A 67,775-nucleotide genomic window follows, 5' to 3' on the forward strand; every position below is an offset into this window, starting at 1 on the left:
CATAGCTTGATGATGTCATTGGAGTGATGTATGTTGCATTATACCAATACACATTCTTCATTCGCAAGGAGGCCAACTTCTCCTCGGCATGCATTTGCTTACCTAAATCCTCATGAATCGCAGTGAATTTGCCTATGAATGATTCAACTGGTTCCCACTCCTCAAGGTCCGAAGGGAAAACATCTACCACCATGAATAAGAGCTCTTAGAAACCAAACACAAAATTTCCAAATGGACTCATTACACTTACAAGTGAAAAAGTTACATAGATAGAAAGGCTCACAGTGTGATGGTATCCTAGATTGATTGAATGATGGAGGAAGCCGCATATCTTTTCCCATGTAAACATGTTGATTGCAACAGCAAGAATGGGACTCCTACACAAGGCAATGTAGCTCCAAAAAGAGGCACAAAAGAGGGAGAAGGAGAGGGACATAGCAATAGCAGCAAAGGAACAGGAGAGGGAGAAGGAGAGGGATAGAGCAGTAGCAACATAGGCACAGGAGAGGGAGAAGGAGAGGGACAGAGCAACAGCAACAGAGGCATAAGAGAGGGATAAGAAGAGGGACAGAGCAACTCCAACAGAGGCACAGGAGAGGGAGAGGGGAGAGAGAGAGAGAGAGAGAGAGAGGAGCTGTAGCAAGCAGGCCAGAGTAGGAGGGAGCAGAGAAAGAGGGGGGAGAGGGAAAATGTGTGGGATTTGGTTCAAATCTGAGTGATTTGGCAAGCTAGACCAGAACAGTGGGGGGCAGAGGTCCTAGAAAGAGGGAGGGGAGGAGAAAATTTTGCCACAAGGAGTTTTGGGCTCATATGGGGGAGGTGCACCTGGTAGGAGGGTCAAACATGGGTTAAGAGGGGGGGGATGGTTTGGGTGGTCCCTAGTGTAAGGGGAGCAACCAATAGGGCTCTCTGCATGCCTGCCCACCCTCCACCTCAACATACCATTGCCCCACACCTTCTAGCACTCTCATTGGTACACCCTCAAATCACTCTCTAATCCCTTGAAATTAGGAAACACTAATTGGAGGCCCTTTTGAGACCCCAATTCTCCCCTAATGCCCGTTATATTTTTAGTGATGGCCCTTCCTTCGAATGTCGAGACTCATACATGATTGGTGCACCGACAACATCTACTTATGGCATGAGGAGAAATTTGTGTGAGTGGACTTGCATACATACAAGTCCCACCCACTGTTAGGACAACTATTTGCAGTGGAATCCAACACAACCGATAGGACTGCATCCCTGAAACTATTCCAAACTTCTAAGAGAGAAGGTGATGCGAAGGAGGCAAATAAATTTTGGTATGCCGATCTCCCCGAGCCATCCAGACTTCTCTCAGAATTGGATGCACATTCTAGCAAATATCAATGTCCCAAAAAGAATAGGATTCCAAATAACAACCCTTGAGCGTGAAGAGTTGGGCATGGGGGCTCTCCTCAGAATGTTTAACATGCTCAAACCTTGCAAGGTGAGCAAGGACAGTAAGGGTCAAATCATACCTCCATTAGCTAGCATATGTGGGTGCCACTACTACTCACCATGAGTTCTCCTCCCATTGGGGATCTCGGTTGAGTAAGACTACCTCTCTAGTCAGCTCCATAAGTGCCATAAAGGAGCCCTCCTTAGGTTTGAAGCTCCCAGGCTCCAAAATCCCTAAGGCTCCCACCAGGGCCAAGAGGGAAACCTCCCCAAGAGGAGTGGAGGAGGAGGAAGAAGAAAAGGAGGACATATGACAGGTACCTTCCCACTACAAGGCCTACACGATCAAGGATTGTAAGATCTTGTACCAATAGGCTAAGAGAGCCCAAGAAGAAGGCTGCTTCCAAGGATACAACAGCCCAGCTAAGAGAGCCCAAGAAGAAGGCTGCTTCCAAGGATACAACAGCCCAGCTAAGGAAGTATACCTAGCACCGAAAGGGGAGGACCCACAACCAATATACATAGAAAATGACCTCACCCCCAACAAGGAGCATGCTTTAATTGCCCTCCTTCAACAGTACAAGGACTGCATGGCTTGGAAGTACATAGAAATGAAGGGTGTGCTTGTTGAAGTCGTTTAGCACACCATACCCATGCTAGATGATGTCAGGCCAGTGCATCAACGTCCCTATCCTATGAATCCCAAATATGGCTTGGAAGTACACATACATAAGGGTGTGCCCATTGAAGTCATCTAGCACACCATACCCATGCTAGATGATGTCCCTACACTATGAATCCCAAATATGTGCTCATAGTGAGGGAGGAGATCCAAAAACTCATAGATGTGGGATTCATCTATGAGATAAAGCATACAAACTAGATGTCACCCATCGTGATAGTCCTAAAGAAGAATGGAAAGGTTCAAGTATGCATGGATCTAAAAACAGTCAATGCCGCTACAAGGCGTGACTACTATCCCTTGCCTTTCACACAGAACATGTTCTAGAAATAATAGTTAGGAAGGAAGTTGTAAGCTTCTTAGATGGATTCTTGGGATACAATTAGGTATCTATCTCCCCATAGGATCAACATAAAATGGCCTTCACAATGAAATGGGGTGTGTATGTGGCCAAAGTAATGATATTTGGACTTACCAATGTGCCCGCTACATTTCAACAATTGATGATCATTGTCTTCAAGGAGAGTACCTAAGGGACATCATAGAAGTATTATTGGATGATGTGTGCATTAACTCGACATGGGATGATCACCTAAGATACCTGAAACTAGTCATGGAGAGGTGCAATTTGTATTAGATATCCCTAAATCCCCTCAAGTGTCAATTCTAGGTCAAAAACACTGTGATTCTCGATCACATAGTGTCCAAGAATGGCATCTGCATGGATTACAACAAGATCAAGCTCATCCTAGAGTTGCCTCCCCCCAGCAACACCAAGGGAGTGCAACGGTTTACAAGCCATATGGGATACTGTTGAAGATTCATCTTGTTTTACACAAACATAGCCTGGCCATTGTACAAGTTGTTAGTAGTCTTTGAGTGGACCGAGGAATGTCAAAAATACTTTGAAACCCTCAAGCTAGCTTTGGCCACAGCACTAGTATTGCAGGCCTTGAACTAGAATCTAATATTCCACATCCATGTAGATGCCTCAAACTTTGCCTTCGAATGTGTCCCTATCCAAGGGAGTACAACTTGGACTACCCAGTGTACTTTGTTGATCATCAAGTATTACTGTATTTGGTTAACAAGCCCTGCATGACTGGATGCATCACAATATGGATGCTAATCCTTTTGGAGATTGACTTCACAGTCATAGTACATAAAGGAAAGACATGCGTCCTAGTCAACCACCTCTCAAGGACTCTCAACGAAGAAGATCCAATGGGAGTTGAGGATGACCTCCCAAATGCTCCCCTATTTCTCATTGACATAATTCTAGAATGGTGGGCAGCCGAAATAGGCCATTACCTGGTAAACAAGTTGCCTTTGGATAAAACCCTCAAGAGGGACCAAGCCCGCAACGTCCTTAAGGATGCAGCACCATATCAGCTAATTGCAGGCTAACTATACTCTGCATGGGCAAGGATGGCATCAATGCAAGTGCATGTGCAAACACGAATATATCCACGTGCTCAAAGAAGCCCATTCTGAGATAGTAGGCGGTCATGTCATCGCGTTGCTGACGTTACGACATGTAACCTAGTCTATTCACTCCTTTTTTTCCCCTTTGTGCAACACCCTCAGCATCAACAACCCCCTCTTTTTCCCTTTTTCCTTTTTTCCTTCTTTCCCTCTTTACCTTTTTCCCCTCTCTCTCCCTCTTCCCCCCCTCTCTCTCATAGATTTTGGCAACTACTATCCCCATGGCTGTCTCATTTTTTGATATCCCCAAGGCTATTGCTTTTTGCTATCCCCATGGGTGTCACCTTTCTACTACCCCCACGGCCGTCGCCTTTTTGCTATCCCCACAACCATTTCCTTTTTGCCAACCTATCAACATAGCTCCTACCCCCACGATCGTCACCTTTTTACTAACCCACTGACCCATCGCCATAGCTCCTATCCCCATAACCTGTTGCCTTATGCCATCCCCATGGCCATAGGGATACCAAAAACTATAAAAGGGCACCCTATCAAAACACCAAAAACTCTATCAAAATTTTGCCAAATTTTCCTCATCCCTCAATCCCCTTCCAACCTGCATTCCAGCCACCCTTGAATGCCTCAGCTGTGTCCTCTTGCACCAACTCTCTTCTCATGCAACTTCCCTCCTTTTTTCCCATGGATCCCGACAACAAGTTCTTCAAATTTGAGACAGCTCCACCCCCTAAATCCGTTGCCCACCGGCCCCTCAGGGGCAATCCAGATGCCCTCACACGTCCCAGTAGAGGACTTGCAAATAAAGGAGAAATATCAATGCAACATGCCTCCTAGGAACCATCAGAAGTGGAAGTGACCACCCCCTCAAAGACATCTAGGAAGCGTACCCCAACTCCAACCCAGGGGGAGAACAAAATCGTGAGGTCCCCAATGCACTCGCTGCTCAGAGAAGCTTGGCTGCAATAAGTTAATGGCTGTGCAATCCACTCCATATATGCCTATGAGAGGCTTGATTACACCCTCCACTACCACAACACGACCACATACCAATCCATTAAGGAGCCAGAGGTACAAGACTTCCTAACTCTGGTAGGCCTTGGGCACGTTGCAGACCGCCTGTCTTGTTACCTCGACATGATGCTACTCGGGGAATTCCTCCATGCCTACAACTCAAATACCAATGTCAACATTCTCCACAATGCAATAGGCACCCCCCACTTCTACCACCTCAATGTGGACGTGGTGCGCACTACCTTTGACCTCCCCATCATTGCAAACAAGTACTCTAAAAAGAAAAAATAGCATGAGGCCCTCGGCTAAGATCTACAATTATGACAGGAAGAAGAACAAGGGCCACAATTACTTCTTTGAGATCACAAAGCCCCAAGATGGAGAAATTGGCACCCGTGCTCTAGTTGGTTGACCCAAGTCAAACACACAAACCACCACCAATCGATCATGCCCAACATCTTGTGCAAGGTTGGCAGCACCATAGGTCACAAACTTGGTGGACTACTTTTAGACACAGATGCGGGAAGACCTCAAGACACACAGTGAGGTCCTAGAGTTGCCCAATCCTATATATGCCCGTGCTCTACCACATGCTAGGGTAGTAGCTGCCAATCAGATATGGGCTAGCCCCGACAAAGTAGTCACATGACTTGTTCCAGTAGAAGAAGAGGAGACAGTGACCATACCCAAATGACCAAGAACAGATCTGAGCCCCACCCCCTCAAGCCGTCTCACTCAGCAACCCCTTGATAGCCAGCTGTGCGCATAATATGAAGACTGCCAGGTGCGGGAATTTCTATGAAGGTAGCACCATCTTGAGGACTCCACTCCACACTCTAAGGGAAAGTTAGGACCCCATTGATGTTGAAGATTTCCGTTGGACGATACTATATAGATTGGCCTCCATCTTGGAGCCCAAGGCACTCCAAACACCCCCTCTGCTCCCCAAGTCATGGCCATAGCTTCCTTCCAACCCTTGGAGACCGCCTCCTTCATCACTGGATCTTCTTCATCCCTCTGGTCTGGGCTCACAAAATCTCTCTTATTTTGCAATGCACCATAGTACCAGACACTAGGTGGCTACAGCTCCATGTTCGCAGATGAGCTCTCACAAGGCAATCATATGCTACTGGATGCAATGGCCCCTAGCTCCCATAGGTACTGCAAACCATTTTGCAAAGGAGGCAAGAGCACGCCTCCCAGTTGTCATCCTCTCTCCTCCAAGCACAACTCAGCACGCGCGATAGCCACACACTTATGGTGTCTCCACATAAGCGACCCGGCAAAGCGCCCTCAATAGAGTAGAGGAATATCAAGCCAAGGCCGAAGAGCTATAAGTTTCCCTCACCAAGCTCAAGGATGATCTTTCTATCAATGAATCCCTAGTGCAAACCCTAATGGACCAGTTGGATAAGGTAGAATCCAGCCTTCGTGCCATGGAAGAACAAAGGGCGATGCAGGCTGAGGAATAGCATGCTAGGTCCAACAGATAGATCTAAACACTCCAAGATCTCCTAGCACAAGCTCGTGCCCTTATAGTCACCATGCAAGCAAAGAACAAGAGCCTGCGCACCTCTGGCCACCCAAAGGAGTCAACATTGGAAGATAGAGATCAGTAGGAGTTCTCAATGTACTCAAAGGTCTCCGCACAACTCGCCACATACACTCTCACCCCACACACCATCCCCCAAACACTTCAAAAGCACTTCGACACACTCCACACACAGAACCTTATCTTCTACATAGACCTCACCACCCCTCTTCCACCCAACACACACCAGACCATCCTCCCCTGTAATCCCAATCATTGTCACCCCATCCTTGCCATGTCTTCTTTCTCCCTCAACCTTTAGCCCGCTAGTCTCTCACTCCTTTGTCCTTCCTATCTTCAAACCCTCTCTGCCCATCCCATCCTACTAAACTTCCAAGCGTGGTGCTAGGTAATCATGGAGTCCACAAACTATCCACAGGACAATGAAATGATGCAACTAGTGAAGCCCAATGAACTTAGCCCATGGGTTTGCACCCTCGACAGCCTCCAAGCCAACAAAAATTGGATGCAGACCTATGGCCAAGCCTCTGCCATCCAAATGCAAGGGCACCTATCTGCATACCACTGCATTGCCTACCATCCCCTCGAAATCATCATTTTTTATAATCGGGTGCTACAAGCACTCCAAGACTCGCTCGAGTCCTTGGTCAGCAATTTTGAAACCATTCATGTAGCCTACCCCGAAGATGTCATCGAGGAGGAAGGGCAGGAAGCCATAGCCATCTTCTACTCAACCCCCCTCCCCCCACCAAAATTCCGTAGCCACCCCCTACAAATGCCACCCAACCCCCCCAACAACCCACCAATCCCATACCTCCCTCTCTCCCTACACAAACCTCTTAAAATATTCCTTTAATGCCTCTAACACAAGCTCCATATAGCATCGGACCTCCCGGTCCATTTCTTCCAATGCTCCTATCTACCTTCCGAATGAGGTGCTCAACACGCTCTTGCAGCTGGAAAATTTTGTACCTATGCCCATCAATCTATTGCCCCTACAAGGACTATGAAGGAGGAACGGATGCCAAATGATGACGATGATGTCCCTCCAGCACCCCCTTCATCCTCGCTTGAAGACATCCAATGGCGACCTAATCTACAGTCCTTCCAAGACTTACTTGGCAGCACCCTAATACATCATTGGAAGGCTCAGCTCGAAGGCTCTCGCCTCCATCTCTATGAAATCATGGAAGTTCACCCCCTCACTCAGTCCATTACCTAGTCCTTCAACAACTGGCGACAAACCCATCTGAAGTGCACACGTGGTGGTTACCACCCAGCCCCCAATGTGCCCATTCCCCTCACCAATATAGATGCCAACCTTCAACTCCATTGGTGCATCCCCATTTTGAAGGAGTAATTTTGCCGCTACTACCGTAGCACACAACTTGAGTAGCGGATCCATCCCCTTTACATGCCTATGGAATGACAATGGACTTGGGTCCACTTCCAAGAGCTCCAACAAAAGGATTTAAATATTTTTTCCAACTTCCTGAAGTATAATTTTCCCAAGGAAATGAGGCAGGAGGGATTTTGCTTCCACCTCAAGTAATTCAATGACACCTACAGCTCTGTTCCAGACCCTGTGATCGTAGCGGTGAACTTCAACTGCCTCATCCTCTTGCTCCTCCATGATCTCCCCGCCCATAGTTGGCCCATTGATGACAAGCTCAATAATCTCAACAACCAAATTGTCTTCAACCCCGACATCGGCCCCTCTCATTTCTAGGACCTATGCCTCTACCTTCGAGTCTGCAACCTCCATGGCCATCACATTCGCATGTTCGACGACATGCATGCCACCCACTTCTACAACTTTCGCTCCTATTTCACATGGATCACCCCCCAATAATTCAAATGCTACACAGTCCTCTAGACAGTCCTCTCCACCCACCTACTCCAACGTGGCTCATCTGACGGTGGCTCGGCAATAGGAACAGGGGCATGTTATAGCCACAGCCATGGAGCACGATGACAGATCTGGTCGGATGGGGTTCGAGCCATAAATGGATCAACATCAATCTGGCCCTATGCATTTTGAACCACAAATGGCTCAACATTGTTCTAGTCCTGCGGGTTTTGAGCCTCAAATGGGTTAGGACAGAGGCAGGCATCGAGATCATCCAAATTGGCAAGGATAACACAAGAGCCATTTGGATCTCGTATATGGATAACACAAGATCCATTTGAAGACAAGAGAAGGTTGAGAGAATGCCTTGGCGCCATATGGGCCCAAGTGTGTTGTAACACAAGAGAGACAAGAGAGAGTGGTATAAGTAAAAGGGTTGGCCCTCCCTTCAAAAGGTGACTTGTATAAAAGGCCAAATGGTTGACTTTGGTCTTCATTCTTGTATGCACAAGTTTGGAATACAAGCTCCCTCTTCTCTTTCAAGAGTATCTTTGGGTGTTGTCTTGTTTCCCTTGTAGTGCCTTTGTGTTTGCCACTCCATCCCCCTTCATTATCCCCTTCCCCTCTCCCTCTCTCTCTACTCTCCCATCTCCCCCTTTTCCCTCTCTTCTCCCATCTCCCCCTTCCCTTTTCTCACGTGGAAACACATTGCAACAATCAGGAGCTGCTAGAGTGACGCTTGCGGATGGCTCGCGCTTTACATTGCTCTCACAAGGAGTAGCTTGGAGTGGAGACTCCATCAGCATTCCTTCAAGATCCCCATGACACGTGAGTCACTGTTGAGACTACACAACTTGTTTTGAAGAGTTTGAAGTGCACTCTATATGGATAACTAAAGAAAGCTTCTGGTTAGAGAGGGAATGGTCTAATTTCATGCCTCTTTTACAAATCCCTTGCACATGCATGCATATTCAAAAGCTGCATAAGCCCAAAAGATAGGTACATATGGTTACATATTACATTACATAGACATGCCTCTCCCTTTGTGGCGGGATGCCACATACCACAATATGATTGTTTTCTTCAAGCATGAACCTCCCATAAAAGATCTTAGATGAATCTTTTAGAAACCTTGAGACAAGTAATGAAACTTTCATGCAAGAAGGTGATATTATGGTTTTGGAGGACATGCTTGCAAGGCTTAGCAAATTTCAAATTGAGGGGAATCAAGATGAACTTTTCTTTTGGTATACAAAGCAAGATGCCAATGAAATGGGATGAGATAGAGAATCCTACGAGGACATTCATTGTGTGAAAAATCATGACAAATGTCTAGCAAGAATTTGTTGAAGCACAAATATTCTTATTCTCATGGCATGCCTAAAGTGGAGGGATAAAAGAGCCTTCAATTGCTTCACAAATACATGTAGTAGCTAAATTGATTGCTTATTAGTACAAGATACATTTATTAGGCACGTCAAGCATTTTACCTTGACAAACCTTCACCTTGAATCTAACCACCACCTCCCTAAAGTACACATTGGATGGGAAAGAGTTAGTCCAATCTCATGCTCATTCACCAAAAGTGTTAATCATCTTAGACCACAAATGGACATATGTTTTGAAGAGCATAAAAGAAATTGCTAAAAAATGCTTCGGAAGAAAGGAAGGAGTTAACACGACAAAGGCCCATCGAGTTTTCCCTTCCAATAAATGGTTTGATCAAGAATGCCAAGAGGGATAGGCATGGGCTACGTCCACCACCACTTTGAGGAAAGAAGAGAAACTAATAAACTTAAGAGAACCTTGGATTCAAGAAAAACGAAAAACCATGTACTCATAATGGCAAGAAACAGAGACTCCGAAGGGATTTTGGAAAGGAAAGACAAGAAACTAATAGAGTGTAGGACATTAGCATGGAGAAAATGCTCACTCATGCCAAGGCCTTTATGAGACAATGGGTGTAGAGAGAATGCCACTAGAATAAAAGTCTACCCACAAGATGCATTTCAAATTACAAGATATGAAACAAGGGCTCGAAAAGATGGCAAAGTATAAAGCCCATAATTTACAAATTTTGCAAGCTGAATTATTTAAATGTGAGAGGAGGATAAGATCTGGTTATGCCACATATTTAATCAAGCACTCCAAAATTATTTCAACCTCATTAGGAAAAAAACTAGATAAAGCCCCTTATAATGGAGGTGAGAGGAACAATCTCAGTAACTACCATATAATAAGGGTGAGCTCCACTATAGATAAACTTTTTAGAACTAGTATGGATGAAAAAATCAACGCGGGTAGAAACACACTTAAAGAAATCGTGAGGCCAGAGGCACACCCTAGAGTACATATGGAGAGAAGCCAAGTATGAGGTAAGACATATTTTTTTGCTTCATTCATTTTAGAAGCCTTTGATATAGCCCAAGATTTAGTCTCTGACAAAAAATGCAAGACATTGGAATTGCCAACAACTATATGGAGTAGCCAAAGAATACATGCAAGCAGTTTGGTGTCATGTCAAGTAAAACGATCCTTATCTAAGACCTTTTACAGAAGTATTGGAGCAAAGCAAGGTTTCCCACTCTGACCCACATTGTTTGGGTTTTGTGTTCATGAGCTAGAGGAATTGGTTACAAAGTATATAACCCAAGATGGGCAAATGGGACCTCAAATTGGTGCACAAGTCATTCGCTTATTGTTGTATGAAGATTGCTTTATCATAATAAAATATCACAAAAAGATTATAAGAATGAATGCATGCACATAGCCTTGTATCACTTATGGTGGAGAGGACCTCAAAGTTCTAGAATCCTTCAAGTATATTGGCATAAATGTCCTTTCTAACTTGTAGGCAGGCTGGAATATGTTGATGGAATTTGAAAAAGTAACTCTTTGATGTATTTGTTATGCATGTGGTGCTTTATGGGGTAGGGTCTAGGGTAGGATATTATCCAAGTCATCCTAAAATGATGAGGGTCTAGGGTCTAGAGTCTAGGGTAGGAGCTTATCCAAATCATCCTAAAATCAGGGAAAAAATCCAAAAGCATTTCATAACTAGTTTCTTGGGAGTCCTACTCATGGAAATTGGCACAACACCCCACTAGAGCTCTTGGAAATGGAGAGAATGTCACAATACTTGGTTAAGATCACCGAATTACCTCACAAGAGACTCCCACATCATTAACTTCCTAGATTAACATTGTCACATTTTGTGCCCTCCTATCAACTCTTGTAAATATGCACAATACACTCATGAATTTTGCTAGAAGTTGCCTTGGAGCCATAGTGGCCCAAGAAAATTGTAATACTAGGAACAGGAGAGTAGAAAAGATAGGAAGGGAGTGAGAGCATAGGGTTGTCCCTCCCTTCAAAAGGTGGCATGTATAAAAGGCCAAAACTTTGACTTTGGTCTTCAATTGTTGGATGCAAACTTTGAGAAAAAGAAGCTCTCCTTTTCCAAGCGTGTGTCTTGTATTTCTCTTGTTTCTTGTCTTTTATGAATGCCTCTCATCCCCTTCCCCTCTCTTGCCTTTTGCTTCTCACCCCCACTCCCTCTTCCTCTCCCTTCTCCCCTCTCTTCTCCCCCTTCTTCTCATGAGGATTCACACTTGCAACAACTATGGAGCCATTTGATTGACACATATGGCCCATACATGCTTGCATACCTCCCACAAGGAATAGCTTGAGTAGGAGGCTCCATCACCATACACCTCTAGGATCCCCACGACACATGAGTCATGTTGGAGACCACACGTTTTTGGCATCGTTGTTGGGGAGTTAGAGGTATGCTTTTGCTTGCATGTGCTCCTCCCATTTCCCAACACTTAGTATCTATGTGAAAAGTAGTTGGTTTTGGTGTTTTGGAAAAGATATGAGCTAAGAAACAATGAAAGTGAGTGAGAAGAGAGGCAGATAGTCATTTTCAGTTGTTTGTAGATGCTTTTTGGGGTTTCAAGCTACACAAATCTAGGAAAAACAAGAGGTGATCATTGCTAAACATTGTATCTATCCAATCCTTAGAGGAAAGCTAAAAGTGACACTTGGGTTAGTGTTTTAAGGTCTAGAAAAAGACAAATGGTCCTTAGTTTAAAGAAAGCACTCTATTTTTCTTCAAACTTGCTTGTTTTTTGTTGTTTCTTGTTGCATCATGTTTGTAACTAGCTAGAGTAGGTAGAAAAGTACTCCCCAAGCACTCCAAACACTACACAAAAGCCATAACATCTCAAAAATCTACAAAAATTTCATTGAGTTAGAAACACGGTCTAGAGAAGACACACTATATCTATAGGGGTCGTAGATCACCTGTGTAGTAGAAGCACAACGGAGCTTTCCCATGAGCTGATAGTTGAGGCTGTAGAGTCTATTGCAAGGCTAGAGCTATAGACATTGCTTCCTTTAGACATTACAAGAGTTTGAGGCTCTCTCCATAGTAGCTCCAAGCTGGTTTGGAATGGACTGAAGTCTCTCTTGCTCTCAAACAAAGGGGCAAGAAATCTCTATCTCACTGAAGAAATCTCCCTATGTAGCAAACAAATCTCTGACTAACTATACACTAGATTTAGTTGAAATTGTAGAATATATACAATGCACATTGAAATAAATTTGGAACTCTAGGTTAACTTTGACCATCTGGCACGGACTGACACTTTGACACCTAACAAGATTTTCTAGATAGCATATTAAATGCATCAAATTTGATCAAAAATGGAAGTCAACAGTTAACCTAGCATATGTGGAGCTATTAACTAGTGCATGCTACATTAGAAACCAAGCACAAACTAGATTATCCCTATCCGAATGCATGCTAAGTTAGCTGGTCATCACTATAGGAGTTGGATTTTAAACTAAATCTTATTATTCTGATCATTAAGTGATCCACTATCCACAAAGTATTCACCAACCATCCCAAATTCACTAAACTAAAACTAGAAAAATAATTAATAAAAGAAGTAAATTTTGTGAACTTTTTTCCAAAGAAAATGAGTTTTTTAATGTATTTCATCACAAAAAATACATACACTGGCTAGAGGATTCTCAATTCTTAGATAAGGATCTTGATGGTACATTATTCATGCTAGCTTTTAGTCTCTGTGTGACAATCTTGAAACTGGGGCCTAGCACGAACTCATGTTCTTCCTTGTCAGTGGAATTTAGCTACAGAAATGGGACACTTGGTAAATTTTATGATTGATTAAACTAAGGGAAATTTTGTAGACTTGAGAACATCTAGAGACATTTGTTATTAAGATAATTCCCAAAACAGGTCATAAGTACTAGAAATTTTCATTTGGAACCTAAACCTACTCAAAATCAACACCATGATGAATTAACCACCATAACCCAACACACCCTTCATTATAAAGTATTGTACGCTGAGGTATTAACTTAGCGCATGTTGGGATACTAACCCAATGCACACTGGGTTAGCCAATTGACTAGTAGTGACATTGTTTGACTTGACTCATAGGTCTTGCCCAAGTGTCCACCTATATTGATTCACCTACATGCACCTGAGGTCTAGAAGGGTGCTTGCATTTGAACTTGAACCAAAAGATAGTGCTTCCAACAACATCCTATCTGGCCAAGTGCCCCACATAGCATTAGTTTAGTCTACAAATTCAGCACTGAGCTCACACTCCATACACGGAGTATCCCAAGTAGATATGTTTGGCTCAAAGGATTCCATGAGTTTTGATAGAGAAATAGGTGAAAGACCAAATCTCGGAGCCTCCATGGCCCCTAACTCTAACTCGATTCAATCCCATTCCCTCACTGCATCTACCACAACCTCTTGGCTTCAAGAAACTTTTTCCAACATGATGGGAAAGTTTGGGCTATCAAAGCCAGTTGAGATGGTGAACCCATTTTCCATGCAAAATCAAGTGCCAAAGGAGTCACAAGGCCCAACCTACCAACAATGTCAGAGGCCATGCAAAGTACAAAATTCCAACCATACCAGTGAGTCCTATGGCACCGCTTGTACGCTTCTATAAGGGAGGACTTCATTTAGTGATACCTTTGAGCCAAGGATGCCAAGTGATTATCGACCACAAAATTCTATGGCATAGATGAATGACAAGACTGAATCTAGGGAGGATACATTGCCCAGAACGTCAACTTCCCCACCCCCATTACATCCAACTTGGTGAAGAGTCTTGGATAATACTCCCTATCTAGTGAGTGCTCCTTATAGACTGGTATCTAACTTAGCTATGCCTATTCCTAGGCTAGCACCAATGCAGTTGGTAAGAACAAGCCTGCGACGTATGCCAGCCCAAGGACCTAGTGGGTTAGGATCTACCAATCTTCCTTCCCTATTCTAATTACTCTTTCATTGGTCCACACAACTTTATATAAGATGAGCTAGGCTAGGCAAGACATCTTTTCAAGGACCTACTTGGTCCATAGCTTCGCAACCCTTTCATCCCACTTTTCCCTATTGTCCTACAATGACCATCTAGCATTTAGAGTTCTAAAAAGATCATCCATGTCAGAGGAAGGGGTGGGTATAGGGAGTAGAGAAGAGCTTCATATCCAACTCAACTCTCTATGATAAATTAATACAATACCACCTTTCCAACTGATATCCCCTTGCCAAAGCTCTATTATGCTTAGACTTAGTGCTGCCTGACTTTGATTAGTTAAAGCAAACTCTCTTCTGATTTCCTACCAAGTCTTCCACCGTAAATTATCCCTCCTCCCTAATTGTCCCCACCTTTGTAGCCCTTTTCTAAATAGAATAATGGCTAGAGAAAATTGTTCCTCTGTGAGTTGAGCATTTTTGAAGATGGCTGACACCCATGTAGAGTCAATAGCCATGAAGGCTCCTTCTCCAAAAAAAATGTAAGAAAGCCTTTATCTCCTCAAAAGCTTTCTAGATAGATTTCCAAAGGGAACTACCCTTAGCTTTACAAGGTTCAGGATTGCAGACAACATACAGAATGGGATAATTTTTCCATTTAGGGGATCTAATTGGTGTGACCTAATTCATATTTCTTGGTAGAAGTTGTGCCCAATCACACTTTGGGTTTAAGATAGCCTTAAAAACCCAAGTTGCAAAGAGTTTTCTAGCTGTAGTAACTATATCAGTTACTCCTAATCCTCCTCCTTTCTTAGGCTTAGATCAATAATACCACCTTACCTTAGAAATTTTGGAGTTCCCTCCCCATAGAAAGGATCTACAAACCCTAATGAATCTATCCAGACAAGATTTGAATGTAGCCCAAGAAGATAAATTAAAAATGGAAATAGGATAAATACAATGATTGAGCACCATCTCCTACCTACAAGATTGGCTTGAAATCCTCTCCACTTGTCAATCTTCTTTTGAAACCTCTCCATGAACCAGCCCCACCTTTGCTTGATTATGATTTCAAACCCCATGGGTATTCCCAGTTGTCTAAAGATAGCTCCCTTGTTAAACTGTGTCACCCCAGTTCTTTCAAATAGTCCTATTCCTTTTCTGAGAGGATTATACCCTGTTTTTGTGTTATTAATTCTTGATCCAAATGCTTTGCAAAAAATATCCAAACATTGCAATGGAATCTCACATCATGCTATGTGTTTCTATGAGTAAGAGTTGTGTCATCAACAAGCTGTTGATGCACTAACTGCTTGCCAGACATAAATTCTATTCTTGTGAGATTGCCTTCCTAATAGCAATTGTAAAAAGCAATGGGGCAAGAGGGCATCCTTTCCTAATTGACCTCTTCAAAGGAAATGGAGGTGTCATATCCCATTGACACAAATCTTAGTAGATGCATTGGTGAGCAATAGTTTTACGTATTCTTGATGTTCACACAGTAGTGCAAAAGACCTCTCCTCCCTTCTCTCCTCCCCTTTCCTCTCCCCCGACTTCATCCAATGAAAATCAGCTGAATAGCTACCACAACGCTCCGAATAGTTGCCAAAGCATTGGAAGATTCATAATGTTTTTCAATGTGCTTAAAAGTGCAGTTTTCAATTCATCATAAGATGCGAAATGAGCTACACCATATTGCATAAGGCAAATCATCATCTTACCATTAAAAGTTGCTGCAAACTGCTCTTTTTTTGTGAGGTCCGGAAGTCCAAATCTACTTGCAACCCATCTTGTTTTAAATGTCCGACATGACTGTCTGGATCTTGTAGTGTCACACTAAGGTGCTGAAGTGCCGAATGCCAAGAATACTTAGCTGATGTCAGATGTGTGAATGTGTATACCGATGATAGATCCGATGGAATTGACGCGGGTGGGAACTAATTAGATAATGCGGCAATGGCTGACTTGGCTTGGTGGAGTTGGATCTCCTCTAAGTTGGTGCTAGTCTAAAGCTAGACTACATGTCGAATTGTAAAATACTTAAAATGAATTGATTCATTTTAAGTGTTGGGTCATTGCAGAGGGTCAAGAGGTGGTTCCGATGATAACGATTCAATTATGCTGACCTGTGGAAATGTCAAAAGGTAGATATGAGGTCTTCAATGTGTAGAGCGCATGCTAGTGATCATTTTTGCTTTTTGGATCACCTCCAAATTCCCCCTGGATCAAAAGTTATGGCTCATGGAAGGATAGACCAAACTTTGTCCAAGCACATGGCAGTGTGACATGGCAATGGTGGTCACATGCTGCTTAAAAATGTGTGCCTGTGAGGCACTGTGTGCTGAGGTGGTAAATAAGGTACCATGTGGCAGCTTCTAACCCTAGGGTTGAAGTAACACATCTTGCCACGTGTCAAGGTACTGACCAACGTTCACTTAACCTAACCAACCCCAAAGTAACTTAGTCTAACCAAACCCCAAACTAGCTTAACCAACCCTATCTCTTTAGGGTTGGCTTAAGTGATGCCACGTGTCACTCCTAAGGTTTGAAACCTTGGAGATCAGGACAATGGAGATGGCGATGTGAAGAAGGTTCATGACCTTGGAGAATCATTCCTAATCGTGTCACGGAGATGGAGGCCATTGTGGAGTCGTTTGCATGCAGGCGCCAGTTGAGAGGAGCTGTTTGCAAATGAGGCACCCTGAGGGAGCCGGTCATCAACTACAGCGCTGTGGACGTAGATGGACCCACTGGAATTGGCCGTTGAGGACAAAGACCGTTGAGGGCCACTACTGCGAAGCCCGTTGAGTAGTAGCGCTTTTGCATGTGGCGGCGTTGAAGGCTGTTTGAGTTGAGGCACTTGAGAGAGTTTGACGATGGCAAGGCTAGACACTTGGGACTATCGTAGATGGCGGGTCGATGCAAAGTTGTCTGAGCAAGTCGTAGAAGTCTGTAGCTGCTCCGTTGATGGACTTCACTAGAGCCAGTCAGGTAGGTGTTTGGACTGATAGAATCGCACGAACTCTAGAGCCGCTCCCGTTGATGGTATCTATGTAGAAGCTTGTTGTTGGCATCTGCGCCTGGTCACGAAGACCCATGCTCATTGGAGGAGGCAACTGCTCGTAGAGATTTGTTAGGCAGTCTATTGAAGGTGAAGGAGCTTCTAAGTTGCATTGTCTGCGGGGGTCTCTACTCGGAGGCCGTGGTAAACTTGCTAGTTCAACCGTTTGAGGGAGGCCTCGATGGACGCGGAGTCTGTAGGGAGTGCTGGTTGCAGAGCCGCTTAGGGAGCTTTGGAAAACCAAGGAGCCGCTATGGTTGTGTAGTCATTTGGAGGCAGCTTTGAGAGTCATCGAAGAAGAAGCCGTGAAGGCAATGTAGCTCGACTCGGAGTCTAGGCTTATAGGCATCCAAGCTGTTGTTGTATGTTGCACCTTAGGAGCCAATTTGGTCTTTGCTTGCTGTTGCTCCTTAGTTTGAAGCTGTGTAGGTCGTAGTAGTCTTTGCTAGCTATAGAGTCCAGGAGGATCGTAAGTTGTATGTGCTTCTCATAGAGACCTTAGAGTCTTGAGTCGTTTATGCAAATCTACATAGCAGAGAGCCTAAAGAAAACTTAAAATCTCTCCTGGAAGTTCCCAGCAAAGGAAAGAGACGCAGACACCTTCACAGAAGGAGATAACTCTCTCTCTCAAAGAACGTAATCATTCAAGAAATGAAAACTAGAGCTCCAAATGACGAAATTGGAAGCTTTTAGAACCGAATCAAAGAGGAGATAATTGGTCATTTAAGTAACACCCATCTATTTTGAACTTTATCACTACTTGAGTTACCCCTCCATTATAGTGAGAGAGTATTCAATAGTAGTCCCTCCCTTCCCTTTAGCATGGGAAGTATAGTACCAGTTTCTCCTTTTATCAATAGATGTTAATCTACTCTCTAGACTAGTTCCACAAGCCTTGACCTCTTGCAATGCTAGAAAAGTGGGGGAGAGGGATTTATCTATCAGCCATTGAGCAATCTCCTCTCCTCTACTAAGTCTATCAACCCTCTATGATTGAAAGTCAAGAAAGATACTATTTTACCAGGCGTTATTTTTCGACCCCTTTTTTAGCCTTGGGGTTGGGGCTATATACCTGTATAGTAGCGGCTTTAGATTGTCTCCTTTTGTGCTAAACCACAGTAAATGCTTTACCTTGGCAAATGTCCCCTTGATCCTCACTAATCTCTTCCCCTTCCATGGTATCCTCTCTATTAACATCCTCTTCAAACTCTTTGGACCAACCAGATACTATCATCATGTGATCTTCAAGATCTTGGATGTTATTGGCTTCATTATCAACCCCCTTATCTCTAAGAGGTTCAAATGGGTTTTTGATTAAGGAAGGAGGTAGTACAATTTCCTTACATTTTTCCAAGTTACTCTTGGAGGCCTAAACCTCCTGTATGGGAGTGTTAGGCACTGAAGGAGCCTTAAGGACCAATTTTTTTGTAGCAGTAGCCTACTTCTGGGTAGAAGGAGCAGCCTCTTTAGGCTTTCACTTTTTACCACATGGGTAGAAAGGCCACAAATGAAACAAGAATTGGGCAAGTTCTTGTACAGCAATGGTTGTTCCCTCAAAGTACTACCATTTCAATTCAAAATGACTAAAGTCTTGGGAAGTTCCTTTGCAATATCTAGCTTGATGCAAACTTGGGGATTACCTCTAGGATTGATGAAATCCTCCTATTCTACCCCAAGAAGTCCTCCTAATCCATAGAATAAAAAGGGCTATTGATTACACAAGTATAATGGGAGATTAGGGAGCTCTACTCATAGAGGAATTCTAGTTGACCTGGGGGCATCAAGAGAGAAATCCTTGGTCCACCATTCCAAATATAAAGGTTGGTTCCTAATGGTACAAAGGCCATATTGGAGGGCTCTAGCTACCATTTCAGGCTTCTCAAACAAGAATACAAAAAAACTTTTCTTCAGAAATCTTACATTCAATACATTCATGCCCTTTTTGACCGAATTTGTTCTAACCCTTGTTTCAATTAGGCCTTTGGGGGTCTGACCCAGGAAGAAATCCAAGTCAAAGACCCAAGGTGGATATGTGGATCCCAATCCCTAAGCTATGCCCATCAATGACACAGATACAAGCGTTTAGCTAAGGTTGAGGATTCCCTTTTTGCAACAAAACTATTGGCAAATGTACTGCAACCCATGCAAGGACTACCACATTCACATGTATGCCTCTACCCCGCAGATGGAAATGGAATCTCTTCCGAAAAACGTAAGTGAGCAACCCGGATGTCATTTATAATTTTCCTCACTTCGACTTTCGAAAGGTGGCTACTGTATATGGACTTACATACCATATGCAAAATTTCATTGATACCTATGCTGAAGCCCTCAATCCTACGTTCGTGGCATCCATTCACTTTTTTTGGTTGCTAATCATTATGCTCGGAGGTATTCCTGAGCGTGCTCCCACAATCAAGGAATGACATTATATGACACAAGCTTGTCTCTCATCCAAAAGAGGGCCTCTCCTATAGGGAAATGATCCGCATGTACCTCTGCGTCAAAATCTCCATGCTCATCACATCTGGACATTCGAGGGCATGCAAGACACACATTTTTGGGAAAACCATTTTCCCTTTTCTCGAATCTTGCAAATGATTGCTCGGCCACCATTCTATCATCCAAGCAGGCCGTCTTCAGCCTTGCTCATGCACTCTTGATCCAAGGATGGATTAACAATAGGAAGGGGGGCATTCTAACTGCATGGGTTAACATTGTCACATTTTGTGCCCTCATGCGAACTCTTGTAAATATGTGCTATGTGTTCATGAATTTTGTTGGAAATTTCCTTGGAGCCTTAGGGGCCTAAGAGAATTTTAACACTCGAAACAAGAGAGTAGAAAAGATAAGCAGTGAGAGTAGAAGGTTGGCCCTCCCTTCAAAATGTGACATATATAAAAGGCCAAAAGTTGACTTTGATCTTCAGTTGTTGGATGCAAGTTCTAAGAAATAGAAGCTCTTTCCTTTTCCAAGAGTGGTGTCTTGTGTTTCTATTGCTTCTTGCCTTTTTTGAATGCCTCTCATCCCCCTTCCCCTTTCTTGCCTCTTACTTCCCATCCCCTCTCCCCCTTCTCCCCTCCCCTCTCCCCTTTCTTCTCATGAGGATTCACACTTGCAACAACTCAGGGAGCCATTTGAGTGACACCTATGGCCCAAACATGCTTTCATAATTCAGCTTGCACACCACATGTGGGTATGGGTTTAGGTGGATGCAAGCACATGGCTTATATTTATTACAATATGCTACTTCCTCTTGGACACATTGGTGTATGCATAGGAGGGCACCACAAAGAGCCACGAGCGCTAGAGATGATACAACATGACATATTAGATTTCTATAGACAGGGAGTAGATAGGTGGGATCGCTAGACTTTGAGCCAAACCATATTAGAGTACTAGAGATAGACCTAGCAAAGCTTGGTATAGTGAGGCACTCAAATTATGCACTAACAGATATGGAAGCCTTATTATTTTACGAGAGTACAAGGAAGAAGCAAAAGGTGATAAGTTTTCTGCAAGGGAGAACAAAAAGTTGAGAAGGGTCCTACACTTTTTGAGAAGGAAGAGGTTCAAGTTTCTACTTCAAATGTGAATAAGGGGGAATCAAAAGGTGAGAAGTTTCCAACACTACATGTGACATGATATGGAAGATACTTGTTGGTGGAGTCGGGGGTAGAATATAGTTTGGTCATATATAACCATCTCCAGAGGTGGTTATTATCTAGGGGATTTACTTGTTTCCCACATGGAGGGGAAACAAGTACAGTGGATTACTTGATAGGGTTCCTAGCATTTGTATCATATGTGCATGATCTCATGGTTCCTCCCCATCTAATTGGGGTAGAACACTTGTACTTATCTTTTTCTCTTTTTGCTATCACACTGATGTAGTTCTTGATCCCACATTGATGTCGTTCTTGATCCCCTACCACCACTCACATCGACATGCACTTTGATCATGTGACACGTCTTCTATAATCCATGCGATTTATATGATGATGACCTTGTTCACGTAAGAGTGATATTAGTGAGCTTAGATGTTTAATGAAGCTGTATGATATGGCTTTCCTCCTACTTGGAGCCCAGCACTATACCAGTATGCAAGGTTGGGGACCCTACAAGGAACTAGCACACCATTATGATTGGCCACACGTTGTCCAAGCTCTATAGGTCTATACTAGAGAGGGATATTAGTACATCTATTGAGATTCAAGGGTAGAGGACATTCAAACATGCAAGATTTCAAAGGTAGCATTCGACTCTGAACCACATTTTCATTCTAAGAGCCATCATTTAGGAGGCATAATCAAATATCAAAAAGTGTATGCTTGCTTTGTACACTTTCAAAAGTCCTTTCCCATAGTCCCACAAAGTACATATAATTAGAAGGCTCCAAGATTTGATGTTATCCCAAGAATCATGATCTAGGGGGTATAGAGATCTTATGAGTTAGTAAGAGGAATGTACGAGCATGAGGTAGTATTTCAGACTAGATTGCAGGGAGTTGGGTATAATGGATGTGCAAGACTGGATTGCAAGGAGTTGGGTATGTTTAATGTGAAAACTCTCTTATGTTGGATTGCAAGGAGTTGGGTATGTTGGATGTGAAAACTCTCTTATGTGGTAATTTCCCAGAGCCTTAGCTTAAATAGGAGAAACACCTTAGGTGTGAAAGCACATCTGCAACACAAATGGAAGCAACCCAATTTCCATGACAAGCTTGGTTTTAGTCGGTTGTCCTTCTATTCAGGGAGTATGGTCCTTCACCAATTGAGGGGAGTAAGGGTTGAAAAGATCTATTCTAAGATGTTTGAGGGTTGCAAGAGTATATTGAAAGTGGGGGAAGAAGGATGTGAGTAGAATAGGATTTAGAGATAAGAGGAATAGTAGACTTGAGAAATAGATAGTAGGGGAAGAGATAGAAAGAGTGGTGGATTGCAACAATGGAGGGAAAGTGTAAAAGATGGAATATTATAAGGTTAGAGCATGCTTTCATGCAATGATAGTGTTGAGAAAGCATGGACACATAGGGGGAGAAACTCTAGGAGTGCACAAGAACAAAACCATAGAGTAAACACACTACCCAACCACAAAGTATGGGTGTCTTTGCATTATACATAAGCTTGACCTCACTGCGCTTTCCATAACATGCATCAAGAAATTTTCCTTTGTATGCATAACATGTAGCAAGTATTTTCTCTATATCCTTTGCATGTATCAAGGATGTTCTCTCTACAATCTTTGACGAATTCTAAAAATGGTCCTAGATGATTGTCTTTATTACTATCCTTTCTTTGAAACTAAGATGCCAATTAAGCGAGAGATCCCTCAATAGTATAAGCGAAGCTATGCCACTACTCAGTGATAACTTATCGATGTGATCTACAAACTATTCCTTAACTCTACTTTGGATTAGTTAGTACACATACACATTGACATCCATTGATTATGAGCTATTATTCAATAGATCGGTAAGGTAAATAGAGACACCTCATGTCACCTTGGTGCATTTTTGTGGAAAATGTTATTGTTTATAAAATGGTTTTAGTAATATATTTGCATTGGCCATGATACAACAACATAATTTCTATCAACAATGTTGTAAATTGGTCTTATGCACCTTAGTTTGCTATGTAGGGCTACTTCATTGATTAGAGGTACTAATCTGCCAAGTAAATTGTGTACTTCTCTACTTTCGTGCAACTTGCAAGATTGATCTTCATGCTATTTCAAGAGGCCCCCTCAAGAGAGTCTGAAGATTAATTTTGCAAAATCAAGGAGACTACCTAGTCCAAATGTGTAGAAAGACTTCACAAGTTTAGAGAGAATGTCTTTAATTAGGATATGTTATAGAGAAGTTCTAATGGGATAGCCTTCAAATTCTTTTAAAAAACAAAACTGGACCAAGACAAATACCAATCACAAGATATTAAACTAGATAGATACATGCTGCTACATGGAAAGAAAAATACATAAAATATGCCCTCACTTCTATACCTCATGGACAAAACCATATAAAAAATATTCTCTCAATTGTGCACCACATGGATAGAACCATACACGAAATATGCCCTCATTCCTTTGCCATTGGCCATCCTCCCCCATGTCCTCCCTCTCATATTGGTTCAGAGGCGGGTGGGTGACATTGGGTAGGTGACATCTAGATCCCAATACTTTCCCTAAACATCAATCATTTGTGTTGAAGAAATCTAATTGTTTCTAGTTTAATGACATCATCATCATCAAAGAATGAACTTGGAGTCAGATCTATTCATCTTGCATTTGCAACAATCATCTTCCATTTTCAGCCATCTATGTGGGCTCATCTACTCCTTTCTTCCTTTCCTTACTATCAACTTTGTGCCTATAAATGGAACCTTATCATTCTCAACCCATTAAGGATATCTCTCTGCATTTTTTACAAGAAACATATTGTGCAAGATACACATTTGTGTTCAAGTCATCTTCCATCCACTGTGAAATTCGAACCCTTGACATGATTCCAAAAAGATTCAATCTTTCATGTAGCAGCATTTAAAATCTCTTGTAATATAAAAGCAAAAACAGGACAAATGTGACTATCTCCTATCCATAATTGAATTTGCCAATCTTATGAAGAGGTTTCTAAGCTCACAAATCCCTCCTATGCAAGCATTCACAAAATTAAAATGAGAATCAACTTTACTATTGTTGTATATGTTGAGTCATCACATAATCTTCCATTTTAACTTACATCATCTCTTTCTTTTTTTTGACACTTCTAATGCCCCATGATCATCACATAAACTACATAGAGTCTTACCATCTGCTACATCTTATTGTGTGTCACATAAACTGCCAAAGCTTGCATTGTCTCGTAGTTTTTTGCACACCTTGAATGCCTTGTAATCATCACACAACTTACATCTTTTATTACCTTGAGGTGTGTGAGGCTAACTTCTGTATTAGCAATAGCAGCAAATGTAAAACACAAATGTTACTATCTTCACGTATTTCATATGCATAATTGAATCTACCAACTAGCAAGAAATTTTTGAGTTCGCAACAAATTTGAAAGAGCATCAACTCTTGATATTTGTTGCATTTGTTGAATCCCTATGATGCAAGTATTTAGAAATTTGAAAGAGCATCGACTCGTACTATTTGTTGCATTTGTTGGATTATCACGTAATGTACTTTTTTAACCTACATCTCTCATTTTCTCTCACACAATTCCAATGCCCTTTGATCATCACATTAACTTACATAGTCTTCCCATTCGCTAGATTTATTGAGTATCACATACCATGTCAAAGCCCACATTGTCTCGTACTTCTTTTGCACACTTCAAATTCTTTATTGGGAAGAGGATATGGAAGAGCGAGAGGGAGGGATATACTGAGATTGGGCATATGGAGGACTTTCATTAAGGCACTACAAGCAAAGTAGCAATAAAGGTGAGCTGACGAAAACCCATGAACTAACGAAGGTAAGCTAAGGAAGTGCTAAAGTTTCACTAGCAAAAATGTGCACGAATGCAAAGTTTCGATGAATAGATTTATTTTCCCCCTCCAAACAAAATAAGCAAAATACAAAGAAACGATAATATTGATGGTAACAATCATGGTAATGCCCACAATCATAACTACCAAGGTTGCGTGACACAATTGGGCAGTGTGCGCCAAAAGATGTCAAATATATCTTGTCAACCAATGACCCAAACAAACTGGCATGCCAACAATTCCTACAATGGCAATTAAATGTGCAACAATACACGATGCTACCACCTCCCACCACCTATTTGGGTATACGAGAAGGTATCCCATCTTGGGCTATCCCATGTAAGGCCTTCATCATCCCTACCGATGATACCTAGTTTGTATGATAATTATATGTCAGCATTTACTGCTAAGCAAAAACCATTGCCAAGGCTACGCACACTACTGTACAAGAGCCATATTTTAGAAGACTTGTTGATCTGGCCATGCAACATAAACAATTGGCAATTGCGCATCATTCTTAGCGTGCGCCAAGTTTAGATAAGGCTAGACCTTAATGTTAGCACCTCCGAGCCAAGAAGCCATGACTTACCAAAACCCCGACCCAAGCTATGCCACAAACCCAAGTGCTCCACTATGGATACCAACTTCAGAGCCATACATGATTTACCTCTTTACTGCCCCCAACATCCATCAAGTTCCACATCAGGACACAAGTTGAAACTTAAGTAAAATATTAAGAGGCCTAACCTCGGACGCAATCAAGATGTGGCAAGCCTACCCTCAGAGAGACAATGGGAGGTCCGAAAGAGTTTCTAGTCAAAATACCATTCTGGTTTCTATAAGCTTTGTAAAAGCTGCCATGGAATACAAAGACCTACTAAGGAGCAGCCTACGGTGAATTGTTGTTTTGGCATCGTGTTATATGTAGGATTGCACCTCAACTCTCCTTGTGGTAAGTTGTGCAATTCTCTATTCTAAATACAAACATTTGTCTTTCTTTGGGCATTTGACTGTTGGGTAGAATAAACAACACGAAAGCACAACATTTGTACGCTTAACTAAGCTTACAAAGACGCTCGTTAACTGCATAGACAGATGGCATGCAGCTAACTGTCTGAAGGTGTGATTTGTATGCTTATACCGTTGTCAGCTTCTGCCACGGACAGATTGGTAAGTCCAACTATTCTATCATGAGGTTCTTGTTAGCACTGAATTCCCTGAGTTCTAAAGAAGCAAAGAAGACCATGGTTATTGATTTGAGTGTGGAAGGGAGGTTGCAAAAACTAAAGCGGAGAAATAGAGCCTCAACAGAAAAAGTGAGTAGCAGAGTATCGCTTTTACTCACGTTGGATTAAATGTTTGCAACAAATTCTGCCATCGTCTAGGACTTGACCATATAATGATGTTAAAGACTCCACATTATTGACTGTAACAGAGGTCTTTTTATAATTAAAACAAGAACCGTCGGTTGGGTGGAAAATGAAGATGTCTTGTGAGGACATGAAATGCTTCACGGACCACACCCACCCCCTGCATGCACCTGCACCTGCACGCACGCAATGATGCTTTGGATTTTCACGTCCACATGTGGCCACCGTTTTATAATTAAAAGCAATAAATTTCAAGATTTCTTACAGTCTGTATAACTTGCTAATCATTAAAAACAGTCAACAACAACAGTTCAATTTCTAAGTGGTAAGATACACTTCAGCCAATATATATTACACACTGAATGAGTTCACATACAGAAAAATAGGCTTCAAGCCACCTCGTACAACATTTTTTTAAAAAGCTCCCTGCATTATAATTGTAGGAGTTAGAGAGTTGGGTGGATATTGAGACTTGAAGCAACAACCCGTCTTGATGAGGATGGTGCTCAAAATCTAAACCACCACCTTCTGCCAGTTTTTTTGGACTCGACCTGCCCAAAAAACAATAATCACTGGGGTACAGTTACAAAAGAACTCCGACGAACTAAAAGACAAGTGATTTTGGTAGGGTGTTGTGGCACTTTAGGGAGAGTACAAAGCACAAAATCAGGTTTATGTAGGGTTAAGTTGAGCTTATCTTGTTCAAGCACAAGCCCTGTACAATCTAGCAACACATGCCAGAGATTCCGCTGTGCCTCTGATACCCAATGCAATGAGTTTCTAGTGCCTCCTATGTCAACTGGATAAGCAAACAAACCCTTTGGAGTGTGCTTAATCTTTCTTCTAAAATGCTGAGACAATTGTGATCCTGCAATTCTCAGGTCCAACCAACTCACAGGGGCCTGCATAAACTTTGCGTCCTTATGCGAAGCGTAAGGCTTTATACCATCCATCTCTTCCTCTAAAATGCTCATATACACAGTGTGCCTCTGAAAAGGATAGCCTTCCCCCACTAACATTATTGCTTCCTTCATTCCAGTTGTAAAAATAACGATATAGTCATCTTCAGTGACACCACATTGTTTCAGAACTCTATTCCTGGCATGCATTTCTGGAACAGAGATTGATGTGTCTGGTAAAAATGCTCGCTTCTTAAGCATATCTTGCAAACGAGAACCTTCGTCCAGCTGTGTTTTCCTGAGACCTGAGGGAGAGTTCCCAAAAGAGGCTGAAAAATCTCGGCTCATAGGTCCTAGTCCTGGAGATCGTCTCTCTGAGCTAGGGCCACTTCCATCCTCTGAATTCTCCCCATCTTCTTTCAGGATTGAAAAGCCGATTGGGAGGCTTTCCTGCTGAATAGGCCCTTTATAGTATTCCGGATACCTTGCTTGCACATACTGCTCAACATATCTCATCTCTGTGGGTGTGATAGGACCTGACCATCTCAAGTCAAGGCCTTCATGGAGGGTTGACATTGCTTCTGCAATAATGTATGGTGGGATTAAAAAAGTGCTGGCCTGGCAAGTATCAAAGTACAATTAGAAACTTGTTTTAAAAAAGTAACACTGAAAAACGACATTTTAGAGAATCAACAATCTTAACAGATTGAAGTCTAGAGCGAGGTTTGCCATTGTCAAGAACTCAAACACTAGATCCTTTCAATGAAACTAGAGAGGACTAACCACCTAGACGATCAACATATTCAATTGAGTTTAGACTTACGATTTCACCAAAATAGATGAAACAAAACCTAGCCAAAACTTCACTATTGTCAAGCAGAGGACGAATTATTTCCTTCCCTCCTTTTACTAAGTGAAATTTTAGAAGAAAGAGATGAGATTAACAAGAAATGAGTAAGATCGCTGTGAATAGAGGCATACATATGTACATACACACAGATGTACATGATCACATCATTCATAACATTTTAGAGAGTGACATTAGATGTCTACCCTATCCTGACCTGTTTAAAAACCTCATATCCAACTTTAAAGAGAGTGAGGTGCATGCTTGAAGAATTGGTGTACACTCACAGTTCCAGCCTTGTGCCGTAATCAACATGCCTAAGCAATTTGGTAAAGCACATCCCTGAGCTATGATTTGAAGGTCTAGATTCAGTGAGTGAACAAGGTTCTCTGAATCTTCACGTGATCTATGTGGTAATATGAAACAAAACAATATCAATACTTGCTTGCCATGGAAGAATTCAGGATAAGAACTCTCTCCAATTGAATATATGCTGAGCTTATTGCAAGGTAAATGCTCTCCATACTCCAAAGAGCTCACTTTACAGTCTATCTTCAAAATGAACACACTCTGAACAGGATGTAATTGCAAAACAATTACAATCTCTCTGATGCTTTAATCTTACTAAGGAGGCTCCTTCCAGATGCAAACAGCTCTCACTCTTCTACCACTAAAATGCATCCATGCCTTAATCAAAAAGACACTTGTAGCAGTCAGCCTCATAGATGATACTTCCATCACCATAGTTGCATGCTAAAACGGAAACGCCAGAAACACGGAAACGGAGTTTTCGGGCCGAGCCGAAACGGTGAAACAAGAAACCGCAATATGGTACAATTTATGTGTAGAAATAACTTTATGAGGAGAAGGGGGAGAGTATGAGGAGTAGGAGGAGGACTCTAAGGAAGAGGATGGAGAGGAGGAGGAGGAGGAGGAGGAGGGGGGAGAGTTTGCAGATGAGGGAGAGCATGGGGAGAAAGAAGAGGGAGAGCAAGAGAATGAGGAGAGGAGTAGGAGGATGGAGAGGCTAGAGTAGGAGAGTAGAGAGGGTAGGAGAGTGTAGGACAGTGGAAAGGCTAGAGTAGGAGAGGGTAGGAGAGTGGAGAGCTTAGAGTAGGAGGATCGAGAGGGTAGGGGAGTGGAGAGGCTAGAGTAGGAGAGTGGAGAGGGTAGAGGAGAATGGAGAGGCTGGAGGGTGTTTTAGAAAAGCCCCCCGCAAAAAATTTATTTATTTATTTTTTATTTTTTTAATTTCTTTTAAATTTTAAACAAAAACAGGCAACCAGAAATGCCATTTTGGAAACAGCTAGCGTTTCCGTTTCCATTTCGGCCACAAGAAACGGCATTTTATGCAACTATGTCCATCACTCTTGGCTTTAAAACAATAGACCCATTTATTCCCAATGGTAAGTTTGTCTAGTACTAGATCCCAAGTCTTCTTCTGTATGACACTATCATGCTTGTCTTTCATAGCTTCTTGTTGTTTGAGATTATCTTTGGCTTCTTCATATTTTTCAGGTTCAGATACTTTTGATAGTTGTAAAGCACAGCTCCAGTTCAAGATCTCATAAGTATTTTCTCACTTCTGGAGGTTTTATCTATAATTCGCCCTTATTAACAATATTGTAACATCGTCTAGGCAAACTTAGATTCTTCTTCACCAGCTTCAAATGAAGGTTCTACAGCAACAATGGGTTCATCTCTCTTCTCCTCCACTAACACAGTGATAGGATCAAATGATATATCTTGTTATGGAGCATAATCAATACCTCCTTCATTAAAAACCCCTCGTTGTCATTATGTTGACAATTGGAGTTATCATGTTGTTTCATTTTAGAACTGAAAGCTATCTCTATTATTATTTTCTATTTTTAGCCATCAAGACTATCATCCTGACTATCTATTATTTCCTGATATTATTTTCTATCATCCTAACTATCTAATTTCCTGCTTTGCCTTTTGGTTTCCTCAGAAAGACGGAACCATGAAGCTAGGGTTAAGGTGAGAGCCTTCTCCCTATGTGAGAGTGTGGTGATGAAGAAGTCTCACAAATTAGATAAGCTATTGAGAAGAAGATCAACGAATTAATTTGACATCTTCTCTCCATGCATTGACAGCTGATCTAGCATGTCCTTAACTTGGTTCAGATGGTCATTTATATTACACCTCCTGCATCCTAATCTTCCTAGGCTGTCTTTTATAACCGAGTCCTTTTGTGTCTAGCACCTTCATACATGCTCCACTTGGGATTTTCATATTTTTAACCGCGGGTATTATACTATCTTTGATACTAAAGTTTATGTGAGTGAGTTTGTTTTTGGACTTTTCTTAGTTCCCTCAACTATATTTCATAGGGATTCCAAGATTTGAGAATATTTTCAAGCTTACACTTAGAAATGCCATAACTTATTCCATCTAAATTGGCATTTGTGAAAGAAGACATTTACTAGTCTGACTCATTCATGTTATCAATCGTGTCACATAGGTTGAGTAAGGTAGCGAAGTGTAACACCTATGCAAATGAAGAAAGCCTCTCCATTAAAAAGAGAAGCTTGAGCCATTACATCTGCGCAAGACCAAAAAGTAATGATGCTCCCCTCAAACCTACAATTGCCTCCTAGTAGACGTGCTCTTTTCTCATTGTGCAAGGTTCGAAATCCTCTCTCTCAATGTGGGAGAATATCAAAGATAGGCCAAATACAATCAAGGAGTTATTCATGATCAGATGCACAGTACTCCTAACAAGTGCGTGCTCTTTATCCTCTCTAGCTCCGGTGATTGTGGATTGGAAACCAATAAACTTGCACCAATAGAGATACTTTTTGACTAAATTGTGTGTGTGTAGATTATTTTGTTAAGGACTCTATCTTTGGCAAGAACACCATACAAATAGTGCCTCCATGTTTTCAAGCATAGAGTTCTTTATCACATGTTGAATTATTTTTCTGATGATTGATCTAGGTTCGGTTTCTTCATTCAAAACCTACCAGTTGTCCACCTTGGAGAAACACAACTCCCACATCTATTAGAAATATTAATCTCTAAGGCACTGACCAATGTAATAAGGGTTAGGGGCAATTTTTTCCTTAATAAGGTTTTTTTCCCCTAATACACAATTAGTAGTTAAGTTTGAAGTTGAGTTAATCATCAAATATGTGTTAATCCTAGTTAGGGTTCCTTCTAGGATTTGAGTTCTAGATATAGCTTACTCCCACTTGTCTTCTCCTCAACCCTTGCTCCATTTTCCCACTTTTGGTATTCAGAACAGGCAGCCCTTCACTCCCAACACCTCCAAAAGCTTGGGAGTGAGGACTGCTTGCTCTGTTACAAAATGCTGGAAAATGGAGCGAGGATGAGGAGAACACAAGTAGGAGCAAGCTTTATCGGGAATGCAACAACACTATATATCTAGATAAATGCCCAAACTCATACTCTTAAAACACAACATAGTACATCACTCATAAGGTTGAAAACCATAAACTCCATGACATCCCCACTAACATCATCAGCGCCCAACAATGGGTGCAGTCCATAGTATAAACGTATGCTCTCACACATACAAATCCACACCCCCACACATACTTGAGCATCCATTTATACAAAATCTTTGTACTGACTTTCTGTCGACACTCCAGAGGTGAAGGGCACAAATCCACACCCCCACACATACTTGAGCATCCATTTATACAAAATCTTTGTACTGACTTTCTGTCGACACTCCAGAGGTGAAGGGCAGACTCAACCATGACAAAGGCTAGCACTAAAGGAGAAGGCTAATCAAAAAGTAGTCCAAAATCTCTTCATGGATGAATATACTAGAGCAAAACCCCCACAACACTAATAGTATGCAATCTGAATAGCTTCAAAACACATCTGAAAATTATTGTTTCGGGTCTGCTTTTCCACACGTGCTTACAGCCATTGATGGCTCTGATCTCCACATCCATGATGCTTTGTATGTCCCAAGGACAAAGAAGAATTAGCTTTCGCTAGTTCCTCATTCACTAGAAGAGGACTTTAGCTCACCTTTGAGTGTTAGATCGTGGCAAGGAGAATTCTTATGCATTGGCGTTATCAGGAACACACTATCGCAATCTTTTTCCATCTTGAATGCATGTGAGAAAAGAGCACAAAGTGTACACAATTTCTACATCTACCCCTACCATGCAAGACGCAGAGTACTTAGCAAAAAGGCAACGATACATGAGGAATCTGCCCCAAACATGGACCTCCACAAGTTCTATGTAATCCCTCCACGAATAGAAAGCCAAAAGAAAAGAGTGATTTTTCTATTCATAGCCGCATTTCTCGAGCTCCTACAAGGATACAATCTCGTGGAGGTCACTTTCATTTTAGATGACTTCTTAAGACTCACTTGGGTCTTTGCACTCAAGAGAGAATTAGAAGTGTTCACTATATTTAATCACTTCATTGCTATGGTGGAGAATCTAGTTGCAAAATATAAACCCTACATTTGGATAAAGGAGGGGAGTACATGTCCAAGGAGTTCGTAAACTTCCTGGGCATAAAAGGCATCATACATTCATGCACGGTCCGCTATACTCTTGAGCATAATAGAGAAGCTAAGCGGAAGAAAAGGTTACTAATGGAAATGGCCACGTGCATAATTAAAGCCAAAGGACTGCCTCACATGTTTTGGGGATAGGATGGAAGCAATAATGTGCTCAATATCATGTTTTGAATAGGCGTTCCAACTCTACCAAAGCACTCCAAGTTATGACACCCTATCAGGTTTGGTATGAAAGCAGACCCAATGTCAGTTACCTCCGTAAATCTGGAAGCACAGCATATGCACATGTACCTCAGGAATCAGCATATGCACATGTACCTCAGGAATTGAGGGGAAAGCTTGATGACAAAGCTGAGAAATGCACATTTGTGGGCTACAGCATGGAAAGCAAGGGTTATAGACTCTACAACCCTGCTACCAAGAAAGCTTTCACTAATAGAGAAGTTACTTTTGCTGAAAATCTGATAATGCAACTTTCTGTATTTGACAAAAATCAGGGTTCATTGGATGCATTTGAAGGACTGTTGCCCATTTCTTTTAATACTAGAGCTGATATACCTGCTGAATTTCAGAATTTGCAGCAGGATTCACAAGTTAATGATGCCTCAGTTCAGCGATGGCTGGTCTCTGTCACTCAGAAAGAACTCGAAGATGTTGTGAAGAAGAAAGTTCAGCAATGCAGGAAGCCACGAGAATCCCTCGCTGGCTGCTCTGTACTCTCCAAGAGAGCGAGCTCTCTACACTGCTTCCTAGCCACACGCGTCATGACACTAGAGACACTAAGGATGCCAACTATTTTGATTCACCTTGGGCCAGTAATCTGCTGGAAATGGATGAACATGATTGTTTAGATGATGCACGTACTAATGAGCATTGGATGAAGGCTATGCAAGCAAGATTCGTTTAGAAAAACCACACTTCGGACTTGGTCAAGTTGCATGTTGGCAAGAAAGCAGTAGACGCAAAGTGGGAGCATTATTGGAATCGCAGATCCGATGGTTCTATAGATAGGTACAAAGCCCACCTTGTTGCAAAGGGCTATGCTAAAAAAGGGCATAGATTATGACAAGACCTTTGCTCCCACTTCTTGACCACCACTAGGTATACTAGGTATATGGTTGTCATGGCTGCATTTTTATGGATGGCATGTACATCAATGGATATCAAGACTGCATTTTTGCAAGGGGACCTCTTGGAAGAGGTTATGTGTCTCAACCCATTGGTTTTGTACTTGGCACAAAAGGCCAAAGTTTGCAGGTTAAAGAAAGCCTTGTATGGCTTGAAGCAGGCTCCTAAAGCCTGGTATGCAAAGATTGATACCTTTTTGACCAGCCAACATATGCAAAAGAGTCCAAATGAAAGCACCCTTAATGTCAAGAAAGAAAGGGGTGATTTGATCATCATCGTCTTGTGTGTTGATGATAGGCTGCTCATGGGTACTAATGCTGCCAAAATTGCAAATTTTAAGGCTGAATTGCAAGAGATATTTGAGATGTCTGATTTGGCGCTCCTACACTACTACTTGAGCATTCAATTTATACAAGATGACAAGGGCATTGGTTTTGTTGTGGCCCAACTTCCAAGTTCATTGGGAGACTACTTGAACGGTTCCAACTTAAGTCTATTACAACTCCTATGGAGCCAAGGCTTAAGTTATCCATGCATAATGACAGTGAGCAGTTTGATGCCACCATTTTACAGCTAGGCTGTAGGATGCCTTATTTACTTGTGTAATACACAGCCAGACATTCAGTATGTAGTATCCCAGTTGAGCATATTTAAAAACAGCCCAAAGACTTCACATTGGCCAGTTGTGAAGCGTGTTTTCACATACCTACAAGCTACTCAATCTCTTGCTTTGTTGTTTTCCAGGCGGGGTAGCTTGCATTTACATGCTTACAACGATTTGGATTGGACTACTGATTTTGACACTCTCTCTTTGAGCCCTTAAATCCCATATTTCTAGTACCAATGCAAGGCACTCACATATTTGGAAGTTTGAAGGATTTTATCGAATGATGCCCAAATGGATGGATAGGTTAATTTTGGATGAGTACGCATCTCTTCTTGATATGTATGAAGATGCTTTATAGTTGAGGCAACACTCCAAGTAATGGAAGAAACGTCATGGCACTTCATAGATTGATTATACCATGCATGTGTAGTGCGATAATCCGACTCGCATAAATTCTAACAAAATTTCCTTGCACTATCAATTCGATAAGGATCTCAATAGTGCCTAGTGCATTGATAAGCCTTCGCTCAGAAGCTTGAGCACATAATACCAGTTATACTCTCTGGGAAAGAGCTTAGATAATTCCACAAGCAAGGCCAAGATAAACAAAAGCTAGCTAGCCACTAGCCACAGTAATCTGAGACAGCAAATCCAAATTCACCCATAAAGACCTCTGTGTTAACTCATTGGGAGAGTCTTTCTAATAAGTATAATTTAAATCTGTAACTTTTGGGGCAAATCGTTGATAAGATCAGCCATTCTGCATAGTACCTATGTGCACACCTACACCCTATAGGAGAGCATAAGGAGGTGTCTTGGTGTGATTACTAGGAGTTCTAGTACTGGTTTTATCTGTGATTGCCGCGTGTCACCTTGGGAGTTATCCCATATGCACGTGGTACTAGAGTGTGTGTGCCTATTCTATAGAGGCTTGTACTTCGCTTGTTACATCATATTGGATGAATGAATGAAAGCCTTTCCATTATGTCTTCATTTGAATATCATTTTTTAAAATCATTTCCACTCGGTCTCATAGACCCATCGGTCTTTCGAAGACTTTAATAAACTTTCTTTCTTTCTTTCTTCTTCACCCTAGCCTCTCTCTCTCTCTCTCTCTCTCTCTCTCCACCATTTCCCTCAACTCCATGTTTTCTTCATGGTATCAGAGCAGGTCGGCCCTGCCCTAATCTATCCTGCAACGTCATCTCCCTCTTCAGCCATAACCCTAACTCTGCTCAAACCTGTCCTATGCTGTCTTCTCCTTGCCGGTTCATTCACCTCTAGTCGCCTCTCCTTTCAGGCCTTTGCATCTTCCTGAGCCTCTCCACAGCCTGCCGCATCTATTTGGGATTTCTTGGAGCTCTACACACCCTTGGCAGCCTCCTTGCTTGCTGGTCGGCTCATTTCCCAAGAGGTGCCTGCACGTGTGGACCCCCGAGGTTGTTTTGGAGCATTCCATCGCCAAAATCAGCGTTTTATGTGCTGATGCTGCATAGCCACCTGCATCAGAGGTGCATTTCGGGTGTTTAACTAATCTGCTCCAGCAGTTCGATGCCCTGAGTCACATCAAAGCTGCATTTCCAGCCACCTCCGAGCTGTTTCAAGGCCTCCAGCACATCTATACTAGCCGACTTGCAGATTTTGGGGCCTGCGTTTGCATTTTGGAGCACCTGAGGACATCAACCAGTTGCTGCAAACGCCTACAGGAGCACTTCATTACCCGCCTTGCACACATGGAACCCAACAAGAGTCTCTGTATGATAGAAAAATTCAATAGAAGCAATTTTCCCACATGGCAAACAGAGATTCAATTGCTTCTCATCCTCGAGGTCATTGGTTATCAGGAGCAGATGGCAATGTATTCAGAAGCAAAATCTGGCCTGGAAGAGGATCATCTGAAGCATTCAGAAGCAAGATCTGGCCTGGAAGAGGCTGATCTGAAGCAGCAGACATGGTGTGGTATTCCACATGAAAGTCGCCGACAAGGAGGGGTCTTGGGCGAGGTATAAGAGCAAGTTAAAGGGCCTGCAAGATGGCCTGGCAGAGTACAGATGTTGCAGGGAAGAAAGGGGCTGCAGTGGGCAGCACCCTGCCCTTATATAGGTCCAGGAAGCTGTCAGCCACATAGGCCAGCCCACAGCCCCATGCATAGAGGGGAGTGGGAGGGGGCTGGCACACAAAGCAAGGGGGCTGGGCCCCCACTTAAAGGCAGAGGGCACAGAGTCCAAGAGAAGCTGCCCACAGCCCCAAATAAAGGGCATGTGGGGGCAGTTTTAGGGGCAGACTGAGTTGGCCAGAAGGCCTGCTCCAGTCGGCCACTTCAAGGGGCCCTTTGGGCCAATTGGGCCTCATAACATCATCCAACAGTTCAGTAAAAGCAGGAGCAGACAGAAGCCACTCCCTTGGGCCTCACACTGGGGGTGGAGGAGAGTTGAAGGTGTGCTGCAGACTGAGCTCCCTAGGGGCTGGACCTTGGCTGTCTTCTAGGGCAGCAAGATGTTGTGATCTAGAAGGAGAGTCTACATTCGCTCGAGGTGGAGCACGCGGGCTCAAGTCTAGAGATATCCGGCAGATAGTAGTTGTACCTTGTGGTAAGATCAAAGGACCACGCTCTGGTGGGACTTTGGATCTATCTCGTTTGTATTGTGTCCATAGCTTTGGATGGAAATATATTGTTTTGGTGGTTTTTGTATCTGGCTCGATTATTGTCTATTGATGAGTCTGCACATCTATGTGATGCACATTAAGTAAAGACGTTTGTGATTCCACTCCCACACACACACTGTGCGAGCTCCTGGGCTATTCTATCAATATTCCGCTGTGCGTACCCTCTGTTGGTTGATTTCCAACAAAAAATGTTAATGCACAAATTGGGTTTTGGTTCAAGAATGTGCAATGTCTTTTGGTTATATCAAAATAGTACTACTCGTTGCATGATTGGTGGTGACCTCTCCCGTCTGTGGAGTTTGGATAGATCAGTAAGGCAAGGATGCCCTCTCAGTGCTTTACTTTATGACATTGCTACCGACCCATTATTTTTATACATGGACAAACTTACAACTGAGGGAAGTTTGCATGGGCTGCAACTTCCAACATTTTGTGGACAAGCGTATGCAGATGACTCTTTTTTCTTTCCGCATAACACTCAATGCTCCATCATGGATAGTTTGGAATTATATGGATTGCATTCCTGGGTTACATATCAATTTTCAAAAGTCTAAGCTTTTGCCACCGACTACAAAAGATTGGCATGAGCTACTATGGCCGGGTGCTGGTGTATATCTTTAAAAAAGAAACTTCTTGGGTGATGTAACGAATACAACAAAAACTAGATTACTCAAAGCTGTCTACTTAGCCGCTACATGTGCGACTACGCACCATTCAAGCAAACATCCTGGCTTATAGACAGTTCCAATTGCCGCTTATAGCATGGGAAAAGACTTGAATACTTTGTCACAAGCAATGGAATATCTTTGGAAAACAAGAAAAGACAAGAAAGCTCTCCGTCTCTTGAAAGTTGAGCTAGTTTGTTCTCCAAAAATGCATGGAGGACTTAACATCTTAAACATACACTATCATTTGATTGCTTCGAAAGCTACCATGCTACTTACTTTTGCAGCTTAGCAGAAGCCATGGACACAAATGCTTGCTGGAATGTGCACTAAGGTTCATACACCTGCTTTTGGTAGCTAGGACACCACTTTTATTATGGGCTCCTTTTAAGGAAACATCCCTTGCAATCCTTTTTCTAGCCGACTGATTGCTGATATGCAAGTAATCCTATCACGAGGATGTGAAATTATGGGACTCTTGATTTGCGACTCCCGTAATTTGTGCGTGACTGCCTTGAGCCTCTGGGGCACGAGGGTCCGGCCATGGGGTGGGACTTCGGGAATTAAAATTCCTAGTGGGCCCTTGGAAATAGTGAATGTGCACTCAGTTACTAGGCAATTAATTCCTAGGGCAACAGGGGGGGCAAAAGAGTGGTGCAATTAAAAAACTGCTTTCAGGGGCCAAAAGAGTGGTGCAATTAAAAAAACATTGCTTTTTGGAGCCTAGGGCTTTAAAAGGGGGGGGGGAAGCCCTTCTTTTAGAAGCAGTTGGCCAAATCAGTTCCAAAGGAGCCAAATCATCAATTTGGAGCTGCCAGATGCTGCTAGAGTCAAATCGGTTTTTACCAGGAGATTTCAGAGCCTACCAGGGAAATTCGTTTTTACCCAGGGGCCAATTTCAGATGATCCAGAGCCTACCAGGGAAATTCGTTTTTACCCAAGGGCTAGTTTCAGGTGATCCAGAGCCTGCCAGGGAAATTCGTTTTTACCCAAGGGCTAGTTTTAGGTGATCTAGAGCCTACCAAGGAAATTCGTTTTTACCCAAGGGCCGGGCCTGCCAGAGCAAATCGCAATTGATCCAGGAGCTTGTAGCAAGTGGTGATTTCTGCCAAGGTGTCGGCTCCAGTTTGCGATTTGCTTTTGGGCTCTTCCAAGCTGTTCTAGGTGCCTACGATTGGTTCTAGGGCTGTTCAAGAAGTTCTGGACTTGACTAGGCTGCTCCGAGTGAACTACGACTAGCATTTTCAGGCTTTCAGGCTCTACAGGAGATTTCAACCTAATTTCTGGAGCTTTCTGGGTGTTGTGGCTGGTTTTGGTATCTTTCCGAGCGTGGGTGTTCTATTCTAGGCTGCTCCTGGGCTGTGCCAGGGCAAAATCAGCTGAGCTCCGCAGGATCTAGGGTTTTCAAGCCCAGGCGACCTTTCTTCTGTAGATACTAGGTAGAAGGAGGCTTGCTTTTTGGTCTGTTTTTGCCGTTCCCTGATTGGTTGCTGGCTAGTTATTACGTTTGGGTTTCTTTCCTCACGAAGAAGAGTTGATTTATGCTGTTGGGCAATGGCCAGGGAGGCTATACATTGAGATAACCCGCTCGGAAGTGTTTTGGTTGTTTGATTGCACCAGAGTTCAGCTGTTGAGGGCTTTGTCTTGCAGTTGTTCAGCCGTGTTTGGCTCGTTGGGCACTTGGTTGTGCAATTGCAAGAGTGGTTCAGACAGTGGATGCTATTAGGGCCTCGGTTGCATGCTTTGGTTGGCTGAGGATACAAGATTGTCTAGTGATTGGATGCCGTTCACTGTTTGAAGTTGAGCAAGGAATTACAAGGTGGGCTGGACGGGGAGTCTGCGGGTGTTGGTTTGCCTGTGGTGCAACTTCCAAGTTCCTAGAGACCTCTGTAATCAGCCGCTCTGAATGTTAAATATGAAGGGTCACGCAGACAAAAAAGGAGCACGTACAAGGTACAAGGATCGATGAGAAACGCCATCACGTCAACTAGGATGATAGAAAAGAAAGAGTACAAAGTACTTGTACCTAGACCTAGGACTAACTGCCCTAGGTGTCACATAGGACTAAGTGTCCTATGTGGCCTAAAAAGACTCTAACACTACAAGTGCCTATATTTATGCCTACAAGGCACATACCATGGCCTACAGGGCATCACTAGAACCACTAGGAGATGGCCTACAAACCCCCCTCCATGGGATGGGCTGAAGTACTCTGGTATTTTCTGGTCACGGTGGCACATGTTCATCCAAAAGGATATAGCCACCTATGAATGTACAAGGGATGTCAGATCATGTAACAAAGGGAACCAAGTGTAAAGCCTATTGGAAGACTTCAAACTTGGGACGAGGAAGTGCCTTTGTAAACATATATGCTATGTTGTCCTCTCTCGGAAGATAGGACAACTCTATGTCTCCTGCTGACACCCGCTCCCGAACATAATGATAGTGAACTTCAATATGCTTGGTACGCGCATGAAACACTGGGTTACGCACAATGGCCAAAGCACTCTGGCTGTCAGTGTAGACAATAGTGGAGGATGTCTGGCAAATACCAAGATCTGTAAGTAACTGTCGAAGCCAAACACACTCTACTGTAGCGATGAAAGCTGCCCTATACTCAGCCTCACAGCTAGATGTGGCAACTGTTGGTTGCTTCTTGCTGAGCCAAGAGATACATAAATTGCCAAGCAAAAAACAATTGCCAGTATGTGACACTCTGGTGTTGGAACATCCTGCCCAATCACTATCCATGTAAGCATGCATGGTAAGTGAACCCTGATCACCATAGAAGAGGACTAAATTCTGAGTGCCTCTGAGATATCTGAAGACTCTCTTCACTGCCTGCCAATGCTGTGAACTGGGCATGTGCATGAATCTGCTGAGCTGAGATACTGCATACTGCAAGTCAGGTCTGGTGTGACATAAATAAATAAGGCATCCAACAGCCTACTGATAAAGAGTGATATCACATGGTGGGCTCCCATCATGAGCTGAGAATTTGAAGCCAGGGTCCACTTGAGTAGAGATTGGCTTGCAATCCTCCAACTGAAAACGATCAAGGAGCTGTCCAATATACTTGGACTGAGACATCATGATACCCCCCTCAACATGAGCAAACTGAATGCCCAAATAATAGTGGAGCTGTCCCATGTCTAACATTTCAAAAACCTGCTGCAAATCAGCCTTGAAAGCTGCAATTTGCTGAGTATCTCGGCCCGTGATGAGCATATCATCCACATATAAAATCAGCACTAAAAAATCAGATCCACTCCCACGGACATAAAGAGTGGGTTCTGTGGGGCTATTCTGAAAACCAAGGGATAGTAAGTGAGCATGAATTTTGGCATACCATGCCCTGGGTGCCTACTTCAAACCATAAAGGGCTTTTCTAAGCCGGCATACCTTATTTCCAGAATTAACAACCTCAAAGCCAAGAGGTTGTGTGACATATACTTCTTCCTGCAGATCCCCATGAAGAAAAGCAGTCTTGATGTCAAGTTGGGGCATACCCTTTTGCAACAAGACAGGCTTTGTATCGATCTATGCTACCATCAGATTTCCTTCTTAATTTGTAGACCCACCGGGTTCCAATGGCATGCTTGCCGGGAGGGAGATCTACTAATTCCCAGGTGTCATTTTTAGCAATGGAATGTAACTCAGCTCTCATTGCATCCATCCACTCTTTGCTGTCAAAAGCATCTTTATGGCACAGAGGCTCTTCATTGCAAGCTGTAGCAAGGAGTGCAAACTCAAGAAAGTGACCATGTTGTCTATTGTCCGTGCAGCAAAAGGCTGATCTTGTTTGCTGTCCCTCAATGTATCAAGAAGCCATCTGGGAACTTGCCTTTGCTGTCTATTGACAGCTCTTTCTTCAATGACTGCATCATGAATAGTGGGATCATTTTTGCCGGAAGAGAAACCTGCAAATCAGCATGAGGTAGTGGCTGATTATTGCTTGGTGGAGGGCCTGCAAAAGGCTCATGTTGCTGGTCAGAGTACTCTTCTGAGGATGGCAAAGGTAACCAAGATTCAAAGGCATCAAACATGTCAACATCTGGCTTAGCTTTGCAGTCCACAAGAGGAGAAGCTGAATGTTCAGCAAAGATTACATCTCTACTGACAATAATCTTCCAGTATTTGGTTGGTATAAGCGATACCCATGTGACAGTCCCCCCTCGAGGTGCATCAGCTAAAGAATGAAACAACTGTCTGCAAGATGTGACATGCTTGGAAGCACCACTATCAAAGTACCAGGACTGAGCATCATTAGCAGTAAAGAATGCATCAGCTTTGGAGGGATCAAATGAGCAATGGACAGCCCATGCCCAATCATCCTGAAGAGCATGTGCATGAGAAGCATCTACTGACTCATGGGATTCAATAGCATGTAAGGCATTAACTATCAATCCTGCTTTCTTTATCTCTGAAGCAATGCGCTTCCTGCATTCTGAAATGTCATGTCCAGGCTTGCGACAATAGTTGCATCTTTTCTTCTTTGACTTATTTGCTGTATTTTTAGATGCATGAGAGGAATTGCACCTGCTATGCGCAGATTTTGGCTTGCCCATAGGCTTGGAAGCCTTGCCTCTTCCTGTCTGTTGTGAAGCAAATGCATGATCAGGAATAATGGCTTGTCTATTAGCTCTACTTTGCTCTTCTTGGAAAAGCAAAGTAACTAGCTGATCAAAAGAATAGTGGTCTGGATTACCCATGGCCACTAATCGAAGGGTTGTAGCAAACCCTTGATATGTATCTGGCAGTCCATTCAATGTGGTACTGACAAGTTGTGAATTTGGCACCACCTCATCAATGTTGGCAAGTTGTTCCTTGACCTTTGTCAGGTATGCATCCACAGAGTCACCTTCATACATGCTGACTTCTTGTAATTTCCTTCTTAAATATGCAACGCGTGCTTCATTGCGAATCTGATAGAGAGAAGCCAATTTATCCCAAGCATCCTTTGCTTTCCTGCAACACCGGATGTGTGGAATAATGATTCTCTTGCATGATAAAGCAATGCATGAATGTGCATTTGCATCTCTTGCATCCCATCTTGTCTGTTCCTGAGTTGGAAGAGTAGTAGCAGGAGTGCTAGAAGATGAGGCATCAAGAGGAGTACCCCCTGCAGAGGGACCAGCAGTAGAGGCAACCAGTGTGGCATTGGCTGGCCTCAAATTAACCCCAAAAACAATATTCCACAAATGCTTTGCAACAAGAATATGTTTCATGAGATAAGACCACATCGGATAGTTGGTGCCATCCAACTTATCATCTTCACGAAGAACACCAAATAAATCTTGATTGTTCCCAACCATAGCAAATGTGATACCCTGAAAGAGACCTGAAAACCCAAAAGCCTCAAGGCTATCATTGCAAAAAGCTGGCTGTCCAAAAATGACAGCAAATATCTGCAAATTTCCGACCCAAATCAAAGGGCAAATGCAGATCTGACCCAAATGTGACTGTGGCAGGCAATGTTCACTGCAAAAACAGCAAATCTGGCAAAAGCCCCAAATTTATTGAGGGCAAATAGGCCAAAAAGAGGACAAATGCAGAAAAGCCCCAAATTTTTGCTGAGATGTTTGCAAATGTGACCCAATGTATGATAATCTAACTCAATGTCTTGCAGAAAAGACTCAATGTCTGATAATCAAACCCAATGTATAGCCTCAAGGCTTTAAACTGCAAAAGTATGATTTACTGTCCCAAACACCAGTTGAAATTGAGCTCCCAACACAAAAGCCCCAAATTTAGTTGACCTGAGTGATGACGTGGCACAATGTGACAGTCCTGAACCTGAAATTAACTGAAAACTTCAATTTTTGGAAGGATTTCAGTTGTCAACCTTGTCCAAAGTATTGTATTGACAAGTTGAAGGTCCAGATGTCAAAAGCCCTAAATCTTGTGTTGGAAATTAGGGTTTGACAGTAAAAACTGTCAAAAACAATGAAAGACTGCAAACATTGCTTGTAAATCAGCTTCTGGTCCTCTGAACTTAAAGCTGAGACTTAAAAAGACCTCTATAGGTAGATTATAACAGACCACAGAGCTGCTGCAGCAGGTCGAAGTGCAAAAAACGGCTGGAGCATAACTGGAACTGCCTTCAAGCACTTCGAAATAAATGCGTGGCTGCAGGTGTTTCCTGTGGAGGTCTCTGAGCAGGTCACGATAGCAGGACGCCTCCTGCAGATGACTCTGAAGAGATCACGTGAGCTGGATGCCTGGATCTGAGGCTAGTTGAGGTCGCAGGAGCTAGGCGCCTGGATCTGCAGTACAAAAGTGGCGATAGATGGCCACGGGTACTGCAGAGGACCTCGAAAATGCTGCAGATGGAGCCTACAAGCAGTCGCCTCAGCTTGGAACCAGCAATGAGGCACGTTTTGGCGATGAAAAAGCGCTGGAAGCCTGGGACAGCAGCTGGAGGAAGCGTACGGAATTAGTACGTGTCTGTACAAGCATCCGTACAAGTGTACGGACAGTACGGAAAATGACGCAGGAAGCAAATCTGTGCTCTGTACAACTGAAGGGTCACGCAGACAAAAAAGGAGCACGTACAAGGTACAAGGGTTGATGAGAAACGCCGTCACGTCAACTAGGATGATAGAAAAGAAAAGAGTACAAAGTACTTGTACCTAGACCTAGGACTAAGTGTCCTAGGTGTCACATAGGACTAAGTGTCCTATGTGGCCTAAAAGGCACTAACACTACAAGTGCCTATATTTATGCCTACAAGGCACATACCATGGCCGATAGGCATCACTAGAACCACCAGGAGATGGCCTACAAAATAAATACCGCAAGGGGCGCCAACGTTTTGGGCCAATCGGTGTCCTTGTTTCTCAGTAGGAACGCTCTAGCTCCCCTGTGATTTGTTTGTGGTGCATATTTACTTGTCAATTTACTGTGTATGCTGTAATTAAGTGGATCCTACCACCTTTACGTTGTTGAGGCTGGTTTCAGTGGTTTTGGGATTTTATTACGGACTCCTTTTCCGGAAACATCCCTAGCAATCCTTTTCCTAGCCGACTGATTGCTGATTGGCAAGTAATCCTGCAATACCTCTGCTAGTCTAGACATCTACCAAACAGGGGAAACAGTATGGCATTGGAGAGCATTCACTATAAAAAACTCTTTCCTACACCTCTTGTTGTGTCAAGAGGATGGTACTTTCAAATACCTAGATGAATCCAGGAACATTCCCAAACTCATCCTCAAAAAAACACAACATAGTGCAGTTTCAATCTGACGATAGTCACTCATAAGATTGAAAACCATAAACTCCATCACACAAGGACTAGCTACTATGACATCCCCACTAATGTCATCAGCACCCAACAATGGGTGTAGACCATAGTATAAAAATATGCCACATACAAATCCACACACCCACACATACTTGAGCATCCATTTATATAAAGTCTTTGTACTGAGTTTCTGTCAGCACTCCGGAGGTGAAGGGCAAACTCAGCCATGACGAAGGCTAGCACTAAAGGAGAAGGCTAATCAAAAAGTAGTCCAAATCTCTTCATTCAAGCTACAACTGCTAGTGAAGTCTTAACGATTTCATTTTAGTCTCTCCCAAACGAACATGTAAATCTAGTCGATAGGGCAATGCACCATTTAAGATAGAAAGAATTATCGCAACACCAACAAGCCGCAACTTGGACGAAAACTTCACAAGGTGAAATTTGCATGTCCGCTAATACGGCAGAAGCATATACCTCTCATGTCCTTTCCTACAATGAATAGGCGTTATGGTTTGGGCTTACACACCAACTGCACGATTTGATTCAACCATTCCTCCCAATTCCTCATCTTTAGGGGCAAGGTTGATTGGAGGATTGGAAACTTGAAAGACTAAAGACGGGTTGCCAGAACCTCCGATGATGAAACTGACTACTGCGAGAGCTTATCAACTACTACTGATCCCCCCGCCATGAATGTAGCATCATGCCAATGAGCTGTGGAGACCACACTCCGACGTTGTATTGGACATGTGCATTGTCTACATTGCTCTTGTCCCAAAGAAACAATTCTAGATCTCTTGTGGACTTGTTCAGCAACCAAGGATCTCCTACAGGCCCTTTCAGTTGGCCTTAGGATTCACTTCCCTTCACATGCTTTCTCCAAACAATTCTGGATTTTCATGTGATTCCACTCCTCCCTTGCCGAATATAGCCCCTTGTTTTCCTAGGTTAGATTTACTGCATACTGGACCATTTGGTATGATAGAAACCATCGCATGTCCTCGCCTTATCCTTTGGATACCTACGCATTTTTCAAGCATTCCTTGCATATGTCCTTATATGATGTTTATCATAGAGGCGACATTTCCCTGCATCTTTTGGAAGTGTTTTCCCACTGCTTTTGGCTGCCAGACTTGGTGGTGGCAACTGTAAATTGCATTTGTTAATAAATCGATGGTTTCACCCAAAAAAAAAAGAGAGTGTGTGTATACACACAACCTTTTTTTGTAAAAGAAACTTTGCATTAAGAAGATTGTACATCCATAGCCCCAAAGTGGGACAGCTACTACTCAAAACTAAAAACAGTAATAAAAAACTTCCAACTGGGCCTCAAGAGGCCTCCAAGGGAATTAGCATCTTGTAGAGACCGAAGCAAAGAAGCACAAATGTGGGGAAAAATGTTCACCAAAGAGTGCTCATACAGTTGAATGGTACGAGCATGATACAATGACCAAAGAGCCCAATAGCGACACCAAGAGAAGAATTGATCATACTCCGGGATGGGAGCATGTCTTCCAAACAACCAAAACTGTTTACCAAAGGAAGTGGAGGGAAAACAAGCTCGAAGCCCTATCATTAATCTGAAAAAGAAATCCCAGCCAGAGGACAGGTCCAAAACAAATGTAAGACCGTCTCTCATGGATGACAACAAGTGGGGCAAGCCAAAGAAGCCACGCGCAAATAGAGCACCCCCACACTTTTTTTTTTTGTGAAATTTTTTGTGCTTTATATTACACAAAAGCTTCTCCTAAATGGGGAGCTCAACATTACATTAGCAGAAGATCTCAGTATATGACAAGTATACATTGTAGTCTATGTACACACACACACACACACACACTTTTTTTTTTGAAGATCTTGATGCCTTATGTTTCACAATAGCTTCCCCTGAATGGGGAGCTCAAAAGTACATCAACAAAAGATCTCACTATATGACAAGTATCACACTCACAGCGCTCGTGCGCGCACACGTAGGTATATATGTATATATGTATGTATGTGTGTACATACATTCATACATACATGTGTGTGTGTGTGTGTGTGTGTGTGTGTGTGTGTGTGTGAAATCTAGATAATTAGGGCCAGTTGGATTACTCTCAGTTCTGGCTTATATGCAAGTTTCCTAAAGATGTAATTGCTCTCCTTCTTGGAGAGACATCTGTATAATTATCTAGATTTCACACACTTTTTTTTTTTTGTGAAACCAGTAACTATAAAATTAGCATGAAATCAATGTACATGACATTAGACTCCAAAGGAGAGCCTAATAAAAGAACTCAAAAACAGTGAGAAAACACTTCAAGGCTAGTAGCATCCAAGTCCCTCGCAGCATAACTATCATATAAAGATTGCTTGAGGGACATTCTGAAGAAAGCATATGCCTGAGGAAACTGTTGTCCCATCCTAAAATGCAATCTCTGTGTCCAAATAGTCCATAGTACCAAAAAGCGAGCCCAGTGAAGGAAAAGGAGAAATGGAGACCTCTGAGGTGAGAAGCATCCAAACATCTAGATTTCACACACACACATTCATACATACATGTGTGTGTGTGTGTGTGTGTGTGTGAAATCTAGATAATTATATTACATATGTCTCTCCAAGAAGGAGAGCAATTACATCTTTAGGAAACTTGCATATAAGCCAGAACTGAAAGTAATCCAACTGGCCCTAATGCAGAGTGCCATAAAAGGATTGCAGATGCTCGGGAAAAAGTGAGCTTCTATTAGTGCCCTCGCGCACGCGCACACAGTATGTAAATCGTCATGTTGATTGCTCATGCCCAGAATGAATTTGGTAAACATTTGACTTTGAGCATGGCCCCTGGTGAACTCCATGACAATGTGGTTTTGCCTCTTGGGTGTATGAGCTATCGCAAGCTGCCTTTGATATGCTTGCAATATTTGTAAAATTGAGAGGAGTTGAAATTCCCCCCTCAATGGGAACGTATAGGTTTGATATTCTTGTCTGTTGCTTCTCTGTACGTTTGAAAAAGTCCCCGTTTTTCTAGAACAATCATCTACTAAATGCATACAGTAGCATGCCCCTTCGGATCCTCCAAAATCTGCATGAACTATCTCCTAAATATCTTGTGCTCTATAACTTAAGCCTTTGTCCAATGTGTACTATGTTGCTAGTCTCTCCTGCACCCTTCAGAGAAGCTGAAATGGAGAAAGAACATTTACTAACTTCTATTTACAATGATACTGAGGATCTCTGAAGTACGAGTGTCCATACTGGGCATGCCACAAATATCCCTTGCTAAGCTGGCTTGCTGGCCTGTGCACAGTCACTAACGTTGCTGAATAGAGTTGGAAACTCCTCAAAAATGCGAGGGCGTGTCTCAGTGTGATTAGCATGAACAGCCTGCGGTGAGTCTTTCATCTAGTAGAATGAGCCATCTATGAAAGTCACAGCCAATAATATGCCTTGAAAATGATCAAATGTATATGCCATAAACAAAATATCATGTGTCACAAACAGAATTCCGAGAAAAATTTACAGCCACTGCATGCTCCATTGATCATTGACAGCTATATACGATGTAGGCAAAGCATGTCAAATGCAAATACTTATGCTCCATTGATCATGGGGGGGGAAATCGTTCCAGCAATGATCAAGGTTAAAGACATACAAATTAAGGGTAGAGCATCCATCAAAATTCGCATATAATACTAGGGTAAAGCAATTTTCCCTAAAAATAGGGAAGCAGAGTGCATGATCACCACTTTGTAACGTTTTTTAATGTTACAAGTGGAAGATTTGCTCAATGTTTAAATTCACTCGCACTATTTACTTCATATGATTTAATCTGGATCTCTCACAGTCGTTTGGCCAAGAGATTCATACTCTCAAGCATTCCAAATCATCAAAAAGAAATCAGGCATGCACGTAGGACTATACTTGGAAAAAAGCAATCCCTTCGCTACCACTGTTCATGTATAAGAAAAGCATAATTTTGAAAGACCTACCTTCTAGTTGCCAGGTAAAACGAAGAAGTCTCCCACTATTTCAATTATATTATTACCATTTTGCAAGCTGAGCAGGTCTGGACTCTCACAATATCTAAGCACCAAATGCTTTCTTTTTGGGCATATATCTGCCTGAAGGGCTTTGAATCAGCAGATACAGAAAGAAATCAACTGTGCAAAAAGTATGCTATTGATTCATATACTTTGAAGAAACCCTAGTCTCAGTGGTGTGACCACAGGGATGATGGAGGCACATATGGCTGATAGTTTTGACTAAGGCCGGATTTAAAGGTGTATAATGCTGAGGAAGCAGTGTAGCAAACCACTTTGTACTCTGATAGGCTGAATAAAAACCATTAAGAAGGATTTGAAAATAGTACAGACTCTCCCACTTATAAACCCAACAAAATAATTTTGACACATGCCAACCATTATGGATTTTTCAAAACGCCATCGAAAGTGTAGGACTCTCCCTAGCGTGGCCAAAAAGGTGAACAACATCCCTCCCGGCTGAACCAAATGTTGTATTGTAAATGTCCTAAGTGATGACATGCTTTAGGGCATCTCCTTGATTTAGCAGATCATATGAAACTGAATCAGCAAGAAGGGGGCCAGATTCCAACTGCATATGGAGGACGTACGACTTGGAATAAATCGTAACGATAAAAAGATTATACGCTCTTGCTGGAAATAATGCCCCAGCAGCTATTTTGATACCAAACCTGTCGTAAGCAGCAACTAACAGAACAAATAATTATGTTATAGTCTATAAAACAGTTTCTCGACAATGAGTGTTCTACATTAGATCTACTGTCAGAGGTACGCGAGAGCTCCTTGGAATATAGAGCAAAATGCAAAGTGCAGCAAGGTACATCCCCAAGCTGTCGTGTCTAACTCTACCTATGCAACAGGCCAAAACATAGCTAGTGCGGATCTCTCTCCATCTTAAGCTCAACGCTAGATGACGGGAATCACGTTATACAACCGTAGGTCACCTTAGGAAGGTTTATAAGATATTTCACTCTTAAAGGGGATAGCATTATACACAGGTCATTCTCTCATTGAGGAGACAACATGTTAGGTCCAGGAATTAAACTCTTAGATTGCAAAAGGCAGCCTCGAGGTGCAGCCGGTAGGCGGGCTTGTTGACACACAGTATGCTATTCAACCTTCGTGCCTTGGATGCAAAGGTTTTAGCATAATCACATACTGTCCGAAATGTTGCAGGCACAAAGGAAACTAACTCAACATCTCGACTCTCGCGGGGAATGGCAGCTCAAGCTCCCTAAGCTCTTCGACCAACGGGCACGGGAAGTGCAAGTATTTAATTCAATCCCGGACGAAAATGCAAGGCAAAGTAAAGGAAAAACACACGGAAACACACACAGATCGAAATGTAAGCCCAGAATCCGGGGTGGGGGGAGAAAAGGATAAATCTGAAAGAGCAAAGATCGAAATGGAAGGGAAATGAGACGATAAGGAATGGGGAAACCTTGGGTTCTTCTTCTTTACTCCTGCCTCTGACGGAGATGTCGACATCATTAGACCCCATCTGGAAACGCGAGACTAGCTGCCAAACTTCTGGCTCGACTGATTTTCGGTATTCACTGCAACAACAAGCCGTTATCAAGTACGGCCCCTTCAACCTTCCCAACTTCACACACGTGTCACACCCCTGCTCTTTTTCTTTTTCTTTTTTGGGGCGGGTGTTTGTAAGTTGTAACCCATTTTACGTTTAATATTTACCCCACCCTGCACACTCGCAATTACATTACTTAACGCGCCCTGCCGGCAATCACAGCATTTTCAGAACGAGAAAATGCCCCGTCCCAGATCCGAAATACATGACTTTACGTAACCTCACTCAACGAAACAAAATACTCACCCCAACCAAAACGCTAAAGCCTCCCCACCGCATAGCCATCCCAGCCAATGATGAGGAGTCGAAGGCCCGACCAATGGCTCGCGCGCGGCCTTTGATCGCTCACCATTGGCCAAGCACTTTCCTTCTCAAAAAGGCTTCCCTTAGCCCATTCCCCTATACAAAAAGATTTCATTGTAAGACAAGTATACAAGGTAGGAACATCTAGAAATAGTGACACATGGAAGAAGTAAAGTATCCAAAGACTCTATGCCTTTTATCTTGCCAGAGGAGCCCAAAGTCTACAATTTCAGACCCATGTGAAAAAAAGTTCAAAGTCATGCCCCCGTGAGTGAATGCCAAAGAGCCAAAAAGGTTAAAGTCGTGCCTCCATGAGTGAATGCCAAAGAGCCAAAAATTTTGCCAAAGCAAGCAGTAGGAAAACGGGCTTGGAGACACTGTTGAAGAAAGAATAGAAAGTCACAAGAGACAGGGCAATGCCTGAAAAGATGGAGCAAGGATTCCCTCAAAGCAAGACATCTATGACTAATAGCTAGAGCAATATGCCTAAGTGCAAAGAGGCCAAAGGGGGACCAAAGGGAATAACGCCAAGCATCACTCACCATAGAAAAACTTGCTAACGAAGAGGAAGTTTGCAGCAACAAAGCTGCTGCAATCTTTTATGCCACCATTTGGCATTACGATTCATAAGCCAAAACACTTGCCACACACACACAATTTTCTTTGAAACCATTGATTTTCCATTAATGTAATGTACAACAACCAAGAGCAGGTCAAACATGTGGGTGTGTTTGCGCCAATGGGAACCTTAGGGCTTTATCTTGGTAACCCCGTATGGGAACGCTATTGGCACTTTCAATTTCAAGACAATGCAAAAAAGAGTAGGCCCCTATCTCAAAGAGAGACGTCTCTGACTGATAGCAGGAGCAATATGCCTAAGTGCAAAGAGTTGGCCAAAGGGAATGACGCCAAGCACCACTCACCATAGAAAAACTTGCTAACGAAGAGGAAGTTTGCAAGAACAAAGCTGCTACAATCTTTTATGCCACCATTTGGCATTACGATTCATATACCAAAACACTTGCCACACACACACACAATTTTCTTTTGAAACCACTTATTTTCCATTACTGTAATGTACAACAACCAAGAGCATGTCAAACATGTGGGTGTGTCTATGCCGATGGCCAACTTAGGGCTTTATCTTGGTAATCCCGTATGGGAACGCCGTTGGCACTTTCAATTTCAAGACAAGCAAAAAAGAGTGGGCCCCTCTATGTGTGTGTGTGTGTGTGTGTGTGTGTGTGTGTAGATAGATAGATAGATAGATAGATAAAGAGAGAGAAATAGAGAGAGAGAGACCCATCGTGTCTCGAATCACCTTTCGATTCATTCTTTGCCAACAAATTGCAGATTGCACAAATGCTATCGGACTATGAAGGTTTGCACTCAAATTTTGGCACAAAACCTGGGCTTCTTCATATTCATCTCCAAATTCTCTCCATCATCCATTGGATTACCTAGGCTTCTTAGGTATGAACCAAGGATCCACCATGGTATGGATATTTCGAGCTTGCAATCTAGTCCCCATGCAGGTGGGAACTCCCAAAAATGATAGCTCATTTGATGGGTTTTGATGGGTGGGTGAGGGCAACCCTTGGCAGCCAGCGAAGCCGATTCCATCACTACTTTGACAAAAAAAAGCACAAAATTCATTGCAGGCAAGCTTCCATGGGGTCACTCACCTACAAAGTTGCTGCAGTGGGAATAGGATTCACAATAACAGGCTGCCAATGATTGTTGCCCCTCCACGTTGAGATTTTGGGGGTAGGGGGACCTACTCTAACCACCCAAAGTGGGCAAAAGCTAGAAATAGTGGGAAAACACTTCCAATATATGCAGAGACATATGTCCTATAGGATGGGGAGAGGCATACAAGGAAAGCCTATTAAAGAATGCATATGTGTTTCACAATGCATGCATGAAGGTTTTATGGTTCCTATCATGCCACATGGCCTAGAAGGTGGTAAATATAATCCAAGAAAAGAAAGATGCATATGCATTCAAAGATGACAAGATCTTCTTGAAGAGCCAGAAGTGCCAAGGAAAAAGTTGTGAAGAGAACTGAATCCTTAAGTATGCCATAATGCTATAAAGAGGTGTCGAGTAGCTGAATTATGTCATGAGTGGTGTGGGATTGTGTATGAGTAATGCATACATTGCAATGAATCAATTTGTCTTTTGGTTGATGTTGTTCGCATGGGAAGACCTCCAAGTGGACATCACACACACACACAAGCCAAGATCAAAATTAAAAAGACATACCAAGATACTACTAGCTTCAAAATGGTATGCAGAAAAAGCGTGGTGACTGTAATGCAATTACCCACGACTGAGTGTGTGTCATGGGGTGTGAAGGATCAAACTCCACTCTATGAATTTTTGCAAACTTTCATGTTTACTATGTGAACAATGGATAATATTTACATGATATCCATTGTGAAAGTTTTATATTGCTCCAGAAATAGATTTCATATACATATTACTATCCAACTTTTTGATACACGGAGACTGGATTTGATTGTCTTTGTGGATTTGTATGATCTTATTGAGTTGAGTCATGTGCAGTGTATCTCGTTAAATACTTTATGTATTCCATGTTCTTCCAAAGTGTTGGAGTCCTTAAAATTTTCTCAGTTTTATGATAGATTTTTGCCCCTCATTAACATTTGATTGTTAATTGTTGTCTCTTATTGATTGAATCTTATGAAAATTAAAATTAAACCTGCTCACAAATTATAATTTACCAAAACCATAGAAACCAAGAACAAGGAAACAAGTAGAGAGAAGAGAAAGAGAGAGCGGACACTACATGGGGTCCAATCTGCCCCCCTAGATGATGCCTCTTGCTTCCCATCAAGAGTATTTACAATTGTCATTACAAAAAGCAAAGAGCCAATAATAGTACATCCAAAATCCATAGTTAGAGGAATTGCTCAACATAGCTCCACGAGCTCAAAATATCAGAAGGTTTAATATGCCCTCATCCCTAACTTGCGCACGGGTTAATATTCATTACTTTACTCTATGGTCCATGGCCTTTAGCAACCATTTGATACTTTGATCAATCAAATCACCTTCACCATCTCCATCTCCATTCCTCGTTATCCAACTCATCATCTGTACTCAAGCTACCAATTGTGTTAGTTGTTACAATCAATTAATGAATCATCACACCAACTAATTCCAACACAATTGTAGGCTTGATATATAGACATCAAAATACGCACCTTACGACCAATCGCAATAACACCAGTAACACTAGCAACATTAGTATTAACATGGAATCACCCACAATACTAACCATCTAGCCTAACAAAACACAGGTAGTTAGGCGTCCCCAATTAAACCCCACAAAGCATCCACTAGGACGCCCACTACGTCTGGTGCGCTCCTATGGAATACTTTACCATAGTCATACTTGACTAAAATAAAATAATTTCCATAGCAAGAAATATTAAAAATACAAATTTTATGTAACATCCCTCTTGTTTGCTGACCTTAGTTGTGTATTTGACTTTCTGAGTCAACGAGTAGAGATGTGAAGAGTACTCTCTTGGATATTCATCAAGTATCATCATGGTCGAAAAATATACTCCAGAGATCTTAAGCTCTTATTAACCAAAATATAATGAATTTCACCAATTCAAAACTTATGAAATATTATTTTTATTCTTATCTTGTACCAAGAGAAAGTACTATACCACATCCATTCATTGCTTGTGTTATTTTGGTATAGGTCCAAGCATTATATTTGTCATATTCCTCAATATCTATACTATCCCATACCAATATCATATGAGAAATAACAAAGAATACAAACCATAATTCTTTTTTCTTATAATGTGAGTAGAAAGAAGTGACATATACTATTCTGTGATCAGCATAAAGGTATATGTACGTCATTGTCTAATCACACGTCAGAGTTTCTGATTTAACTTGGTAGCTAGTAATGATCCGATATGTATTTTCTTCAGCTGCTAGAAAGTACATAGAAGATATTATATGACATACCAACTATTTTTCATTATCTATAAAAGCAATTTTGTAAAGAAATTACTAGAGCAAAAAATATTGCCGGCGAACAATCATGCTTTACCCGCTTACTTAGCAAAAATGTCATATGCTTTTTCTTCTCTTTAATTTTCTTCAATTTAGTTCACTTTAGTTGAACACTTTATCGAAGCATACCATATGTATCACACAATAATAATTTTGCTATCTAAAATTAAGCTAGGATTGACATCTACTCCAGCAAGATATGAGGATACGAGCCCTCTAAGTAATTGTATTTCTTATTTCATACATGCCACATGATATATGTCTTCTCATCATCATCATCATGCTTATTTAATCATAAAAAACTCTTAGCTCACCTAGATTATCCTAGAACCTATATAGGCTATCATATTTTATTCTCCTTTTCATGATATTTTAATATGATCTATCACACTTCTTCAGATTCAATTATTCCCTTCCATCACCATACCATTCTTTCTTGTTCTCTATGAGTACTTCTATGAGAGTAAGAAAAATGAAAATATGGGAATAAATACGTATCTTCTTTGTCCTTTGCTTGCTTGGTTGAGCCCCATTCAACTTTCTTTTGCTTCCCATTCAATCGTCAGTCTGGTAACTTTGTGGTTCAAAAGAGATTCCTCGCAAAGCCTCTCTTTCATAGTGACTCATCATATGCAACTTAAGATAAGCAAATAAGTAAAAAGAAAGAAGAAGGATAAAAGATGTAACTACATATGCCTTGGTCGTCTCGCCACAATGCTTGTATGCTTGATTGTGTCTACTAAGCTGACAAGAGAAATTGCCGATTGTTGTCAAAGCAATAACATGCATATAGTGCATCTATTTGTCCTTGTTTCATATGCAGCTCTCAATTCCTAATTTAATCCTATTGCTTTCTTCCAAATTAAATAGCTATGGTCTTTCACTTAGGAGAGCTACATCCCTTTTGAATAAGCTAACACGGGTCATTTTTGTCGATCGCAATTATAGCGTCGATTGTCAAAGCATCTTTGGTAACTTTTCCATATGAACTCAAAACCTAGCGATCAAGTAGTCGAAATGATCAGGAAGAACATTCTGAGAACGAGTATGCCACCAGATTGGAGAAAATCATCTTGCTTGCCTCCCACAGTCAGGCTAGAGTGTAGCCAGGCTCTAATACCACTCTTACAAAAATTAAAATTAAACATGCTCACAAATTCATGACTTACCAAAACCATAGAAGCGGTGGCTCTTACTTTATCTAGAGTATTTATAGTTGTCATTTCAAAACCAAAGAGCCAATAATAGTACATCCAAAAGCATCCCTTGTCCAGACTCCACAATTAGAGGGATTGCTCAACATAGCTCCACGAGCTCAAAATATCACAAGGCTTAATATGCCCTCATCCTAATTAATAAAATAAAATAGCCCACGGGTTACTATTCATTACTTTACAATATTTTCCATGGTCTTTAGCAACCATTCGATACTTTGAAAAATCCAAATCACCTTCAATATCTTCGTTCCTCGTTATCCAACTCATCATCCGTACTCAAGCTACCAATTGTGTTAGTTGTTACAATCAATTAATGAATCATCACAAAAACTAATCCCAACACAATCGTATACTTGATGTATAGACATCAAAATACGCACCTTGTGACCAATTGCAATAACACTAGTAACACTAGAGACATTAGTATTATTATGGAATCACCCACAATACTAACCATCTAGCCTAGCAAAACACAGGTAGTTAGGTGTCCCCACATTAATTTCACAAAGCATCCACTAGGACCCACTATGTCCGGTGCGATCCTATGGAATACTTCGCCATAGTCACACTTGACTAAAATAAAATAATTTCCATAGCAAGAAATATTGAAAATAAAATTCCATAACATTGAAACTCATTGGTCTCCTTCTCTGGTCATAGGCTTAATAAAATGAACGGTGGTATGTTGGTCACATAGTATAAATGGTTATGTGGTTAGTCTAAGAGAGTATAAGAGGGGTGTGTGGTTATAGGTTAATGAGACAAGTTGTAGGCTTTGTCGGATAGAGGGGATTAGGATGGAACTAGTTTGCCTATTGAAGTGTTGATAGAGAGATATTAGGGACTATTATTGATAATATGTTTAAGTAGTTTACGAGCTCTTTAGCTCTTTCCATCTAGCTATTGACTTTATGTTAGTTTTTACTGTCGTTGTTATAGATGTTGTTATTTAAACATATTTGGAGATTCTAATGCTGTTCATGGATTTTTTTGTTTAACGGGATTTCTAAAAGTAGGTTCCTAAAAGAAAATTACTTCTAGATTTTCACTCGAGTTATGGGTCAGTGTAACTAATGATAGACTTATGCTAGTTGTAGATGATTTTCTTCATTTTTTTGCCTTTTAAATGGTACGGGTTACTCAATGAATTACTAGTCATGTAGGATTAGTAGTATGAAAGACTATTGGAAGGCAATGGAAAACAATATTAGACTTCATTAGAAGGCAATAGAAAAGATGATCCATAGTTTAGATTTATAGGTTAGTGTAAGCGATTCTTAGTAAGAGTTTTATGGGCTAGTGTCTGATATATTTGTATTATTTTTGGACTACATCCTTAAGCTTTTTTCACATATAAGGGGTAGTCAAATCATTATGCTTCTAAAAGAATATATTGGTTATCGGTTGAGGAGCGACGATTTGTCGACAAGAATAGTGAAGTCATTTGCTGTCTTGATTGTTTAGATATGTATGGTAGTTTTAGATGTTATAAAATGGATTCGTGGAGAAGGGTTATAAAGAAGTTCAAGTGGAGACATTGAGTCTTCTGCTCTCTATATGGTCGATACTCTAATGTGTGCTCCTTGACTGTGTGGTGCTTATCTGACCACCTTTCATTGTCTATAGAGAAGTTTTATGTGCCTTTGGAGCCATTGCTTTAGTTCTTCTCTATCCATGCTGACCAGTTCTCCTCCCGATCATTTGAACGAGTTGTGTCGATGGCTCTTACAGGTGATCCATCATTGAGCATAAGGAGTCTCTTGCTATTGCTTCATCATACGGGTGATCTATCATCAAGCATAGGGGTGGGTTGGAGCATGAGATCAACTAGTTTTTAAGTAGTGTGGATAGGGTTTAGGTACGTGGTTGATCTCTTGCTACTGCTTCTACATTTTTGCATTCGGGTGGAGCTCGCTATCCAGTCTCTCCTCTGATTATCCCTATTAGTCTGTTTACGTCGGGTGGTAGCTCTTGCAATCAAGATTCATGGAGGTTTTCTTCTACATGTGATCGAGCTATTTTTGGGTCATCTCACCCATTTCACCTTGTTCTTTTCATTTTAGTGTTACGGTGAGCCTATAATCCATATTTTTTATGGGCCTTTCTCACATCTTTGCAGGTCGTCCATCTTAGATGTCAAGATTTTGTAAGAGTTTGCAAGGTTTAGATAACGTTCAGAGTGTTCTTATTTATATTAATAGATTATATATATATATATTGTTGGAAAGTGGGAGTGAAGGAGGACATAATGGAAGAGAGTGTGGGAACCAAATGGCAAAATGTTCCATTGAGTTGAGAGGAAGTCCTCTCTTTTATAGAATGGGAGAGAGGGTGGCCTAAATCAATGGCACCTCTCCTACATCAAAGGAGATAACTCCTAAATTATAGGAACTCCACAATCATAGGCACCACCCCATGTGGGGGCCTTTGCATTACATCATCACCTATATCATGGTCTATGGCACACTGTGTGGCTCTTCCACACATATGACTGCTAGTGGATGCACACATGCACCTAGCAAGCCCTTGATCACACATATCCCAACATACTTCCCCTCAAGGGTTTGCCTCTTGCTATGTCAAAAATACATCTAGTCACATAGTTTCTCATGCCATCTCATGGTGGTCAAGGATAAATCTATGGCTAGGATCTCATGCTAGCAAAGGTGCCGAAGGGTCAAGTTTTACAAAAAATGGGATAGACCCCCCCAAAATGGTCGTCTCCCTTGCATGTACAAGCATGAATCTTAGGCCTTTGTGTGGACCTAGTTTCTCATGTCTGCAAGAGGTACCATGGGGGTAAACACATATCACATGGCCTACATCATATGGTGACTAGAGGTGATTTACAAAACACATAACATTCTTTTTGGACTACTACTCTAGGCAGAGAACCTCAAAAATTGACCCAAGTTATGATAAATAAAGTTCAAAGGAGAAAGTGCTCAAAAGGCATAGTCTTTATCTTCTACCACAAAGTTTGATTCTTCATTTGTTGATGGAGTTCTCGCTTCAACCATATTTTTCATGTTTTTCTTATTCTCATTGCAAAACTTCTCTGAATGATTGTTCTTGCCACAATAAGTGCAAGGATGGATCTTGTAGCAATCTTTTTCAAGATGATTGGTCTTTCCACAATGCTTGCATGCCTTGTACTTGCTCTTTGATGAAAACTTTACTGCAAGTGCTTGTGTGTGCACTTCACCCATTCTTGAAGTGTTCTTTCTCTCTTCCTCTTGTACACTGATGATGCCCTCTAGTGTGTGTTGGAAAAGATTCTTCAAGGTAGTCACAACATAATCATAGTCTTGAGGCATACTCTTCAAGAGCACAGCCATAGCATAAGTATAACCACTTGGCTTTTCCCAAAGCCTCTCAACTGGAGTCTTCTTGACCTAAAGCTTTGACTTCTTCTTGGGCTGTCTTTCTTCACATGAGCTTCATTTGAAGAACAACAAGATGAAGGCATATTCACTTCACAAATATATCATAAATGCATCATGAGCTTTCCAAAAACTATCAAATTCAGGACAGTGCTCCAAAGATGAAGCAGAAAAATGCTTTAGATCACTTCAAATGAGCAAGCATCCAAAAGCCCAAAGATTATTGACATAATAATGAAACTTTCTAGCACTTAACCATGTTCAATGGTTCACAGTAGAAGAAAATATCACTGTTACCCCCAAATTGAACAGTTTGAAGTTGGAGGCCTCAATTGAAGACTTCAAGAGTAGCAAACAAAGGGCTTTCTAGTGGAATGGAAGCCCCTATTGTGGACAGTATCCAACATGAAGCAGAGGTGCAATTGCGCGTGTCATTGTCTGTGGGAAGCTTGTCAATTCCAACTGGTTTTTTGCTAAATGCTCTACATCCAATGGACCAAATGGGCTAAGATTTTGACACAACACTCCTCTAGTAGTCGCCCAGCTTGTGCTTAGAGGGATTAGGCTGATTTTCTCTGCACAAGTCATATTGAATGAAAAGTCGTTGAACAGAGGGAGTGTCACCTTTGACCCTCTCTCTCTAATTGCTTGGTGTCAAAGGTGTACCCCAAGTAGGAAACTTTAGCTTAGAGGACTCTGGGAATGGTCGCTTAATGGAGGAGAATGGAGCTAAGAAAAATCTAGAGAGAAAGAGGGCAGAAATAAAGAAGAAGGTGGAGGGTGGAGAAGAAGATGATGAGGTGGCATATTGAAGCTACAATGGGTTAGGGACTCAAGGAGGCTCTGATACCAGATGTTGGAAAGTGGGAGTGAAGGAGGACATCATGGAAGAGAGTGTGGGAACCAAATGGGCAAAATGTTCCATTGAGTTGAGAGGAAGTCCTCTCTTTTATAGAATGGGAGAGAGGGTGGCCTAGCCTCTCCTACATCAAAGGAGATAGCTCCTAAATCATAGGAACTCCACAATCCTAGGCACCACCCCATGTGGGGGCCTTTGCATTACATCATCACCTGTGTCATGGTCTATGGCACTAAGTGTGCCTCTTCTACACACACACACACACACACACACACAACCATATCACTACTAGTGGATGCACACATGCACCTAGCAAGCCCTTGATCACACATATCCCAACACACACACACACACACACACACACACACACACAGGTTTTTGATAATATTAATTTGTTTTCGAGTTATGTTTTTTATTTGATTTTATGATGATGTATAGCATCTATGTAATTTCTTGCTTTATTGGTTGATACGGGTGATTTCTTGTCATTCTAGTAAGGAAGGTATTTATTTATTTATAACACACATTTCATTAATTTTGGACTCTTCAATGTCTAAATTCATTTTTGTAAGTAATTTTGGAAAGTACTCTCTCCAAAAAATTATTATGCATCTTTTCAATGAAATGAGGTTGTAAAATTAAGACAATTTTCCATGAAGTGAGGTCTAAAAATCAAGACATATTCTCAAGGTTTTCAAAGTACAAAATAAAAGAATTGTCAAATTCAACATAACATCTATAAAATGAGGGTGTAAAATTAAGACAGCAACATAGAGTTATAGCACACTCTCCACCCACAGCTATGGCCATCTTTTTGGTGCATTGTTGGGCATTACAAGAAATGCATTGTGTCGACTAAGCCACCTCTCTGCCGCTCCATGACTACTTCATGGCATATATCAACTTTTTTGCAAACCTGCCAATCATGATAATCATGACCTAGATATTGTATAGTATACCTAGCAAGGGCAATGCATAGGGTACTTAACATTCATTGTATACTTACTGTATCACCATGCCATGATAGCCTGCCATTGAATTAAGGAAGGAACATTCAGTAGCTCCCAATCCACACATAACAAACTCCAATGTGAGCTGCACCGTCAGTGAAGAATAATTAGTATTTGGTAGCGCTATCAATACATCATACAAAATTAGTATGGGATGTTACTTACTTCTGGCAATATGCCATAAAGAAAACTCACACTTCATGGAAATTTTCAGATGGCAACCAATTACAAACATCCCTTTCGGTCTTCTCGTTATCGACAAGTACTATCGAAAGGAGAGAATCAAGCATAGACACTCGGTTTTGTATAGATATAGGTAACTGCACTATGAAGATACTACATAAAAAAATGAATGAACATTAGCTTCTTAGATTCAAGGGTGTCATTGAAGTATGAAGACATGAGGGTGTATGTATCACACCTTCGAATAGCCATCACCACTTTGTCATTGACCTCTTTTCTAGGATTCGAGAGGATTACAATATCCTCTGCACCAAATGGAAAATACTAATGTCTTTGTTCAACAACAAACAACACATCAAATGAGCTCCCCATTCTCGCCAATGCATCCATGTTTGTAAAATTCATCTCTTTGATAGCCTCTCTTTTGTCCATGTCTATCCTTCTCTCCTCCTCAAGTCCTACTAAACCCTCATCCCCGGTCCCCTTTACACCATAACTATCACTAAATTCTTGAGTAGCCAAAATTTGAGCATTTAAAAGTGATGTAGTAGGAACTGAAGAAGAAAGAATAACTCCTAGAGGTGTGTCCAATTCTGTCGGAAGATCTAATTTTGGAGCACGTTTTATGTCCACTTCATTGATGCTCTCACAAAGCAAAGATAAATCGTTCTAAAGCTACGAGGTTGCAAATATAGGTTGTTCCTCCTCCTCTTGCACCTATAAACAAACAGTAAAGACATTAAATTCATATTTATATGTCAATTACCCTTAAATAAAAGGCTTTAGAGACTTATTTACATTATCTTTAAGTAGTATTTATGACAATATGAAAAACAAATAAAATATTAAGGCTTCATACCTTTAAGAGTTTTTGTCACCTTTTTGTGTTACGTCATGATCCAACAACAGGTATTTATAACAATATAAAAAACAAACAAAATATTAAAGTTTCATATCTTTAAGAGTTTTTGTGATCTTTTTGTGTTATGTCATGATGCAGCAATAGCCAGTGAGTCATCATTACTATCCTCCCCATCACGGTCTACATCCTCATCATCCCCATTCTCTACATCATCATCATCCTCACTCTCTATATCCTCATCATCACCCTCATCATCACTCTCATCACTCTATATCCTCATCATCACTCTCATCATCATCATCAGGGCCAAAATTAAGGTTCTTGATGTCACCATCTACCTCCTCATCATTTACATTGAGTTTCACGTAATCGGTCTCTTCCTCCTTATCATTTACATTGAGAACCCTGAGATCTTTCTCATATTTTGTGGTCACACCAGCTTGCACATCATAGTAGTTCATGCAATTTCCCTCCTTCTCAATGATATTTGTGGAGTTTCCTTTCCTGATAGGATCTTCAAACAAATATCCCATCCGAATCAAGGTGACCTCCCATCCTGATGGCTGTAAACATTCCATCATATTAAGCAACAAACCACCACTTTTAGATGGACTCGAATAATAAAGCAGTTTTTGATGATGGTATTTAGGAGTGGCTTGCTCTTTAAGCATGAGATGCAACCACTTTGCACTGCCTCTTATATTACTTTGTAGGTCAAGGTGAATAGTCTTCATGAGCATAATGAAGGACTCAAAATTTTGTATCTTCAAGCCATATTCTCTTTTATATTTTCTTGTTGCATACACACCAATGTGTATTTTGAGCTCATTGCCATATTGATTCTGTAAAATACGTACCATGGCTCCTTCATTTCTTTACTCACAAAGAGACAATATTGCATAATCCCACTTTGGTACCAACGGCATGCAATATTCTATCGATATATTGTGAAATATCTATTGGTGGTATTTCATCAATGAAAAATAGCTGAGGCCTACTCCACGCTGTGTCATCACTTCAAAAGTCATTACATGTAACTCCCTTAGCTTTCCTGATTCAAAAATTCTCTCTTCTTTGAATTGGAAGCCGTGGTGCTTTTTACTTGTAATCCTCATTTGATGCTCATTTATGAGCTTCTCTGCATATACCTGCACTTGTTTTGGAATATCCTTTTTCATCATTGCAATAATTGCTCCTGGTGCGTCTTCTTGCATCTTGACCGACTTATGTGCCCATGCTTTCTCCTTGGATGAGGGTAAAGCGGCTTCCATTTTCTTGACAAATAAGTTGTTAATCTTACATTGACTTATGGGAATGTGCTTCTTGTAGAGTAGATACTTATAGCACTATCCACTGCATCGCGCTTTGAAGCACTCATCCATGGACTAGTCTTTGTCCTTCTTTCCAAAAAACCACTGTTTTTGCATGATTTTCTCCGCTGCCATAGATACGTAGATATTCAGAAGGTACCTTACTAGTCTCCACATTCTATTGGTCACCTCATTATTTTTTGCCTTTTCGGTAATAAAAGCTGGTGCTTTGTAAGCGATATCTCCCTTTTCGCATGCAGCACACACCCCAAGTATTTGAATGAACACATCATCAAGATGCAATATAATGCTTGTGTAGTCCTGATATCTATCCCTTACCACCTTGAAGCTTGTCATTACCTTAGTTCTCTCTTGCTTTGCCCTTGGTACAATTGCACTTAGGCATATGTAGAATTGGACTAGTTTTTCAACTTCTTTCTTATTGGCGGTTCTTTGTAGAGTGGTTATAGGCCTTCCACAAGTATTCCATAAGTCTCTGGCCTTCCTTAGCATCCCCGATGTCAATGTGATCTTTTGCAAGGCAATAGACTCATGATTGAGTCTTTTTGACTCAATCAAATATTTATACTTGCAATTAAAGATGCATATCATTGCCGTATAAGCATGAAACTAAGGAACCATTTCGAAAGTCTCTTGGGTAATTCTTCGTTCATGGAGTGCTTCTCTAGTGACACTATTACATGCATATGTGAAATGCTGACCATCGATAGGCTCAAATTGGCAACACATTAAAATATATGTCTTGGCTTGCCTCACTAGATGTCCATCTACATCTGCACCAAATGTACCATCACCTGACCTTGAAATTCTTGTTCTAAGAAGTTGGTGAAGACTTCTTAGAAAACTCTAGGACTACTCAAAGTAATAGCTTTATCCATAGCCATTCTAAGAGGTACATACAAAGTTGGACGGAGAACTACATTGGTTGTTACTCATGTCCTTCTATCTATTAGTGCACTGAAGATTTTCATTGGAAGGATTTATCAAGTATCTTGCTTTTTGTATAAAGGCTGGCCATCCCCACTGATTCTGTATTAACTAGATAGAGTAAGTGATCCCAAATATATCCGAGATCATCTTGCGTAACTGCCTCATTAAGACAAAAATTTAAAGTTTTTTATTGATGTTACTTCACCTTTCTTATTGTGCACATTCTCTTCTTTTTCTTGCATTTCCCTTTGTTCTTGCGACACTGATGAGCGATGTCTTTTCAAATTACTCATTACTTGAGCGCTTGCAGCTGGTACATCCGCTTTGGAAAAACTGGCCCTCTGCATTGGATGACACGTTTTTTTTATAGGGGTTGCACCATAAGCATGTTGGACCTTCCTTCATGCTCTTCCATCCTCCTCAATTAATGTAAGTATGACTTTTGGCTCTTCATTTTCTTGAGTGGCATCATCTTTTGCATGGGTGGTCTCCTTTGGAGGTGCATCAACTCCACTTGCATTTTGTGCTTCCTCGAAGTACTCAAGCATGACTTTTGTACACATTCTATTTGACTCTACCTCTGGATATTGTTTCCAAATGTTTGCGAGAGCCTCTAATGCATTTTGAAGATTTGGAAACTGTGATGGTTTAGGAGGTGGCATGGCAAAGTGTTTAGCATCATTCATTGATAGTACAAAACATGCACCACCAACTTTTGCATCCTTTGATTTTGTGAAAACATGCACAAAATATTCCTTCTCAACTATAAGTCCTACTACATGGGCGTAAATCATCTTTCTTTGCAAATGTTGGACCCTACAGCTCCATATTTTGTTCCAAATCTTTCTTGACACCACACAGAATAGTTTGTCTTTCCATCCAAGCAAAAACCAAACTCTCCTACCCATGTGATGTCCCATATATTTTCCAAAGCAGTATGGTTTAGCTGTTCTTACTTGATAATCCAAAGTCATATAAGAGACAAATTCTCTAATCTCATTGTGAACAAACTTCTCCATGACTTGAAAATTGCATAAAAATACATTAAAAAGTTGAGATAAACAACGTATTACAAATTGTGAAATTTTTATTGTTTATAATACTAATTTAAAAAATCACTAAAACAATCTCCTATATTTCTACATCTAAATCCCTCTAAAGACATTAACAAAAATTCACTAAAGCAATCTCCTACATCTCTACATCTAAATCCCTCTAAAGACATCAACAAAATTTCACAAAAATAATCTCCCTACAATCTCCCTCTACATCTAAATCCCTCCAAAGACATCAATAAAAATTTACAAAAATAATCTCCCTACAATCTCCCTCTACATCTAAATCCCTCTAAAGACATTTAAAAAAATTCACTAGAACTGTCTCCTGCATGTCTACATCTAAATCCCTCTAAAGACATCAACAAAAATTCACAAAAATAATCTCCCTCTTTTGAGAGAGCCCAAAGACATTAACAATTGAAGTGGTCCCATCTAGCTACCAAGCCTTGTGAACATAGAGACCAAGGACTACCCTAAGTGCTAAGCTTTGACTTGAAATTAACTCAATTAAATTACAAAAACAATAAAAATGAAGGAGAACCAGGATAACTATACACTAAACACTAATTGTTTGAAAAAGGAACGGCATGAAGCAGTTATAGAGATTTCCATAGAGACAGTCATAGTATCCTAGAAATCAAGGACAAAGAAAACAAAGAAGCACATGAAAATATAGAAGAAAAAATAAAAATATTGCTACCAATTATATCACACATTACATAGTTTTCAAAGATGCTCAAGGAGGAAGTAGAAGGAGATAGTGCAAATGAAGAATGCCCATGATAACACCATTCAAGCATCAATAAAGACTGGAGATGATGGTGGTCACACGAGAGTGAATAAAGATGGCACCCAAGTGACAAGTGATAACGAATCAGACCTTCTTCAAACGAGCATATGTCAAGATCTCCCATTTAGTACTTAAGTCATTGTGAATTAAATTATTGAAAAGGCCGTAATAAACTCCTTTGTACAAAGACTCATCCAAAGCAATATTTCTTGTAAACATATGATACTATAAAATTGCAAGCATAGCTATTGCTATTTTTAGGAGTACAAAAGAGTCTTCTATGTCTCTCCTCTATATAAACATCGTAATTTTTTAAATCTTCAAGAGTGTTATTATTTTCTACATTGAATATTAAGTGCATTTTCATGGATTAAATTAAGTTAATAATTCTTAATTTTAAAGTGCTTTTCCATGGATTTAAGTTAATAACTCAAGAAATTTTTAAAACAAGGAATAGGATTGTTAGAAATAAGAAATACAAAACTAGGATTTAATGGTAGTTTTTGTATTATAAGTGCAACATTATAGAGAGATATTGTGAAATTTATTATGTGGAAATGACACTGCCACAAAGTAAAGTTTTGATTCTTGAATGATATTTTCATAAAGTAAACTTTCCATCTGGGAAGGATTTTTAGGACTAGTCCAAAACTAGACATATGACTCCAAAATTAATGAAATGTGTGCTTTATTTATATTTATATAAATCTAGATTTCTAATTCTACTTTTAAAACATTACTTTTATGTACTTTCATTTAGTTCTATTTAGTTATAGATGTATGCTTATTTGTTGCAAATCAATTTGTTTTCTTCATGTTTGTAGTACTTACTAGCTTCTAGGATGAGTCGTTCTTTACGGGCTTACAGTTGCTTGAAGAGTAAGATACAATTAGCTCGTGAGTTGTGAGGTGTGCTCTAGGGGATGATGGGTACTTATATCCTTCATTTAAGTTTTATTCTATAGCTAATGTCATCCAAAGCTTTCCTTGAAAAGCAAATGATGAGAAGCAATTGCATAGAGCAAAGCACTGAGAGGGCATCCCTGTCGGACTGACCGTCCCAGAGTCCAAGACTCAGACAAATGATTCCCTATAAAGCATTGAACAATGGAATCAGAGTAAAGCCAATAAATGACATTAACTAGCTTTGGCCCAAAACCAAGTCTAGACATGGTTTGAGAGACATAATCCCACTATACGGTATCAAATGCCTTTGCCACATCCACCAAACATCTTGTTCTGAATATTTAGCATATTCCATTACAGTGAGAGTATTGGAGATATTATCATGTATATGCCTTCTTTGAACAAAACCATATTGCCTGGGATGAAGACCATCATGAAGAATATCCTTTATCTGGTGAACCAACATTTTTGCAATAAGTTTATATATAATAGGCATCAAAGTGAC

The 67,775-nt window shown here is 41.3% G+C and overlaps 1 protein-coding gene across 2 annotated transcripts; it reads right to left on the reverse strand.

The window, feature by feature from the left end:
- Positions 1-26,521: 26,521 nt before the first annotated feature.
- LOC147891678 (molybdenum cofactor sulfurase-like) lies at positions 26,522-50,722 on the reverse strand. Of its 2 annotated transcripts, none has more exons than XM_087388640.1 (3): positions 50,623-50,722; positions 50,230-50,344; positions 26,522-27,695 (listed from the first exon to the last, which is right to left on the reverse strand). In XM_087388640.1, exons 2-3 carry the CDS (start codon positions 50,287-50,289, stop codon positions 26,748-26,750), a joined length of 1,008 nt encoding a protein of 335 aa, XP_087244766.1. In that variant the 5' UTR covers positions 50,290-50,344; positions 50,623-50,722; the 3' UTR covers positions 26,522-26,747. The 2 variants fall into 2 exon arrangements, with proteins under 2 accessions (XP_087244766.1, XP_087244765.1); XM_087388639.1 differs by lacking the exon at positions 50,623-50,722 and adding an exon at positions 50,508-50,577.
- Between the last annotated feature and the right edge of the window lie 17,053 nt (positions 50,723-67,775).

This window comes from Dipteris shenzhenensis, chromosome 17, assembly GCF_047967505.1.
Source record: "Dipteris shenzhenensis isolate YYH24624 ecotype China chromosome 17, Dip_SZ_1.0, whole genome shotgun sequence".
Lineage (NCBI taxonomy): Eukaryota > Viridiplantae > Streptophyta > Polypodiopsida > Gleicheniales > Dipteridaceae > Dipteris > Dipteris shenzhenensis.

Excerpts from the sequence above, each read along its gene's own strand:
- LOC147891678 (XM_087388640.1), bottom strand. The coding sequence starts at position 50,289 with ATGGGGTCTAATGATGTCGACATCTCCGTCAGAGGCAGGAGTAAAGAA. Across the intron at positions 27,696-50,229 it reads GTAAAGAAGAAGAACCCAAG|GCCAGCACTTTTTTAATCCC; the intron begins GTTTCCCCATTC and ends GATACTTGCCAG.